The 72,089-nt window shown below is 42.0% G+C and overlaps 1 protein-coding gene across 1 annotated transcript; it reads left to right on the plus strand.

Moving 5' to 3' along the window:
- Nucleotides 1-22,894: 22,894 nt before the first annotated feature.
- On the plus strand, nt 22,895-55,258 carry LOC311043917 (clathrin heavy chain 1-like). Its single transcript, XM_084055341.1, has 24 exons — nt 22,895-23,022; nt 30,417-30,535; nt 31,285-31,486; nt 32,186-32,386; nt 32,966-33,118; nt 33,262-33,396; nt 33,627-33,769; nt 33,872-34,106; nt 34,784-34,906; nt 35,186-35,331; nt 35,440-35,623; nt 36,825-37,017; nt 37,109-37,266; nt 37,367-37,510; nt 39,233-39,278; nt 40,002-40,165; nt 40,557-40,590; nt 40,805-41,050; nt 41,665-41,742; nt 43,469-43,617; nt 44,173-44,304; nt 50,662-50,791; nt 52,396-52,570; nt 54,935-55,258. The coding sequence occupies exons 3-24, from the start codon at nt 31,373-31,375 to the stop codon at nt 55,158-55,160; spliced, it is 3,309 nt and encodes a 1,102-aa protein (XP_083911467.1). The 5' UTR covers nt 22,895-23,022; nt 30,417-30,535; nt 31,285-31,372; the 3' UTR covers nt 55,161-55,258.
- The last annotated feature ends 16,831 nt before the right edge of the window (nt 55,259-72,089 follow it).

The raw sequence follows: 72,089 nt of genomic DNA on the forward strand, positions 1-72,089 counted from the left end.
TAATGTGGCTATTGTCATAATCATGCAGTGTTGGCTGATATTACTTCAAATCAATATAAAATATTTCAAACTTTTACCTGATTCAAATTAATGACGATAATAATTATTGAATTAAATGTAAAGAAAATACTGAAAATAGCAATGTCACATGTGTGCTTGGCTATTTTTTAAACTTTTTTTTTAATTTCTATTTTTTTTTAAATGATAAAAGATTGGTTTTGGACATGCAGTACAAGGTTTCCACCCGACGGCAACAAAACGAGTTGTCAGATTTGTCTGGTTCCCTTGATGCAGGCTAATCATGTTGGATGGTCGACTAAATTGCCATGAATGGAAACTGCTTTTGGGCCAAGTGATAAATGGACAAGTAAATTGCGGAACTGTTTATGCAGTGCAAAGCAATTACTTCATATTCTAGCAGATAGCATTCAGTTTGACTCGATCAGTGGTGGAAGAAGTAGCCTACTGAGAAAGTAAAAGTATACCTCAAAACTACTGGGTGTCCTTCAAATGTTACACTCACTATATTCATCAAGTTTAGCCTAATCAAAAGTAGTAGTCGCTCCGTTTTATATATTTTTTGTTCTACTGAAAATACTGTATTTTCTGCTGCACACAAACCACTGAGTATTGGTTTTAATTTGGTTATGTATCGTATCATAAAGGTGACTAATCCAATAACAGTTAAAGATGGTGTAAATTGTATTATTTATTTTGCTATAGAGTTGTTTGTTCAATAACAGGGGTCTCCCTGTCTCTCCAGCTCTTTAGTAATCTGAAAATACATTTTCGGCTCAGGATACCAATTTTATCCAATCAGGGGGAGACAGTATACAGGATAAACAAAGTGAAATTGGTAGTGATGACACGAAGAAGTGAGCAGACAAAATTGGATCTGGAACATTATAAAAGCTGATAAATGGGTACTCTCTCCTTATTGACTTGAAACTGGCAACCTACCTGAAAATGTATTTTATGTTTATTAAAGACATTTTTACATATTAAATCACGCTACCTTTAATCAAGTTTATCCTAATCAAAGTAGCAGTCACTCTGTATGAATATTCTGTTATATAGAAAATACGCCATTATTTTCTGATGTATACAAACCGCTGACTCATGCATGGTTTTGAATGCGGGGCCAGCAGTGTCATAAAAGGTGACCATTTCAATACAAGTTAAAGCAAATCTGCAAAGTGGAACTTCATGAAGCTTTGTAAAGAATGAAATATGGGGCTGGCGGGGTTGGTGTGCTGCCTGCCTGCCACACACAGTCCAGGAATTATAAGGTTCTTTAAATGGGATGTCAGAGTTAAAAGGACTGCTCGTATGAATGCAGTCCTCGCCGTGCTTATAGCTTTTTACACGGCCATTGTTCCCTCACACCACAGCTCATCTCTTCAACTGAATAACCAATTTCAGTCCAATTAACCCTCTGCTTGTGGCTATAATTATCCAAGGACAAAATATTTAAAGTTTTTTTTTTTGGGAGGCAAAGCACGGTAATATTCGAACAGTTAAAGCATTTCTTTTCCGCATGCACCTCTATTCAGGCCTTTTCGCCTGAAGTCTTTTTTTGGGGGGAGGGAGGGGGCGGGTGGGGGCTGGGTAAGGTTAGTTTTTCATCTGCTCACATGGTATAGCGTCGCTGTTGGATGGAAATCTTGTATGTCCAACATACCGTTACTTTTTCAGGGAATGGAAGAAAAGAACCCATGTTTCAATGGATCCAGTGAAATTATTCTTTAGGGGGCCAGCAGTCTCCCTAAAGAATAACAAACTTGTTGATTACTTTTCATTGGTTCAATATTTATAAAGCCCACAGACACTTAACACTTTCACTTTTCAAAAAGAGCAGGAGGAAAGTAGCGAAGACAGCAGATCTGCAAACTCACAACGCGTCGCATTGCGACACATTGTGAACTTGTCCAATCTGTATGGTAGAGTATGTTAATACAATATAACTTAATACAATTGGGGTGTTGTTTGTATTTTGTCTTCCTGCTCTTCTATTGAGACATTTAGATCATGTGTCTCGGTCTGACACGACCTTTGACACGATCCTGTTTCTGGTTTGACACTCATTTAGACCTGAAGGTCAAAATTGTAATTTCTCCCCTGAGCGAGCAGTCAGGCTCTATTAGCTCAGTGGTAAAAATGTCAGCAGTTGCACCGAAATCCGGGGTAGAACAGTTAGATTTAAGTATACAATGTTGAGGGACTTTTAGTTTACTTAGTATTTAAAAATATTTTATTATTCTACTCCACTACTTTTTACTCCACTTCAATTTTTTGACAGTTTTAGTTACTAGTTTCTTTGCCGATTTAGATTATTATTACAAAACATACATTATCCGCTTGCTTCAGGCCTATGTTGTACTTTGGCTTTTCAAAAATAGGCTTGTATAACTGTAGGCCCGTCGGTAAATCTCTCCCCGTACCTCCGGTGTGGGAGAGACAAGTAAATCTGTCTGTGGTTTTGTGTTCTCCTGCATTAGTAATGAGGGTTTTTAGTGGCTGTGCCTCCGGGCCTGGTAGGATGGAAGAACATTCAGGTCGGGACGGGGATACCATACCGAGTTATCAGACAGTTAATGGGGTTAACGAGAGGGGGCAACACATTTCATATGGGCCGTTGTCTTGTACCCACTTAGAATGGGGAGGCCTTTTGTTAGCCGTGCCGCAGGGCATGGAGAAAATGTGCCTTAGCTTTGTCTGGCGAAAAAGACCATTTGAAAGTCTTCCTGATGCATACTGAGCTAGGGGGCTGCAACTGTTTTTGCGATTATTCTATTGATTGCTTTTATGATTAATTGAATAATCGAGAATCACCTTTTTTTTTACATCAAGGAATCATAAGTAAGTGTTACTTAGTATTATTAGCTCAAGTGTTATATACTTTGTTGCAAAGCGGTGTCATGCTGAATTTATGAAAATAGCAGATCTACTACTAAGCTTAGATCGGCTATTTTCACTGTGAAATGTTTTTTCTTACTTTTCGCCTATAATGATGTAAAAATAGGGATCAATTATAAATCAATTATTTTTGAATTACATACTTATATTAGGCTACTATATAGATAGCTCTGCTGTTGGGCAGAAACCTGCTAACTCCAAAAAGTTAACTTTTCAGGAAAAGAAAAAAACAAAACAAAAAGAGGAGTTAGGAGATTTTGTTCATCATTGATTAGAACAGCTGAATGGACCTCCAAGTCTGGAGTCAACAAAACCAGCTAACTCCACCCCCCTTTGATGGAGTTAGCTATAGCAGAAAGTTAGCTGGTTTTGTCCGAAGCGCTTTTTAATACATTTCATTGGTTCAATATCTGTTTTACCAACACACAGACGCAAAGGGTGTTCAATAGCACTTGCAAGGGACCAGAGTTTGTCGGCAAGAGAGACACCAGGACACGAGTGTAGTTTCTTTAAAACTTATTTTTTCCATAAATATAAGACAAGACATTCATTCTGGCCCAAAACAAATGAAGACAATACAGAACTGAACCAAGACTGAACTAACCTAAATGAGACATGAGGGGAACATATAGTGGGTGATCAAACCACTCTTGACATAAATGGGAAGACAAAAAATAACATTTAAACAGACTACAAATAACTACAAACATAATCCACTACAGCTCTAACTCATATTAAATAAAGAAATGACATACAACTGAAATGACAAAGTACATTTCACACGTGTAGTAATACATTCCAACTTATAATAAATCCCTGCCCCTCCCCTTATGCACAGGGGACATGGTGCAGTCCAATTACTAATCAGCTCCTTATAAGCACCTGTGAAGCAGCTGGGCCTTTCCATGGCCAGCCATCTAAACTTCAACCCTCCTCAGAACTCAACAAAACCAAATAAACTTAAATACCAATTAAATTACTCCTGATAAAACAACTTGACCCAAACAAAAGAACGTAATGGATGTACCCTCCAGTCAGTAACTTTATCATCAAACTTGAAAGAAAACAGTATGTCCTTTAACCGGTTGTGTGTAGTTCTTTATGCATGTAGTATGCAGTTTGCTGAAAACAAATATAAACTAAATTAATAAACCAAAAAAAGACAAGTGTCCACCATGTTTTACCAACTTTGTGTGTCAGCTGGTGTGGCCATCACAGCACTGATTTACGGAAAAAAATGCAAAAGCGCCAAAATGGAGTTAGCTGGTTTCTGCCTGACAGCAACGATATACAACATAAGTCAAATGTAGTTACGGTGTAAAAATTAAATCCTAGGTGCTGTGATGATGCCCAGAAGAGGAAAAGACATTATTATGACAAGGTGACAACACAGGAGTGACAGGGACAACAAGGTGACTACACCAGGGTGTTCTTTATTAATTCAAGCTGAAGAGAAAAGGATATAATAAACTTTATTTGAACCTGAACTTGTGTCAGGAAAAAAAAAAGAGCCACCTGGTGCCACCATCTGTGTGTACTTCAAGGTGACAACACGTCTATAGGGGATCACAGTGACCTGGCACACCGCACAGTCATGGTTGGTAATGCGGATGTGTTGCAGTGAGTGTCACATGTATGGGGCTGGGACCAGAGGTGGAAAAAGTACTCCCACTTTTTTACTTAAGTAAAAGTATCAATACTGCAATGTAGAAATACTCCGTTACGAGTAAAAGTCCGGAATTTGAAATTTACTTGAGTAAAAGTACAAAAGTATTGGCATCAAAATGCACTTAAAGTACCAAAAGTATATAGAAAGTACTCATTATGCAGAATGTCCCATTTCAAATTTTCAAAATGTATACAAATCTTTTGAAAATAGCAGATCTACAAGCTCGATGCAACGCGATGTGAGCTTGTAGATCGGCTATTTTCAAATAGTAGATATGCTTAAGTGGTTAATGTATGTTTAGTGATAGAAATCTAAATCTAAAAAGTAACTAGTAACTAAAGTTCTCAAATAATTGTAGTGGGGTAAAAGTACAATAATTGCCTCTGAGATGTAGTGGAGTAGAAGTAAACGTATTGAAAATTGGAAATACTCCAGTAAAAAATACCTCAAAAGTGACTTTGCACCACTGCCATTCACACACACTTTCACCCGTTCACACACACAACAGAGGACAGACAGAGCAGAGCAAACCATGCAAGGCACCAACCTGGTCAGAGGGAGCAAGTTATAGAGGTTCATTCAGTGTCTTGCTCAAGGACACTTTCGACAGTAACACGGGGGGGATCGAAAACCGTGGAACCTTCCCGATTCCCGAAACGCCACTCTACCTCCCGAGCCACTGCCAGAAATAATTGCGAACAGGCGATTATGTAATCCTTGTGTGACAGGCCTATATAGTTGCAGGAGAGAGCCCGGTAGCTGTGGCGGCCAACAATAGCCTACATCACATTTTTCCCGAGTTGGTCCTGACATCTCCTCCAGTATACCTGCCGGCTGCTGTTACTCAGGGAGCTGCTGAGAAAGAGAGACAGACAGACAGACAGAGAGAGAGAGAGAGAGAGATGGCAATCATACGTTTTCTGTCCTAAAATGTTAATGTCCTCACAAGAATATACAAAACGTGTGTGTGTGTGTGTGTGTGTGTGTGTGTGTGTGTGTGTGTGTGTGTGTGTGTGTGTGTGTGTGTGTGTGCGTGCGTGCGTGCGTGCGTGCGTGCGTGCGCGTGCGTGCGTGTGTGTGTGTGTGTGCGCGCGCGCGCACACGCACTCACACTCACTATTGTGCATGTCCTTATCCTTATGTCTGTGTGTGGTATTTCTTTGCTTGTTTTTTTGCCAAAGTAAGTAGGCTACTGTAAAATAGGCCTGGGAACCGACGGTTTCAGAGCCATGTGGCCCCACAGGGCATGAGCCCGTATCTCCTGCTTCTGTAACGCAAGGCCGTGCTTGATGTATACAAGTGTAGCCACAGCCCCTGGACATGATGCCAGTGTCCTCGCAGGGGTTGTTTTTTTGTTGTTGCTGCCAAAGCTGTTGCCTTGATTAAATAATTACCACAAATATCTGCTAAATGTTCCATTCTTAATGGTCTGCCCGAGTACATTAAATTACCCCCCCCCCCCCACTCTACAGACAGTAATTAAAACAAAACACAGTCATTAAACATCAATTCCATAGCAGAACATCTAATGCGTGTACATACCATCACACAAACTAATTAAGTTAATGGGCTATCTCTTTCCATGGAAGGGCTCCAGAGGTGAAAGCCATTAAGATATACTAATTCCATAGTCACCATATCTATGTGTTTATGCGGCAAAATAGTCAATAATCTTTTTTTTTTGTACGCATTAGTGGAAATATGGAAATTGTTTCAGGGCGCTGGGTCCCCGTTGGCTGTTCAATAATAGTCTCTGCTTCATCCCATGTGTATGATCTAATTATAGACTCATTTGCACTTCATAGAGAGGAGAGTGGCTTAGTTTGGTGTGTCACGCCATGGTGGAGGAAGTTCTGAGATGTTTTCTTTGAGTAAAAGTAGCAATACGAGAATGTATAAATACTCTGCTACAAGTAAAAGTCAGTAAAAGTACAAAAAATGTTGGCATCAAGATATACTTAATGTACCAAAGTACTCGTTCAAACCTTTCTAAACATCAAAAATGGCAGATCTACAAGCTCCACATTGAACCAAATGGACCCATAAAGGCCCGTACACACCGGGAGCGTTTACTTTGTGCGATGTATTCACATTAATTTAAATAGCTTTTTGCGTTGTGAGTACAGTAGGCTATGCACACAGAACGTGACTATAACGAGGCAATTAAGCAACATTTCGAGAGCCTATTTTTCAGCGCAAATAAAAACATCAACCTGTATGAATGAGGCATCACCATAATAAAGGTCTGATGTGACATAATCGTGATGCATTTTTATATCGCTTATTCGCTTCGCTTCGTGTGTTAACGGCCTTAAGGGTCCATGTTTTAAGTTCCTATCCACCACTGTGGGGACTGATGTTTGAATCGTCTACAGTGCATCCAGCTTGGCTGGGCGTCCCAACGAACACAATTGGCATGCACAGCAGCCATATTGGAAAGAAATTGGGCCTCTTCCCAATTATACTAATTAAGTCTCTGTTCCAGTCAGGTTGCTGATATCATGTATGACAGAAAAGTGAAAGAAGTAAGGAATTTCTTTCCAATATGGCTGCTGTGCATAGAGACTATTGACCATGTTCATGGGTTGGAAGCCGGAGTGTGTTCTCTGTCACTGCCTGTTCAGCATGGAGCGGAACTGAGAAGGATAGTGTTCCTCCACATGCGTTATATGTCCTCCTGGATGAGTCACTCTCCTTTATGTAATTAAGCTTTGACACAAAACCAGGCTCCAAAACGTTCGACAACGCGCTACGGTGCTAGTGCCAAAAGTACAGGACACACAGGAAGTGAGGGAATATAGCCTACTGGCCTAGAGGAATTTCCAGTATAGGCTGGACATTAACATGCAGCCCTGTACTTTCTTCTTACCGTTTTGACACTTTCAGCAGCTTTTCTAGGCTTGATCTCTTTCATGAAAAAAATGGAAACGAGGTTGGTTTCTATTGAGCAGGTATTCTGCTGGCTACAGTCACCTTTGATGAAGTTAACAATGCAATTTAAAATGAAAATCTCAATCCTTCACGAGTCAATCATCGGAGCTCATTCAACACGAGTGACCGCGCAAAGTGTGCACGTCCCAGAAGAAGAAGAAGTACAGTCAGAAGATCTTCATTAAACCTGAAGTTTCACACAGGGCTATATTTAATGACAGGCTGCTTAAAAGGGAGCTGTTTTCTTATTTAACAAAGAGATACCTGGAAGAGGGAGGCAGAGAGAGGGAGGGAGAGAGAGAGAGAGAGAGAGAGAGAGAGAGAGAGAGAGAGAGAGAGAGAGAGAACTTCCGATTTAAACCCCCAAAAAATGCATATTGTATGAAGAATGAAGGCAGAGTGTCTCAGAAGTATTAGCATAACCCTTTATGTGAGAGCTCACGCCGAAAGTGGCCATGATTATTTTAAAACGAGGACTTCCTCGCCCCTGGAAAAACTCGCCCGCTCCTTAACGCTGTTACATTATTGAACCGAGGGGACCGTGTTCTCGGGGGGGGGGCTAAAATAGGCCGAAGTGCATGCATGGTGGCGGTTATATACGCTTTCAAGCTTCAAACCTCCACCCCGGAGTCCCTTCTATACTGTGGGAAATCTACAGTACGCCCCATTATTTTGTGTTTCAAACTGAAAGTGAAAGGATTTTGAAGTGAGGTGAGGGGGAACGTCTTTTTTTTCTGTCTTTTCACCCACACACATTTCTTTTCCCTCTCTCTCTCTCTCTCTCTCTCTCTCTCTCTCTCTCTCTCTCTCTCTCTCTCTCTCTCTCTCTCTCTCTCTCTCTCTCCGAGTGTCTTGGCATGGAGACGGTTTCTTTTCCTCCTCTAAGGGGCTGATGATGTAACATTTATGAGTGTCTGCACACGGGGGCTGCTCGGTGTGACAGGTGAAGGGTATGGGTATTCTGACTGTGCTTGTGCGCGTGTGCGTGCCTGCGTGCGTGCGTGTGTATGGTTCAATGTCACTCCAACCTGCATGTGCGGGCATTTCTGGGGACACTCAGTTTTGGTGTGTGTGTGTGTGTGTGTGTGTGTGTGTGTGTGTGTGTGTGTGTGTGTGTGTGTGTGTGTGTGTGTGTGTGCGTGCGTGTGCGTGTGTGTGTGCGTGTGTGCGTGCACTTTTTTACTGTTTCGAGTAAAAAGCAAAGCATCTGTAATCAAAGTCTCTCTCTCTCTCTCTCTCTCTCTCTCTCTCTCTCTCTCTCTCTCTCTCTCTCTCTCTCTCTCTCTGGTGTAAACCTCATATGTCCAAAACTGATACTTTTCAGGATTCAAATTCAAATGTATCAAAAGTAGCCGATCGACCAGCTCAAAGCGTGTCGCTTTGCGTCGCATTTCCAGCTCGTGGATTTGCTAGTTTTGATACTTTTGTGTGACGCTGTAGTGCGATCACGTTACGTAGGGTGTTAATTTACGAAAAAAACACAAAAAGTTAAGAATATGGAGATAAGAGGTTTCTGCCTGACAGCAACGATATATAGCATATATATATATATATAGTATATATATATAAGCCGTGGTCCTCTGGAGGTTGGGGACTAATTGAGTAGAGTTCCCGGCTGAGGGCGGAGGAAGCGGGGAGCTCTGACGAAGTGGGAGGCGCGCGCTCACTTCATCTTCCTGCTCTGACAGTTCCACACACACTTCTCCACCAGTCAGCATCTTTCTGCATGGGGGAGAGAGAGAGAGAGAGAGAGAGAGAGAGAGAGAGAGAGAGAGAGAGAGAGAGAGAGCAGCAAGAGTGTATTTGTGGTAAAACTCAGAAGGCCAGGAAGCAGCGTTGCCATGTCTGCTTATCATGAGCGACTTTTTTCTTGAAAGTTGCTTGTAAATATTGGTAGTTGCGGGTTGCGTTTTGTCTGGCTTTTTTCTAGTGTAGTTGCTTATTTGGTCTTGTTTCCTAATGTTGTTTAAACCAGTGGTTCTCGAGCCTTTTCATGTCAAGGACCCCCCCCCCCCCCACTCCAAATGAATGTGTATTTGTCCGCAGTCCCTTTTTTTCTCCAAGATTTTTCGTAGATTGCAGATCTACGAGCTCACAACAAGTTGCATCGCGACACGATGTGAGCTTGTAGATTGTCTATTTTGAAATAGCCTATTTACACATAGGCTTAGTGCTCATGTAGTTGCTTCTTTTGGTCTTGTTTTCCTAGATCGGGTTGCTTATTTCTCTCACAGAACTTTGGCAACACTGCCAGGAAGGAGAGGAGAGGAGAGGAGAGAAGAGAAGAGAAGAGAAGAGAAGAGAAGAGAAGAGAAGAGAAGAAAAGAGAAGAGAAGAGAAGAGAAGAGAAGAGAAGAGAAGAGAAGAGAAGAGAAGAGAAGAGAAGAGAAGAGAAGAGAAGAGGAGGGGAGGGGAGGGGAGGGGAGGGGAGAGGACGGGACGGGCTTGGCACAAAAACTTGGTTGGGAGTTCAGGGGCGTCCTTGAAACTTGTGTTGACTGAGCACTGTGTCAGGAGGCTGTCAGAGATGGGGGGATGCGTGCTAATATTGTCGTAGCGCAGAACGCTGATGTGATGGGACATGGGAACGTCTAAATCCTAAACTGGTGCAATAACGCACATGGCTTTGGTTCGATTCAACGCATCTACTGTACGCTGCACTTTGAGAGGTTTTTGCACGGAAGCGCTGATTAATTAGAGCTTATACCCACATTAATTCACTCAGTGAATCGTTGTAACCTTTTTTAAATTCAAGGAACCCCAGTTTGATATCGTCATCTCCATATTTTAACTTTTTGTGTTTTTCAGGTCCAGCTCTCACCCCCCAATATCATTTTTCATTTCTGGGACCCCAATATAGGCCTACTGTAAAATCCCCAGTGTTTGTTCTAAGTCTGAGAGGTGTACAAATCCGTCTCTCTCCAGGATTGCAAAAAACTAAGCTTAATGGCAACGACAGGGAAAAGAGACCAAGGCACTCTTGTGGAAACATGTAAAAGCCTTTATTGAAGTGGCTAATGCATAGAGGCAAGAATATAAAAAAATATAAAATAAAGAGTGCACCTATACGTGTTGCGGCACACAGCTTTCATCAGGGTGACTAAGCGTGAATGCAGAACAAACATGGCTTTTTTATAGGAAATGGGATCACAGGCTCATTAACATGTACACAAATGAGCTGGTGACTAGATAAGGAGGCAGCTGAAACCTCCCAGCAGGATAAAATGTAAAATAAAATAAAATAAAAGCCCTTTAATCCATTCAAACCGGGGAAAGCATCTGTGGCATTTTTTCTATTTTTCTGTTAAAAAAATAGCAGATATACAAGCTCACAGCGTGTCACTTTGTGCCGCGCTGCGAGCTTGTACATCTGCTATTTTTGAACATTTAAAAAAAAATCTCGAAAAAAGTGCAAACTACAGATTTAGAAGGCCTTTGTAGAATCGGCCTCGGGTCTTAATGGGTTAAAACCCACATTTTGCTTTTTTTTCTTCTTTCTAGCAAAGCTGTTTGTGGTGGTGATAATGAAGTGTGTGCAGGGGTGGGAGGTGGGAGCACAATAGGAGAACAGAGACCTTTGAGGAGAGACTGTGTGCTTGCAGTGGTTTTCTCCTCAGAGCTCCTCGCTGCTCTCTCCTCCCACGGACAGAGAGAATATGGTTCAACCTGCGTGTGCCATGGCAGCTGACTGCTCTCTCTCTCTCTCTCTCTCTCTCTCTCTCTCTCTCTCTCTCTCTCTCTCTCTCTCTCTCTCCAACCCGCATCATTTCACACAGTGACAGACTTTCACTGAGCCCACGCACACACACACACACACACACACACACACACACACACACACACACACACACACGCACAGTGCATTCGTGCATAGCTATAGTAGCGCTGAAACGCGTACACACATTCACAAGCACACATTTCTGAGGAACCACAGCAAGATTTGTTTACTCTTGTGTATCCGTAGGCTACACAATAAACAATAAAGAAACCTTGAACCTTGAGCGCACACACACGCACACGAGCACACGCGCACGCACGCACGCACACACACACACACACACACACACACACACACACACACACACACACACACACACACACACACACACACACACACACACACACACACACAGATCAATAAAAGCCAAGCCGACTTCATGCCAGTGGGATGTGTATGGTCCCTCTCCAGATGAACAGAGGCTCAGCCTGCTGCCAGACTCAGCACAACGTTGTTGTTTTTATGACGCTCTGTGAGAGAGAAGTAGATTCCCTCAAATGAAGAGAACCAAACAAGTACACAAAAGCTCTAAACGCTTCTGTTGTACACTCAGCACTTCTGGCCCCCCTTCTGGCCCCCTACCTACCTACCTACCTACCTACTTACTTACCTACCTTCATACCAACCACTCTACCAACCTACCAATCTACCAACCTACCTACCGACCGACCGACCGACCGACCGATCGGTCGGTCGGTCGGTCGGTCGGTCACTCGCGCCTGGAGGCGCTCGGGCGCGACTCCTCAGCCTCAAGGTCTGCTGAGTCGGCGCGCCTCGGTCATGGCCCAAAACTTATAGTTATAAATTATAGTGAAAACACATCTTTAAATGGAATTAAGAAATAGTTTTAATCCGATGGTATGCGGTTACCCTAACTCAGAGATTAGACGCCTCTGCCCTACACAGTCTGAGAGAAATCACAAAACCTTAATAACAGAAATAGTCTAGGTAAGCTTAATTAATTGCAAAACATGACACCCCTTATGCAAAACAGATGGCGAATGCATTCTTGTCTTTATAGGGCCTTTATGAATTGAACCTCACAGTCAGCAGTCAGTCAACAGTCAGTCAGTCAACCAGCCATCCATCCAGTCAACCAGCCATCCAGTCAGTCAACCAGCCATCCAGTCAACCAGACATCCAGTCAGTCAGCCATCCAGTCAGCCAGGCATCAGTTGGTGATGTTACGAGACATTCTTCCTCAGTATGAAGGCTTTGTGTTGAACCCCCGATTTTTTTTGTTTCATCCCTCATTCTTTTATTCACCGTCTAGACAGCTCAGCTGACATCTGTCACATCTGGCTGGGAGGAGGAGAAAGAGAGGTAAGAGAGGCTACAGCAGGATACAGCCTGATTTTAAACTCATCCCACGACGGCACAGCGCACCGAAAACAGTAGATGTACAAGCCCACAACGCGCCGCGGGATGTGACTGGCTGTGCACTTGTAGATCTGCTATTTTCGGTGCGCGGCGCTGTCTTGCGAGGAAGTATTGGTATTATTTCTGACTCCCTTCTAAAACGAGTCAGTTGTGCAACTGCACGCATGTCTTCTGCAATCGTCCCCCCCCCCCCCCCCCTGACTGTGTCTGTCTGAGAGTGTGAGAGTCAGCAGTCCTATAGTTGGGTTTTCTTCTTCTTGAAACATTGTTTTACCATATTTGCAAAGTTTTTGTTTGTTTCTTTCTGCCATGTGCAAAAAGTCTCTCAGGAACTACTGGAGCACAGATGGAGGTTACACTGTTATGGTGTGGTACTAGTGCTGCCTGGGCAGCTCAATGGCTCCCCCAGCTGGACAAAATAGAAGTCATCAAGGCGGGCACACACCCTAAACAAACAAACAAACAAAACACAAATGTATATGGTTTTAGTATAAGGAGTATAATAGAAACATGTTTTTCTTTTAAAAAGTATCCACGTGTGAACTATATGGCTCCGCATAGACTCAAATCATCATCAAATCAACAACCAAAACTGTATAAAGCCGGCCGAATCACATTGGAGCAGTATTATTCATTAACCTTAATAAAGAACACTTATGATATTGTTATCGACTATTAGACATAATATTATTTTGTTCTAAATATCCACAGGTTAAACAAACTAGACATAACAACATAATAGTGTCCATAACATAGTGTTCTGGACACTTTATTTTATATTGTGTAGATGTCCATAGACATTCTACCCGGAAATGCCGCCCTACAGGCTTTATAGAGCCATTTGGTATTGGGTAAGAGCATACAGTACGTATATATACATACATATATACATACATATACATACATATACATACATACATACATACATACATACATACATACATACATACATACAAATGCCAAGGGCCGAATGGAGAAATAATTATGTCTCAGTGCGAGTCTCTTGCTGTACTGTATATGCATACACATACAAAATAACATAATTTTTTAATATGGAGATACATGGCTTCTGCCAGACAGCCGATGGTATTGTTACATTTCTAAGCGTTGTTGTTACATTTCTAGCAGTGTATTGAGTCATTCCTGCATTGCGGGGTGAAGCTGTGGGTGCCATGTGGTTCACGGCTCTGAGCGGTACCATTCAGAAACCCAACTGAACTCCGGCCAACACAGAATGTGCCTGTTTTCTTCTTCCAAACATCTGTGGCTGCAGACTGCAAAGAACAGTCTGGAAGCCAAACAACCCATTCTGTGTTTGGGTTTACTTTTTTTGTTTGCCTCGCATCGGCCCTCTGGTATATTATGTCTTTGTTCCCTCAGTCACAGGAAACAGTAAACGACTGACCCACACATGGTGCACCGGTACGGGATCAAACAGTATGGTACTTATCAGACATCTTGTGTCTCCATATTTCATACTTTGTATGGCTTTGTTTTTTTTTTCCTTCCGTAAATGAATGCCCTACTTTTGCCGCACTAAAGTGTCTCGTTGCGTGTGTCACTTTGGACGCTAGTATCTGTAGGCCTGTGGTGTAAAGTACATTTACTCAAGTACTGTACTTAAGTACAATTGTGAGGTACTTTTACTTTACTGGAGTATTTCGAATTGTCTATACTTTTACTGCGTCTACTACACTACATCTCAGAGGCAAATTTGTACTTTTACTCCACTACAAATATTTGAAAACTTCAGTTACTAGTCACTTTGCAGATATAAATGATTACATTATGAAACATACATTAACCATTTTAGCCCTATTTTATACCTAGGCTATTTGAAAATAGCCGATCTACAAGCTAACAACGCGTCGCATCGCGACGCGTTGTGAGCTTGTAGATCTGCTATTTTCAAACATTTTAGTACTTTTACTTTTGGTACTTTAAGTACATTTTGATACCAATACTTTTGTCCTATTACTTAAGTAAATGTTTAATTCCGGACTTTTGCTTGCAACAGAGTACTTCTACATTGCAGTATTGATACTTTAACTTAAGTAAAACATTTGACTACTTTTTCCACCACTGCTGTAGGGCTATATACTGTAGTATGTGATTTTAGACAGATGCTATAGGTTTGATGTTTTACCTGCTATCCTATTTACTTTGTAGCACTTTTTTCCTTTTTGTTTTCTATGCACTCTACTTAAACGACTGCTCGCCCAGTCATTGATTGACTTGAGTTCACACCGTTTACTCCAGCCCTGCACTTTGTAACTGGCTCCGGTCGGACAACAGTGTGTCCACTAAATACCTGAGTTGTGACTTGTGAATTGGAAGAGACGGGATGGATGAGAGAAAGTGCTGAAGCGAATACTGCTTACTGCTTCGAATGGAGAAGATGCAGCAAACAAACAACCTGTGCAGAATATTGTGATGGGAACGACCGGACCGCTTCAATGTCAGTGCAAACGCAGTGGTGGAAAATGTTTTACTTAAGTAAAAGTATCAATACTGCAATGTAGAAGTACTCTGTTACATGTAACAGTCAGGAATTCAAAATGTACTTCAGTAAAAGTGCAAAAGTATTGGTATCAAAATGTACTTAAAGTATCAAAAGTAAAAGTACTAAAATGTTTGAAAATAGCAGATCTACAAGCTCACAACTTGTCGCGATGCGACGCGTTGTGAGCTTGTAGATCTGCTATTTTCAAATAGCCTATGTATAAAATAAGGCTAAAGTGGTTAATGTATATGTTTTAGAATGTAATCATTTATATCTGCAAAGTAACTAGTAACTTATAATATATATAAGTAATAATATATAATAATATATAATAATTGTAGTGGAGTAAAAGTACAATATTTGCCTCCGAGATGTTGTGGAGTAGAAGTAAAAGTATAGACAATTGGAAATACTCCAGTAAAGTAAAAGTACCTCAAATTATACTTAGTAACTAATACTTAGTTACTTTACACCACTGATAACACACACACAGCAGACTTATTCTTTGAAACACACATACGGGTATTTCGGGGATTGGCCGAATCCGCCATTACTTGACCAGGTTAAACAACACAGCTTTCACCATTGGAATTGCATTACGGAACATACACATTGTTACTTTTTACGGGTTTATTTCATCATAGCATATAACATAACATATGGTGAAGTATTGTAGTGCAGGTAATTGCAACAACCACCGATCTTGTGAAAAATGAAAACGGGACTGCCTAATACTCGGAACTTTGCGCGATTCTGCCAAAAATCATTATGCCCTAAAGAGGGACATGATTTGTTGTCATCTGCTATTTGGACATTTTAAGACAAAAATAAGTAAATAAAATAATGTGGGGGAAATGGGGGAAGTTAATCAGTTGTTTTGGGAGAGTTTGCAATAAAACAGGTGCAAGTACAGTATTTACAATATATATCAACAATGCAACGGCTGTTGGTAATCATCATCAGCGCAGCAAACAATGAATATTTCAAGATTTCAATGACTTAAAGGGTTAGTTCAGATTGTTTGAGTATTTTCTGTAGGAAATACTTACCATTAATGTAGTGGTTGCAAAGGTATTAATTGATTGCCCGAGTCCCGTGGTCAGAGTTATGGTCCGTTTCTGATAAATATGATTGTAGTTCCGGTAGATTAGCAGATTTGGTGGGGGCCGCTCATTAAAAATAAATAAATTAAAAAAACTAGCGTCATTTGTATTGTTGACCTATTTCTACCATATAGAGCAGGTTTCGTTCAATTTCGACCCCTCTGTCACATAGTACTATTTTTTGTGTCATATATTTTGTGCGTGAGTAGGCTGCCGCGGCGCAGTGATTCTGGACACAAACATTAGTACCATGTGACAGAGGGGTCGAAATTGAACAAAACCTGCTCTATATGGTAGAAATAGGTCAACAATACAAATTACGTTCGTTTTTTTAATGTATTTATTTTTAATGAGCGGCCCCCACCAAATCTACTAATCTACCGGAACTACTTCATATTTATCAGAAACGGACCATAACTCCACGGGGCTCGGGCAATCAATACCTTTGCAACCACTACATTAATGGTAAGTATTTCCTACAGAAAATACTCAAAAAATCTGAACTAACCCTTTAAGTAAATGTAAGTACTACCAGGACTCTTATCAGGTAAACACAAATGTTCTCCAACTCAACTGATGGCCATGCGTGAGGGCTATTATTCTAGACATCGGCAGGCGGTCTTTATGGACATTCTTTACGTCCACAAAGTGTAGATTTTTGCAGTAATGACTGAAGTAAAGTATGAGTTACACAATAAATAACATGAGAGCAATGCAAGTCGCTCTGGATGAGAGTGTCTGCTAAATGCCTAAATTGTAAAATGTGAATTGTAAGCAAATGCAGAAATATTCACATCTGGTGCCACTTTTACCTTCCGGATGCTTCTCTCACCCACATCCTGATTTCTCTCTTTTGACATCACTCACACTTTGGTTCAGGAAGTGAGGGCACTCTAGGCAGAATTCTTTTCAAACTGTGAACAGAACCATGGCCCTTCAGCATGTCAAGGCCTCACATACCCCGGAACTCTCCTGAGTCTGACATTTCACAAAAGAAAATAGTCAAAAAACATAATTTTGAGAAGGTTACACTGTTTCAAAAGGAGTTCAAATCGTATGTTTTTTTTTTCTTCAAGAGGACGCCCCACGGATTACATGATGAATTAAAAAAAAAAAACTGTAAGAGAATTTGCCTGTTTGGAATTAACCCATTAAGACAGTTTTCTTAAAAACTTATGTAAAACTTACGTAATCCTGGTCTCTATACTGCCTCCCCCTGGTCAGCCAGGGCGCCTGATGGAGGGGAAAGGAACTGGTTGGAATAACATTTTCCTTCCACGCGCTACGTCTAACCAGGGAATCTCCCCCCTGTCGAGTGATAAGAAGCGGCCTGCTTGCTCCTCATGCATTGAAGGAGGCATGAGCTTCAGCTTGGGCTCTCTCTAGGTTGGCAGAGGGAGAGTAGCGCCCAGGATTACATAGGCAATCGGCACTGGGTGAAAACATATGGGTTACAAAAAATCCGTGGGATAAAATAAATAAAATTAGAAAAAATGTTTGCTTTAAAAGATATATACTGTATATATTCGAGGATTTGCACAAATGTTCACGATTTTTCTAAAATAGCTGATCTACAAGCTTGCAGTGCAGCACAAAGTGACGTGCTGTGTATATGTGCTATTTTTGAATAGCCAAAGTATATAATTACACTGATGCTTTCCCGGTTTTAAGGGGTTAAAAGTCGTTCAAGCAACAGTGCCTGGATTTCGCCATTGCTTAATTTCCTGTCAGAAAACCTCGCCCATCTACTCCATTAAAGAAAGCGTTTTTTCATCACTATCATAATCATCTTCGTGTAATGTCATCAGATCACAGGGTGCCCCTGATTCTGAATAAAAATGTTTTCATCTAACCATGAAAAGCTCTCCCTATGGCTATCTCCTAACGTTTTGATTACTTGGGCATAATTTCCAACGGGAAATAAATTGAATAAAAGTATAGCCTCGATTTGACGCGGCCACGCTCTTTCAGACTTCGGAATGGAATTTCAATTACCTTCAAAGTCTAATGATTTTCACACACAATACAGCCCAGTATAACGTTTACTTTCTTTTTCATGTGATTCCAGCGAGTGCCTTTGTTCAAAAGTGAATGTCTACGCTTAGAGGTTAATTGCTTTTTTCAGAGTGTGCCAACGCGGCAATAAGAAACGGACATTAACGATACCTCATCTAATATCTCCTGTGTTGTCACATATCGTCGCTGTTGTGGGAGAAACCTCGTATCTCCATATTTAAACTTTTTACGTTTTTTCGTAAATTAATGCCCTACTTCGTCTTACTACAGTGTCACACGAAAGTAGCGAAATTAGCCGATCTACAAGCTCACAATGCGTCGCATCGCGACGCATTGTGAGCTCTTAGATAAGCTATTTTATTTTCAAGTGAAAGTGGTTAAGTCTGCCTGCGGGTTTTATAAATATTGAGCCAATGGAAAGTATTAACAAGACCTTGTGACTAAATAATAACAACACTGGATCCATTGGAAACACTGGTTCTTTTTTTCCATTTCCTGACAAGTTACGGTTCTGGACATACAAGGTTTCCCCCCCGACAGTGACGATATTACACCATGAACATCTTCAATATAGATCAAATGAAAACCTTCCGTATTGTCACATAGATATCAAACCATTAACCCATTAAAACCGGGAAAGAATTTCCCGGTTTTTGCATCAAAAATAGCAGACGTACAAGCTCGCAGCGCGTCACTTATCTTTAAAAAATCTTGAAAGTGTTTGAAGAAAGTTGAATCATTTGCATTTTTTAACACAAATCTTCTCTTCTGGGGGTCCCTGGCTCAAAGCAATTTCAGATGGGGGTCCGCGGCCAAATACATATCATTTTGGGGGTCCTTGACACACACAAGTAGCCTGGCATTGTCCAGACTGATAACGTGGATTCACTCTCACGTTCCTCCCCGGTATAATGACTTCGGCCCATATGGAGCGAGTAGGCCTATGAGAAATAATCAGAAAATGATCGGGCCAATCAGTGACTGCGTTTCAACTGCTGTCCGTACAACAGTGAAAAGCATCTAAATCATTTTCCGATTTCTCATACTCGCTCCCTATGGGCCGAAGTCCAGAGGAGCGTGAGAGTGAATCCACATTATCAGTCTGGCCAATGCCAGGCTGACAAAATAAGTACGACTGATTTAGAAGGCCTTTGTATAATCGGCCTCAGGTCTTAATGGGTTAAACAGCTTCACTGCAGGTTAAATGAAAACCTCCTGTATTGTCACATAGATATCAAACCATTAAACAGCTTCACTATGGGTAAAAATGAAAACCTCCTGTATTGTCAGCTATAGATGAACACCGGACACTCTGAGGTCTGTATAGAGACCAGGGGAGGGGCGCCTGAATGCCAACTTTTTGATCCTTTGTCGAGGAATTTCTTTTGTGGACATATTGAAGTTCACACACATTCCGAGCAGCGCCCGCTTTCTACAGTCACAGGGTCCGTGCCTGCAGTTCAGAGAATTCTATTTCCTCCTGGTATAAGAAAATGGTCAAGTTAAAGTCGGGGTGAATGATAGCAGTGTAAAGAAATAACCTAATAAGTGCACCATGTCAGTATGACCTCATCCATCCCTGTAGTTTAACCTCTGGAGCAGAGGTCATCGGGGAAGACATGTCCAAAACTTGTATAATATATCGTCGCTGTCGGGCAGAAACCTCTTATCATTCATATCTCCTTCTAAATTTATTTTTTTTCTCGCAATTAATGCCCTACTTCCTCATACTACAGTGTCACACAAAAGTAGCAAAAATCAAGATTGTAGATCTGCTATTGTTGCTATTGTTTTATTTGAACACTAACAGTTTTGGACATGAGGTTTCCATCTAACAATGCAGCATGGTCCAAGTCTATTCACTGTATACTGGCTGTATACATGCATCAATGCATCCTATGGTCCAAGTCCATTCACTGTATAATGGTTGTATACATGCATCAATGCAGCATAGTCCAAGTCTATTCACTGTATACTGGCTGTGTGACTTGCCAGTCTCCAGGTTTTCTTCAGAATAGGTAGGACACTGATTAATGAATGCATGAATACTATATCATTTTAAAATGTGTAGCGTATTGGTATAGGAACTATATATGGCACATTAGTTGTCCACTATGGTCTATGTATAGTGGTAATATTATTCACCACTCATTTTGTACGTCCGTGGCAAAAAATAAAGTGTGATGGAAATGTCAATCACAAGGCGGCCATGGTGATGACCCCTGATCTGGAGCTCACAGAGCTCCAGATCATCACGTGCATAAATGTCCAAAAAAAATACATTTTCCAGGGCACATCTGACAAAGATCGCTGAGCCTTGACCGGACTGTTGTTACATCCAGAACAGTTACAATGTAGCTGTTCTGTAGTAATGTAGATCACTAGCAAACATTCAATATCATCACAATATAAAACACTAACGAGCTGCACAAGGTGTAGGCTATTGTAACTAAGACCGGGAACGCATCTGTGTAACCACTTTAACCATTATTTTATACTTTGGCTATTCAAAAAATAGCAGATACAAGCTCAAGCACTCGGTGCCGCGCTATGACCTTGTAGATCTGCTATTTATTTATTTTTAATGGGTGGGCTCTCCGAGTGCGCATTGAGCGAGTGTACATGAAGTGTAGGCTCGACCACTCTTCACATCTCCTCACGGAAGACTTCTGCATCACGTGTACACGTTTTTTTCCTTCTCCCGTGACGTATACATGGTCTAAACTAAGAAGCATTGCTGTATCGGTTTGTTGAAGAGAGACACATTTTCATAATGCTGAATTATAGAGCTTCAGCTGATAAAGTAAAGAAAGGACCGCAACAAGCTGCTGGCTTTATTGCGTTAATACAATTATATACATTATAATATATTGTGCAATTAGTGCACACTTCATCTGTCTCAAAAGCTATTAAACAACGTTTTAACAATTTTGAAATGACGCTAGAGTGCATTCCGATCCTGTGAGGCCAACCCACCACTCTGTCCTCGCATTTAATCTTCTTCTCCTCGCAGGGGCGGGGCTTAGGCGCGAGTGGAGGACGTAATTAGAGTGAGCGAGGTGAAAGTTTGGGGTATCGGAATTCAGCTTATGTCTCTCCCCACCCCACCCACCCTCCCCCCCTTTCTCTCTCTCTCTCTCTCTCTCTCTCTCTCTCTCTCTCTCTCTCTCTCTCTCTCTCTCTCTCTCTCTCTCTCTCTCTCTCTCTCTCTCTCTCTCTCTCTCTCTCTCTCTCTCTCTCTCTCTCTCTCTCTCTCTCTCTCTGAGATGTAATGGTTGACAGGTCAAACAGGCTCGGCCTGTTTCTGTTTTCACTCTACACTAATGCTCGCTGCCTGAAAATATCAGATCTACAAGCTCACAACACAGTGTTAAGTTGTGAGCTTGTAGATTTGATTTTATCTCTGAAAGTTTTCCCAGAATACGGATGCTGGGGTTTAAGTGGTTATTATGTGATTCATAAAAAAAAAATCACACCCTGTGTGAAGGAAGCGGTGCCTTTGGGGCGGGGCTTAAGTCATTTCAGTTCGTCCCTATTGGTCGTCTGAGTCCACTTATCAAATTTGTACTTGGTAGCAGCAAACTGGAATAATGGCTGTTTAAAGCCCAGCCAATGGGCAGACAGAGGGGGCGGGGCTTAAGTAATTACAGTTCGTCCCTATTGGTGGTTTTAGTCCATGTACAAAATTTGTACTCCGTAGCATGCTGCGATCTTGAGTTATGGCTGTTTAAAGGCCAGCCAATGAGAGGGGGCGGGGCTTCAGCAATTCATGCTCGTCTCTATTGGTGGTCTAAGTCCACATACCAAATTTGGACTTGGTGGCATGCTGCAAACTGGAGTTATAGCTGTTTAAAATCCTGTGCTCATCCCGTGCTCATACAGGCGGACGGACATAACATACGCTGGGGGTCCCTGGAACCCTGGGGCGGGGCTTCAGCAATTCATGCTCGTCCCTATTGGTGGTCTAAGTCCACATACCAAATGTGGACTTGGTGGCATGCTGCAAACTGGAGTTATAGCTGTTTAAAATCCCGTGCTCATCCCGTGCTCGGACATAACATACGCTGGGGGTCCCTGGACCCCTCTTTGATAACCAGTGGTACGTGTGGGCAATGAGAGGAGAGATGGCATAGGCAGTCTCCACGTCCGTGTGTGTGTGTGTGTGTGTGTGTGTGTGTGTGTGTGTGTGTTTGTGTGTGTGTGTGTGTGTGTGTGTGTGTGTGTGTGTGTGTGTGTGTGTGTGTGTGTGTGTGTGTGTGTGCGCGTGTGTTTGTATGTGTTTCTTCTTTGCCGTGCTCATCCCGGGCTCATACGACGGACGGACGATGGACGGACACGGAGACAAAGTCAAATGTAGAGCGGTTGGCACCGCTAAAAACAACATAGGATTGGCTAATGTTATGAAACCGCCTATGAGTGTGTGTGTGTGTGTGTGTGTGTGTGTGTGTGTGTGTGTGTGTGTGTGTGTGTGTGTGTGTGTGTGTGTGTGTGTGTGTGTGTGTGTGTGTGTGTGTGTGTGTGTGTGTGTGCGTGCGTGCGTACATGCGTGCGAATGGTAGGCGTTGACAGTGTGCATACTCTGCGTGTTTGTGGGACAGGCAGACATTAGGTTCCACTGTTCCAGTCACCCAGGGGACTCAAACATTGATATTTCATGTTCATTTTAAAACAGGTGGAACAACCACCCACCTAGCTGACATCCAACCATGATCAAGAGCAAGTCACTGTAAGTTGATATTGTTATATGTCATAATACGATGCAAATCTTTTCATGTAAAGCAGGTTATATCCAGGTGACAGCTTAGCTGTAACCCTATATTTGATTTACAGTCATGTCCCCCTACTTCAGTCAATGTCTGATACTCGCTGGTCAAATATTGCTCAACTACTAAGTGAAAGTTGCTCAGACAAATTTGCACTTGAGTTAAACTACTAGAGTAAAAAAGAAAGGTGAAAAAAAACAATGTGTTAATGTCCACCACTGCTTATAAGCAAAGGTGAAATAAGTTGTCCACTCAGATAATTTACTTAAAGGTAGACTGTGTACCATTCATTGAGAATGGCCACGTCCCGAGGAATGCTGCAGGGTCCTATAGTGCCCGAGGATATTTTGGAATGCAACAACATGTTGCCGGAAATGGTATTTATTAACGCTAAAATACATGAATAAACACATTTCCGGTGCATGTCTGGTGCCCATGCCATAAGACACATGCAAATAATAAATTGTGTTTATTAGTGATTAGAGAAAGTGTCAAACACACATTCAAGTGGAATGGTTGTGAAAAAATATACCAGCCAAAGACTATCAAAAATATTTTTTGTTTAATTGAAAAGGTTACACAGTATGACTTTAACCGTACCATTATAACAATGTAAAAATGCATTAAAAAATGAAAAGTCCTGCATGAAAAAGTGTTAGCAGCTACATTTATTATTTGCATATCTCTTTTCCAAAATCACAGTTCAAAGTGATTATTGTTATGGGTAAGTGATTTTGTTTGGTTAAAATATGTGTTAAATAATGCGCTCGGCTGGCGCAGTGGTAAAGTCACCGCCCACCACCACAGAGGTTGTGGGTTCGAATCCACCATGGTGGATCCGGCTTTGTGGAGCATCCACGCAAACACAATTGACCCGTGTTCGGGGGAGGCAAGCCGGGCGGGGAGGGTGATATACTCCTACGGGTTGGGGCGGCACCTGTCAGCGGGGAGTGTTGGGTGGGAGGAGTAGGACAAAGGCTCTACATCCTCTTGGTGGGGGCTCCTCACTGGCAGGTGAGTCAGTGGGATACGACAGAAGTGACAACACAAATGTGTGTGGGGAGGAATACATTGGCATAACGACTAAATTGGGGAGAAAAAGGGGTAAAAATAAGTGGCTACTAAAAAAAAAAAAAAAAGTGTTAAATAACGCTATATTCTGATAGCACGCATTGAGTGTTAAACAGAAAATACATTTTCAGGTCAGGATACCAATTTGACCCAATCAGGATAGAGACAGTATACAGATTAAACAAGTGAAATTGGAAGTAATGGCACAAATAAATGAGTAGACAAAATTGGAAATGGAACACTATAATAATGAAGATGATAAATGGGTACTCTCTTCTGATTGGCTGAAATTGTGCAATCCACCTGCACATGTATTTTCTGTTTATTGGAGAGCTGGAGGGGTTCAGAGACTCCTGTTACTGAACTCTATAGCAATGATTATAGAGCTTTAACCTTATAAGAATAAACTTTTTGTTTTAACCAAAAAAGATCACTTACCCCACCATATTTTTTTATTTTTTTGTGATAGGGATTTGTTTGGACATAGACATCCTTTATAACAGTCAAATGTGATATGATAAGTAATTTCCCAAAACGCTCTAATCAATCTCCTCGCAATCTGTATGATGTCCAGTCGGCGACAGAGCCAAATATCAAACCTGCTAGATATCTAGAAACACTCAGGAAGGCATCGCCGAGCACTATTATCGCGGCCAGATCCTCTCGCAGAGCCTTTCTCACACAGCGAGCAACACCTCGGTGATCAAAGCCCGATCTGCATCAGATCGGGGGTTTTGTTGGCGAGCGCCAAAAAAGGTCCCAGACAGCATAATCGGAGCAAACCAGCTCAAAATCGAACCTACCACTGGTTAAGTGTGCAGCGCTTCACTTGATGTTGTCCATTTAGAATTTTGAATGTCAAACACAGACACTGGCATCTAAAAACTGTATTGACAGGAAGATAGCGCAGAGGAGAACATGGTGAAATCAACTGTTACAGTGCAGGTGGGGGAAAAAGGCCCTCATTTTTCGGGGAGCACACGGCCAAACTGAGAGGCAAACTGTAGCCATGGCCGTCGTGGCCGCTGTGAAATTCCTGCCTGTTGTTTAAGTGTCAGAGGTATAAACAACATTCCCGTAAACCAGCCATGTCAAACTGGTGTTTCGCGGGCCGGTTCTGGCCCGCGACGTCGTCAAATCTGGCCTGCGAGGTGATTTGAAAAAACTGCATTTAATACTATACCTCTAATGGGAAAAAAACGAGAGAAAAAAAAAAGGCAGAAAAAAACGCCAGCGCCCAGCAGCTCCTTACTGAGGCTGCCTGGGGGTTGAATACTGGACAAACTTGTTATGTGAGAACAATGAGAACAATTAACTTCCTGTTAAACCTGTTAAAACCCCTTGAACCCGTCCCTATTGTGGGGTGGACATTTGACAAAAATAAATATCTTCACCAAAAATAGCTGATCTACAAGCTCACAATGTGTTGCGTTGCAAACGTATTGTGAGCAAATACATTTGGTGTAGAGGGGAAAAAATAAGTCGACCCCTGGGGGATCGACTTAAGCCCATGTCATAAGACACTTGCAAATGATAAATTGTGTTCATTAGTGATTAGAGAAAGTGTCAAACATACATTCAAGTGGAATGGTTATTGTGAAAATGATACCAGCGAAAGACTATATCAAAAATGACTTTTGTTTAATTGAAAAGGTTACACAATATGACTTTAACCGTACCAATATAACAATGTAAAAATAAGTGATTTTGTTTGGTTAGAGAGGAAAAAAATCACACCTGTGTGAAGGTAGCGGCGCCTTTGATACATTTTGTCATAGATATGTGTTTCAATATTAATATCTAATATATAATATCAATATTAGTTTATACCCCAGTTAATAAGAATACAGAGGACGAACATAAGGATGGACATACACCTGGACACAGACACGGACATACGTACACACAGAGAAATACTAGAGAAACAATATTAAATCTCTGTACATTTATTTCAAGGCTTCCAGTGGCACAAAATAGTGCCATTGGAAGCGAATCACCAAATGCATTCTAAGGTAAGTGGCAAAAACTGATCTGTCATAGCTGATAGAGTGGGTACCTAAAAAATAAACTTAGTGTGTCCGTGTGTATACATCTGGTACCAGAAAGATATGTTACGAGGTTCTGACCAATCAGAACCTCGACGGGCCTGACCAATCAGAACGTTGACGGACCTGACCAATCAGAACCTCGACGGGCCTGACCAATCAGAACGTTGACGGACCTGACCAATCAGAACCTTGGCGGGCCTGACCAATCAGAACGTTGACGGACCTGACCAATCAGAACCTCGACGGGCCTGACCAATCAGAACGTTGACGGACCTGACCAATCAGAACCTTGGCGGGCCTGACCAATCAGAACGTTGACGGACCTGACCAATCAGAACCTTGGCGAGCCTGACCAATCAGAACGTTGACGCAAAAGCCAGGTATAGAGGGCTAATATCCGCTCTATACCTAAAGGTATAGAGCGGCTAGCGCCGCTAAAAATCACACCCTGTGTGAAGGTAGCGGCGCCTTTGATACATTTTGTCATCGATATGTGTTTATAATGTGTTTATAGCCACGTGTCACGTGAAGCTTGACCAATCACTTTGTTGACGTACGCACCTGACCAATCAGAACGTTGACGTACGCACACGGACAAAGTCAGGTATAGAGCGGCTAGCGCCGCTAAAAATCACACCGAGTGTGAAGTGGGCGGTGTGGTCACAGTGGTCATCACAGTGATGGAAGTGATTCACTTAAAAAAAACATAGAAGTGTTTTAAGTCCATACTGCTATTCATAGGGCTGCACATGTGTCATGTGTTTCGCTAGCCAATCACAGTCCTGAATTTGCAAAGTCAGCCAATCACATTACAGCTACTGTAGTGGTGATGACACTATAGCTGTAATGTGATTGGCTGACTTTTCAAAAGTATAGATTTGCATTGACTGTAGAAGGGTTAGCGTTGTAGACTATTGGCCAATCACGGTGCAGGATTGGCCAGTGTCCAAACCTCACTTATAGGGGGCGGTTACACCGCCCCAAAAATAAGTATGGACCCCTGGGGGACCCCAGGCAACTACGTATTTAGGGCATGGATGGCATGTTGAATGGTAGTTTTCCATAAAATGCATAAGAAGCAATCCGTCATTATGCACCATGACACAAGGAATTGACACTATTACTTCTGCTGATTGTAGGAAAATATAATCACAGAGATTCGTTAGGAGAATTAGGACAGAGGGAGACCTCTGAATGTTGTGTGCCCAGGCCGACTCCCAACATGGCCATTGCAGGTGCGCTCTACCAAACAGATTTGGCATAGTGGGTGGTTTTATTCAAATTCTGGCAACACAGGACATGTGTTGCCAGAATTTGCTTGAGAAATAAGCAACCAGGTCTATGAAAACAAGTCCAAAAGAAGTGACTATAATAGGCCACATGAACACTTCAAACTAGAGCTTTCGTGGGGCCTAAATATTTGAGCCTGGCTCGACCCATAATTGACAAATTGGGCCCAGCCCAGCCCGTCACCTGTCGTTTTTCTAAACAAGCTTAATTGCTGCATGCAGCCTTTTATTCTCATGAAATCTTGGTAATTTGTTAAGAACAGGAGTCATTCTACCCTATTCCAACAGTCTATAAAATGATGTGCGTGGATATTAAATTAAACGGGGCTGCCCCTACTAACCGTTTTCAAAATGATATTCGGTTATTCTATGAAATATATTTTTAATTGAGATATTTTGTTTTTATCTCTTTGAGGTGAGGAAGACATGAAGAAAGATTTTCAATCTCAATAGTTTGTCTGAAGGTCCATTCTATGTCATGTTATGGTTTAAACTTTAAGGGGGGCTCTGACTTACGCTGCTGCAGTGACAAGACAGCTGATTGATTTGACCTACTTTAGCCCTGTGCACAGCGCAATGGTGATGTAATTAATTATTTGGGAGCAGGTGTGTAAGATTCCAATATTATAAATATTTTAAATGGCTTTCATATACTCTTCCGGATCTGACTAATATGACAAGTTGCTTATTGTGAACACAATAGGCTACAAATTAATTCATATAAGAATGTATTTGGATTGGATAGCCCAAAGTGGCTTATAATAATCAGACCAGGCAACACTGCAGACAGGGATATAGGAGAGCGTATATCGAATTGGAGATAATGGGTAGCGCAGTCTTCTCTTAAAGATGCAGTGCCATGATTTCTTTTCCGCTTAAAAAATGATGATCAGGTATTATGATTACTAGAAGAGGGTCTAGCCCTTCGGGTGGCCGAGGGTCTAGTCGGGGACCGGCCTACACAGGAACGATGTAAATAGGGAATGAATGCTCCACCCTTTAAATCAAACCCCATTATACCTGTTGTCATAGGACCCGTTTTGGCCATCTGTTTGCCTGTGTCCATTTATGCCCATCTGTGTGTGCATTTATGCCCATATATGGAGCTATCTGTGTCTGTGATATATGGACATCTCTGTATGTGTCTGGGTGTGTCCCTTTTATGCCCGTATATGGAGATCTCTGTGTCTGTCTGTGTCCATTTATGCCCATTATCCTAAAGGAGTTCGCTATAAACAATGTTGTCAGTAATGCCCTTGGCATTATCCACAATGAAAACTTTTACAGCACTGGCTCTCTTTCCTCTAGAGAAGGCTGTGTAGAGTTGGCCATGAGCGAACACAGGTTACGCTTTGTTGCTCTTTTCTTTTTTGTAGCGGGAGAGTTCAGCTTGAGTTTTTTTGGAGAACTTGTTTTTTGTTGGTCTTGTGCTGTTGATTTAGCTTTTCTTATGTTTGTCTCCCCCGTCTGCACCTCATCCAACTCAGATCTTGACTGATCCTTGTTTTCTTCAGTAAAAGCAGCACAGTTAATTAATTCTTCATCACCGATCTCATCAAAAAAACTGTCTCCTCCTCTGTCTGCTCCTCCTGTCTTCCCACCAGATGTTGACTGTTCCATCTGCTCCCCAGGAACACTGTCTCCTCCTCCGTCTGCTCCTCCTGTCTGGCCAGCAGATGTTGACTGTCCCATCTGATCCCCAGCAACAGCCATTTTGCTTTCCATTTCGCTTCCCAATCGAGTTTTGTAATTCTTTGGTTCATTTTTCCTTTTTCCTGCTCCAGTTTTTGTATATAAAGAAGGACTTGAGTCGATGTCTTGAAGGCCTGCTCCTGCAATTCCTTCCGGCTTTCCATGAACTTGCACTGATAATTTAGAAGTACCAAGTTGTTACGAATTATTTCTCCTTCACCGGGGTTTAGCTTTGGTAGCTTTTCTGGAGTACTCATTTTTTTGAGAGCTGCTTATAGACTATATGCAGAGGTCTGTCAAGAGTGCTGGACTTAGCTTAGAAGCCGGCTTATATACTTTCATCTGTCACCTCGGAGTGAGAGGAAGAAAGACTATAGTTTATGCCACACTCAGAGATTTTTTGTTGACTCATCTAGTGTATGTGATGCCTTTTATGAAGTGATGTCACAATGAGTCAGCGCTTGCTCCGGAACAGCCCGATGTCAGTCATCTCCGCATACGGAGATTCCAAACCTTTCGTGCCGGATCCGAAAAACTGTGTATCGGGTCGGGTCGAGGCCTAGCTAAGATCGTAGGCAAAGGTCTGAGCTATCTGTGTGCGAAATTTGGAGTCTGTAGCACCAACCATGTGCTTTCAGGGCTCATCCATGCGATTCGGGCCAATTTGGATTCGGCGTCCATTGGCTTCAATTAGTAGTCAGGACTCCGCATATGGAGATTCCGAACCTTTCGCATTGGCTTCAATTAGTAGTCAGGTCATTATGTATGCGTGGTTGTCAGGTGGGTGGTATTCTATCTGAGTTAGCCACACCCCACAATGTTAAGTGAGTTGTGGTAGGCCGTCCCCTGTTATTGTGATGTCATCAAAACAGGTTATTTCCAATGGGCATTTTGACTCAGAGGCTTTCAGCTTTCAGGAAGAAACCAAAAGTACACAGGGAAGGTAAATTTGCACATTATAACACCTGGAGGTCTGTTGGAGTAATGTTAACTTTATAGACACGTGAAAACCAGAAAAGGCTCAAAACTATGGCACTGCATCTTTAAAGGTAATGGCATCTGGCACGGTGATTGGTTTTATCATTGTAATGCCCAAACCACACCTATGCATAATGTAACGGATAGCGCAGGTGTTTAGCAGGTAAGGGAGGTGTCCCCAGGTGTCAACCTAGAATAGGACCCAAGAGTTAAAGCAGGCAGGACGTAGAACAGGTTCTCAAACTCACAGGTTGTGTTGTCTCTGTCGCCGCCCTGTAGGAACACCTGAACAACAAGGGTTTTGGTGAGGATCTGCCCAGTGTAGAAAATTATCTAGGGGAACACATCTTCCACAGCGAGGTGGATTGGCAACGCACATCACTCACACCGACGACAAGGTACCGTACCACGTTACCATGACAACACAATGCTCTTTTATTCACGAATAGAGTACCAAAGTCCTGATCACTCACGCTACCCTGGGTCACGGAAGTATTTTTTATTTTGGAAAATCCCATAGAGAAATCGCATCATATAAGAACTGTATTACAAACACAAACCCAGTGATTCTGTCAGGTATGTGACTCTGTGTCGTTTATGATATTAAGTTACATTAATAGATTAGTACTTTTTCACCATCAGTGAATATATACAGGTGCATTAAAAAAAAAAAAAAATATATATATATATATATATATATATATATATATATATATATATATATATATATATATATATATATATATATATATATATATATATATATATATATATATATATATTGTGGAAATGTGTGCGTGTGATATAAAAATCATTTTCAAACATACATTTTTCCTCCATGACTTGCAGTAACACATGTTATTATTTTATATATTTCTTAAAGATATTTTGAGGGAAATTTCTGCTTTTATTGATATTACAGTGTAGAGAGACAGGAAATGGGGAGGAAGAGATAGTTGGTGAGTGACATGCAGCAAAGGTCTGCTTGGGCTCCCACCACCAATGTATTCTGTCTAGCTTCTCACCTGTCCCTTCTTGTTGACTCCAATTATTATTCCAGAGGTGCAGGTTCATGGGGGGGGCGGTTACAAAGATAGTCTCTGCACTTAGTTACTTGAGTGTGTATAATGTATATCACTTTCTAAAGTTTGTAGGTGTTGTCAGTGTGTGTGGAAGAGGAGAATATTGTCAACTGTGCCACCAATGTCCTGCAAAACCCAGAACTGGGCTTGAGGATGGCTGTGAGATCAAACCTGGCTGGGGCTGAGGAGTTGTTTGCCAGGTTCAACACCCTGTTTGCCGAAGGATCTTACTCAGAGGCTGCCAAGGTTGCTGCCTCGGCACCCAAGGTATGGTGTCCACATCCCTCCATTCCTATGAATACTCTGTAATGCTACGAGCCGTTCTAAACATGAAACATTTAACTAACACCCCCTGAACCCTATTTAGTTTGTTGGCCGGGGTCCCCGAGGGGTCGATACCTGATCCCCTCCTCTTTCCCTTTACACCAAATCTCTTCGCCAAAAACTACATGCTCACAATCTGCCATTTTCAGTGAATGTCATTTTCTTGAAGCTGTTGTATACTCAGAAGTATAACACTACGAAGCACTGTAGACTAAAAAATGTGTTGTTGTGTCTTCTCCCGGTGAGGTGTGTGCAGGCCACCAGGTAGACCAGTCGACCTCATTGAGCTCTATTCGAATACACCTCTATGATTGACTCGAGATGATAATCAATCACGCAAATTTTAAGCACTATGAAATGTGTTTATATTCCTGGCAGTAAAGTGTTACTGTGAGACTGTGTTTTGTAGTTAGTTGGTTATTTTATAGTGTTTTCTCAATTAAGTCGCACCAGCAAGTATTGTAGCTCTATTGTTTGTTACCGGGAGCTATTCAACAGGTAGCTCTTCCTGGATATCGAGAGGGCGTGGACCGACAGAAAGTCGTAGGTGGAGGATCTCATTGTGTACACTAGGAACAGTGTTTGGGATGCTATCCCCTACATTAAATAATTCCCTTCTCTCGGCTTCAATCGTCCCTCCAGGGTATCCTGCGTACGGCGGAGACAATTCGTAAGTTCAATAGTGTTCCCGCCCAGCCTGGCCAGACCTCTCCTCTGCTGCAGTACTTTGGCATCCTATTGGATCAGGGCCAGCTAAACAAGGTTGAGTCTCTGGAGCTGTGCAAGCCCGTCCTACAGCAGGGACGCAAGCAGCTGGTGGAGAAGTGGCTGAAGGAGGACAAGGTAGGACCGGAGTGGTGGGTAAAACAACAGTGGGGCGGGCAATGATGGCCTTGCGGTTAAGGCGCATAACCACATACAGCGGCCCACTAGTTCGTTTCCAGAGCCCGACGAGTTGAAGGCCTTTGCCACTCCCCGTCTCTCTCTCTCCCTATTTCCTGTCGCACTCGACTGTTCAAATGAAGGCGGAAAATCTCCCCAAAAATATCTTAAACAAAACAACAACACTGGAGCACAGCATGATTCTCAGGAAGGGCTGAACATATAGAATTGTCAGCATGTTAGTGATTGTTATGGAAAAGATTCTATGATATTATTGCTTTTTTCCCCATGACTTGCTGTAACACATGTTGTTATTGTTTTATATATTTCTTAAAGATATTTTTAGGGGAAGTTCTGCATTTATTGATATTAGTGTGTAGAAAGACAGGAAATGGGGAGGAAGAGATAGTCGGGAGTGACATGCAGCAAAGGTCTGCTTGGGCTGGGGAATCGAACCTGGGACTCACTGTCAGTCATCAAAGGCTATAATCTCTCTGTACTCTGTTTAACTGAGTACATGTTATTGTGTCTCTGTGGTAGCTGGAGTGTTCAGAGGAGCTTGGGGACTTGGTCAAAGCTTTTGACACAACCATGGCCCTTAGTGTTTATCTCAGAGCCAACGTCCCCAACAAGGTCATCCAGTGCTTTGTGGAGACTGGCCAGTTCCAGAAGATTGTCCTCTATGCCAAAAAGGTAATAAAAACTGCTCTCAGCACTTCCCGTTTTGGAGTTTTCCCATTTGCCTAGTTATTAGCATTGATGGAAGACTATTGGTTCAGCTTTACTCAGTGCATGTTGTCCATTTAACAGCATGATGTTTACATGGTTTGCTGCAGGTGGGCTACACTCCAGACTGGACGTTTTTGTTGAGGAACGTGATGCGGGTCAGTCCAGAGCAAGGTCTACAATTTGCCCAAATGCTGGTCCAAGGATCTTACTCTGAGGCTAAGGTTGCTGCCTCGGCACCCAAGGTATGGTGTCCCACACATAGACATATAAAGGTGACGCCTCCTCCGGCTCTGAGGCGTCTGTATCTCGGGCGCCATTTTGGAGAAGTCAAGCTTCCTGACTCTTCCTGGCAAGAGTCATGACAGTACTTTTCAAGGGTTTTAGCTTGGTACAAGCTGGTATAATATATGATGGCTGTGTCATTCTTTTTTTTTTCTCATTTAATTTGGGGATTTCAACTGTCTGTTTCCAGGTGAACCCCAGTCGTCTGCCGGTGGTTATAGGTGGTCTGTTGGACGTGGACTGTGCCGAGGACGTCATTAAGAACCTGATCATGGTTGTCAGAGGACAGTTCTCCACTGATGAGCTTGTGGCAGAGGTGGAGAAGAGGAACAGGTATTGAACGACGACGAGCCAATCAATGTGGTTCGCTTTTTCCTGGTCCCGGGAACCTAAAAACGATATAAAAATAATTTAATTCTAAAAATGTTCTCTTAGGTTAAAACTCTTGCTGCCTTGGCTGGAGTCCCGCATCCATGAAGGCTGCGAGGAGCCCGCCACCCACAATGCCCTGGCAAAGATCTACATCAACAGCAACAACACACCCGAGCGCTTCCTGAAGGAGAACCTGTTCTACGACAGTGCTGTCGTGGGACGCTACTGCGAGAAGAGAGACCCCCACCTGGCCTGCATTGCCTATGAGAGGGGCCAGTGTGACCTGGACCTGATCAAGGTGCGTGGCTGAAGTCCTGTGTTTCTCAAACCTTTTTGTGTCAAGGACTCCCAAATTGATATGTATTTGGCCGCGGACCCCCATCTGAAAAAAATATTCTGCCAGGGATCCCCAGAATAGAAGATTTGTGTTTAAAATGCTAAATTATTCAAAATGTTCCAAACATTATTTTTTTTTGCAGATATACAAGCTTGCAGCGCGCTGAGCTTGTATATCTGCTATTTTTTTTAGACAACGTATAATATATGGTTAAAGTGGTGAAATGATGGGGTAGCCTGGCAATGGCCAGACTGATAACGTGGATTCAGTCTCACGTTCCTCCCCGGTATCAGTCTGGACTTCGGCCCATAGGGAGCGAGTATGAGAAATCAGAAAAAGATTTTTATGCTTTTCACTGTTGTACGGACAGCAGTTGAAATGCAGTCACTGATTGGCCCTATCATTTTCTGATTTCTCATACTCGCTCCCTATGGGCTGAAGTCCAGACTGATACCGTGGAGGAACGTGAGAGTGAATCCACGTTATCAGTCTGGCCATTGCCAGGCCACCAGGCTACCCCTGAGAACTACTGGTTTAGATTATCTGACATTATAAAAAGATCTTAATTTTCATGCACTGTATACATAATTCCCATTCCTGGGAACCATCAAGTAGTGGTGTGTTTATTTCTGCTCTAGGTGTGCAATGAGAACTCGCTGTTCAAGAGCGAAGCTCGGTACCTGGTGCGACGGAAAGATCCAGACCTATGGGCAAACGTTCTGGAAGAGAACAACCCCTTCAGAAGACAGCTCATTGATCAGGTCTGTTTTTCTCTGTTCATTTAAGTGCCGTCACTTTAAAGAAACATTACAGGACTGTAGTTACAGGTACACAGGTCTGCTATGGCACACACATGTGCATAACCATCCAGCACTGCTGCAGTGGGCTAGGCATTCTGTTCAGAAATGTGGAGAGAAGTCAAATGGGAGATGGGGTGGGTGAATATACAGTATTGAAATTCCCCAGGAGATGCAGACAGGATACCAAATAGGTTCTTCCCCCTGGGGGCTCTTGACTATCTTTCCTCTGTTCTATCTCAGGTGGTGCAGACAGCCCTGAATGAGACCCAGGACCCAGAGGAGCTGTCTGTGACAATCAAGGCCTTCATGACCACAGACCGGCCCAATGAGCTCATTGAGCTGCTGGAGAAGATTGTACTGGACAACTCTGTCTTCAGCGACCACAGGTGCAGTAGAAGTAGTACTGCAATAGACCACTGGAGTGATGGAATTATGTATTCCTGTTTGTGGTACAGTTTTCATTGTTTATTTAATTTAATTTTTTATCCATTTAGAAACCTCCAAAACCTGCTGATTTTGACAGCCATCAAAGCAGACCGCACTCGTGTGATGGAATACATAAACAGACTAGACAACTACGATGCCCCAGACATCGCGAACATCGCCATCAGCAATGAGCTCTTTGATGAAGCCTTTGCCATTTTCAAGAAGTTCGACGTCAACATGTCGGCCATGCAGGTAGTAGAAGTGGAAGCTTCTTTCACCATTTAACTGAACGTGACACGTTTCTAGCCTTTTACTATCTCGTGAACATAGCATTTCTCAAAGACTGCAATTTCTCACTGGTTAAAAGAACTTATGACACCAGTGTTACCGGTAACACTTGACATTACATAATGTCTTCCTCTCCTGGCGGAGAGAGGCAATTGCAACAATGAAATACAATAAATACTAGTCCATAACCTGGAATATGAGCTCCCACAACACAATCGCATTCGCAACTACAGATCCCATAGCCCCACTAAGGAGAAAAATGCATGAGAAGTGCCACATAATTGTATAAATGTCCACGAACACAGATTATCACTATCATGCAGAGTGCTACTGTGGGTTCTTACAGACAGACACTTGATGAGACCGTTTTGTAATTAAGCACTCCTGTGCTTTATTGTCTACACACACCCTTGTTGGGTCTGCTGCTCCCATGCGTTTACTGTAAATCAAAGTCTGTGCAATTGAGCCATTTCACTCTCTCTTTGGCATTGTGTGTATAGCTACTCCCATGAGTGTGAGTCACAAAATTTCAGCTTAAAAGTGGGAAAAGTAAAAAAACAAACGGCTTCCTCACTAGCTGCATATGGCAATGGTCAGGGCCCATATGGAGTTTCAGATCGATTGGACAACCCACTGAGGGGAGAAATGGATGAGGACAGACAGAAGGACAGAGTTTTGTTCATTCTATCTACTAAGAAAAGGTGGTGGCACATCTAGTATCCAAGTAATCCAGTGTTGTTTCCAGCAATCCAGCAGTGTAAATATCATTAGCAACAGCTAGGCTTTTAAGTTTGGCATTGAGACAAAATCCTCTGCCATAGTCTTGTGTAACCCTAACCACTCAAAGCCCTATTAAAAAAATAGCATAAATAGCAGATCTACAAGCTCGCAATGCATTGTGATGTGACGTGTTGTGATCTTGTAGATCTGCTATTTTCACTTAAAAAGAAAAAGAAGAAAGGAGCAGACATTTTCAATCATCCTACTATGTATTGATAACATTCATTATAACATGCCTAGCATTTGATTTGAAAAAAATGATGGTGGGGTGGTGGGGCAAGTAATGTAAACGTGTATGTCCGAACACCGGTAACTGCGGCAACCCTCGTGCTTATGAGAGATTATATTCTGGAATCCCTACCCACCACCCCACTTCCTACTGTAGGTACTTATAAAGCACATAAGCAACTTGGACCGAGCCTATGAGTTTGCCGAGCGCTGCAATGAGCCCGCTGTGTGGAGCCAGCTGGCTTGGGCTCAGCTGCAACGAGCCCTCGTCAAGGAGGCCATCGACTCGTACATCAAGGCCGACGACCCCTCTGCATACATGGAGGTGGTCGATGCTGCCAGCAAGAACAGTAAGGCTGTGCACTGCAGTGTTTTTGTACTGTATTTGTATATTTCAGTTTAATTTTCAGTTTTTTCACCTTGCTCTTCTTATTCCTGCAGACAACTGGGAAGATTTGGTGAAGTTCCTACAGATGGCTCGGAAGAAAGCCAAGGAGTCGTACGTGGAGACTGAGCTGATCTTTGCCATGGCGAAAACAAACCGCTTGATTGAGCTGGAGGAGTTTATCAGCGGGCCCAACAATGCTCACATACAGCAGGTAGAGCTTTGAAAATGGGCACATTTCACTTCAGCTGAATGCTGAACACTCAACTAACAAGCACATATCTCTTAATTAATCTCTCGCTCTCTTTCTCCAGGTGGGCGATAGGTGTTTTGAGGAGGGAATGTATGATGCAGCCAAGCTCCTGTATAACAACGTGTCCAACTTTGCCCGCCTGGGAGAGTGCCAAGCAGCGATTGACAGTGCTAGGAAAGCTAACAGCACGCGGACATGGAAGGAGGTATCTGTCACACACAAGACCAAAAATGACCTGCTAATGTTGTATTATTTTATTTTTATCTGTCTGTCTGTGTGTGTAAATAATCTGAGTGGTGGCAACAACAACTTATTTTGGAAATAAAAACACAGTTTTAGGCTCAGCTTTTTCGCCAGGTACAGCACATGTGGCTTTAAAGTGAGGGGACAACCAATTAAAATACCCAGATAACACAGATATTTATTTGTTAAGAGTTAACAACCTCTATTTCACTTCCCTCAAGAGTGACCACGAAGGGATATTTTGTGGCCTATTCTTAGAGTTGGTCTTGTTTACATTAAGAACTAGATTCAGCAGAAATAGGATATTTTGAACAACAATAAAAGCCTTTTGCAAGTAGTTATTTACATCACCTTTGCTATTTTCATCATGGAGTATGTTTGTATTTTCTTAAAGGTAGGCCTATTTATATTTCGCCATTAATAGGCGAGTTGTGGTCAGGTGTGAGCTACAGGTTGGCTCTTGCTAGCAGCTGTGCCCAACAGGAGAGCTCACAGGTAGGAGAAGTGCAGACACTCAACAGCCAAATTCCAATACCCCAACTTCCACACTCCACAATGGGCTTTCATGTGCTTTTTACTGAGGATTGGCTTCAGTCTGGCCACTCTACCATGAAGGCCTGATTGGTGGAGTGCTGCAGAGATGGTTGTCCTTCTGTAAGGTTCTCTCATCTCTACAGAGGAACACTGGAGCTCAGCCAGAGTGACCATTGGGTTCTTGGTCACCTTCCTGACCAAGAACCCAAGACCCATCTCCCCCAATTGCTCAGTCTGGCCAGGTGATCAGCTCTAGGAAGAGTCCAGGTGGTTCCAAACTTGCACTTGCTTTTACAAATGATGGAGACCACTGCGTTTGTTGGGACCTTCAATGCTGCGGAATGTTTTTATGGTAAGCTTCCCCAGATCTGTGCCTTGATACAATCCTGTCTCAGACGTCCACAGACAATTCCTTTGACCTCATGGCTTGGTTTGTGCTCCGACATGCACTGTTAACTGTGTGACCTGATAGAGACATGTGTGTGCCTTTCTAAATTATGTCAAATCAATTTAATTTACTATAGGCAGACTCCAATCAAGTTATAGAAACATCTCAAGGATGATCAGTGGAAACAGGATGCACCTCAGCTCGACTTTGAGTGTCATAGCAAAGGGGTCAATACTTATGCACATACGTTTTTTACACATACATTTTTTTATACATTTGCAAACAAATCTAAAACATATTTTTTATTTTGTCATTATGGGGTATAGTGTGGAGAATGTTGAGTAAAAAAATTAAGGGGGGTCAATACTTTCGCAAGGCAATGTATATATATATATACGTACGTATATATATATATATATATATATATATATATATATATATATATATATATATATATATATATATATATATACGTACGTATATATATATATATATATATATATATATATATATATATATATATATATATATATATATATATATATATACATATATATATATATACGTACGTACGTACGTACGTACGTATATATGTATGTGTATATATACTGTAACTAACAAACCCGCTTTAAAACCTCATTACAACTACTAAAAAAGTTTTAAAAAAGTATTGAAAAATTGGAAATCTCCAAAACCACCCTCTCACTCAATCTGGCTTAACATTGTGCTGTATGATTAAAATCAAATAATTGTGTTCAACAGGATGCTGATGGCAACTTGAGTTCAGAAAACATGAATGCAAAAAAAGGTGAGCTTTTATTGTCCTTGTTACAATTCAATGCTTGAGGTAACCAGTGAGTATGTTGTTGGCTGCTGCTAGTTTGTTTGCCAATGTGAACATCCTCAGTATTTTATTCCAAAAGTATAAATGTACCAGTTGTTAAATCGGTGGTGTAGGACTCTCCAAAATCAGGATTGGAATCAGACTCAGAAATCTGCCATGGGTCAGGCACTATTACAGTTACAAGAAAAGTGATGATGTTTGTATGTTTGTTCAGTGGTGGAAAGTAACTACAGTAAGTACAGTAAGTATTTACTCAAGTACTGTACTTAGCTCCTTTTCTTTTGTATATACTTCAAACTTCTACTTCATTACATCTCGGGGGCAAATGTTGTACTGTTTACTCCACTACAATTATTTGACAGCTTTAGTTACTAGTTACTTTGCAGATTTAGATTGTTTAAACAAAAACTTGCATTAACCAATTAAGCCCCATTTTATACTATTCAAAAATTGTCGATCTACAAGCTTTTTAAAACACAATTTTAACATAGCACAGAGATAGATTTTTTTACTTTTAATTTGCTAAATTATATTTTGATACCAATATTGTTTTACTTGAGTATAATTTTGAACACAGGACTTTTACTTGTAACATTGTAACAAGTATTTTTATATTGTGGTATTGCTACTTGTAACTATTTAAACCATCTGAGTACTTCTTCCACCACTGTGATTGTGTGAGCTCAGACAAGCAGGAGCAGCAGTGTCAGCAGATGATGGCTGGTCTGACTCTGGACAAGGTGGTCAGTGATGTGAACAAACAGGAGAAGGTCATCGATGCTCGCGTACTCCCTCCACTGGAGCAGACCCGACCGCTACAGGACAGCGCTGATCGCCTGCAACACATGAAGGTATTTATCCAGCTCACAGCATACTCTCTTAACCACATTAAAGATGGTGTCCTTTAAAGTCCTGTTTCAAGGGGACATTCAGGTCATTCCAATAATGCCTTTTATATTTTCCAAATGCAAGCTTATATTATTTTATTTGTCTGAAAATATCATTCAAGTTGTCACCAGGGATGTTTACCATACTGCCAAACAACTAGAGTTGTGTGGAGGGTGGGCACGTGTTCTAGGCACAGAGTTTGTTGTTTAGCAGAATTTCTGGCCGAAGAGTTCTTTGGGGTGGGTTTCAGGTTCAATACTACTACAGTAGGCAATACTGTACCATACAAGACATAACATTGTGCAGTATCACTAAAGCATGACATGATTCAAATCAAATAATTGTTTTCAACAGGATGCTGATGGCAACTCAATGAATGCAAAAAAAGGTGAGCTTTTATTGTCCTTGTTACAATTCAATGCTTGAGGTAACCAGTGAGTATGTTGTTGGCTAGTGCTACAGTTTGTTTGCCAATGTGTACATCCTCAGTATTTTATTCCAAAAGTATAAATGTACCAGTTGTTGCACTGCTAGTAGGGAGCTTCATTTTTCATAGACCTAATGACATAATTTTATGTAATGCATTTTTCTCTTGCAAACAGCAAGTTTTGTGATCCAGAACAGGGCACAGTTGATCCAAGATATTGCTCCAGTCATGGCTATAGTAGACAGTCTAGGAATGGTCATGGTCCATCCTGAGATCTATGCTGAGATTCAAGCAGAGAAGATTCGACAGAACAAAATGAGGATACTGTACACATCGGTCCTACAACCCGGGGGAACAAACACCAGAGCAGCATTTTACAATGCTCTTAAACAACACCAACCCCTCCTGTTGGAGAACTTAGGTAAGACTACTATAATTAATAATCTCTGTCAGCGCTACTGCCTTAAACATGTATTAGTAGGAATCAACACAGAAGCAATCGAAGCAAGCAAGGAAGTGGAATGAAAAGGGGAGGTGGGAGTGAGAACGGGTTGGCATACGCAGCATCCACAACGGAAGATTCTAGGTCCAGGAGACTGACTGATCTTCTCTCTACTTACTGCCTTATGTTGCCTTATTAGTGACTCTCTACTGCAATATGCAACGTTGTTGCTGACTCCTACTGCTGCCATATCACTGACTCCATACTGCCATACATACATACATACATACATACATACATACATACATACATACATACATACATACATACATACATACATACATACATACATACAGTACATACATACATACATACATACATACATACATACATACATACATACATACATACATACATACATACATACATACATACATACATACATACAGTACATACATACATACATACATACATACATACATACATACATACATACATACATATATACATACATACATACATACATACATACATACATACATTCTCCGTAGATGTTACAGAGCTTACTTCATTATCGTGCACTCCTCATGCAGGCCCTGTATGTCCATCAGAAGACACAACAAATACCAGGTGGTCAGCCTCACCTGCTGATCTGCAGATTGAAGTCAATGGTGAGTTATGAAACAGACATTTCACTAAAGACTTTCTTCCCCTAAGTGTGGCTCTGAAAGAGAAGATTCGACAGAACAAAATGAGGATACTGTATACATCGGTCCTACAACCCGGGGGAAGAAACACCAGAGCAGCATTTTACAATGCTGGCATTTTTGTATTGTCTGTGATTGGCTAATACCAATACATCCCATAAGCTGGAGGGACAGGAGCGTTGTAATTGGCTAAGTTAGTATAGACTCCAGCCAGACGGACAGCTTTTGGTCCATAGGCTTGCGGGATGTGCATCCCATAGCCTGGAGGGACAATTGCTCTGCAATTATTAATTCACACAAATTACACGACAAGTTGTGTCGTGTATTTTAGGCAGTAAACTGCGTGTTAGCAGGCTGGTTGGTTCTAAAGTAGAGGAGAAGAAGACATCAGCTTTCCAGGTTCCATGTTCATTCATTTATTCCATAATAAGCAAACAGCATCATAGCAACAGCAGAAGAAGCCAGGGAGCCGAAGCTCCCCGACAGCCTCACGTCCTGGGACAACAGCACTAGTCTAACAAGACACATTTCAGTCAACTTTTATGCACTGTATGTTCACATGACAAACAAACGGGTGGGGTGTGGGGTCACCCTGTAGGTGACGAGGTCACCCCTTTGATCAGTCAAAGATCAAGCATTGTCTCTTTGAACATTGCCAAATGGTACTGTCTCTCTATCTGCTTCCTCTGCTCAAGGTGTGAGCAGGATGGGACCATTCTCCGATCAAACAGTCTTCAGATTGACAATAGGGATGTAAATGTACTTCATAGCCCTGCGCAGCCACATGCTCTGTAGACATTTGGTGATTAACATAGTGCAGGCTACCTGATTTTATGCAGGCGCTATACTGGGTCATAACACTTTAGTATCATTTATATATGTTTTTTACTTGCATACTGTTGTATAAAATATAGCAAATAATACGACAGTTGTCTTTGACCATTTTGCTAAATATTAGGTTATTCAGGTCCTGCTGTCAGAGTGCACAAGAAATATAAAACGTATCGCTATGTATCCATTCTGAAGAGCTTTTTAAAATATGAATCATCTCCTGCCTCCTGTGTGATTCGTGCTAATTAAAGTAACAAAAGTGTATATCCAAAAATAATTCTCTCCTCAAGAGCAGGTTATCAATGTACTGTAAAAATAAGAAGGTATAAAATATACTGATAAATCATACCCAGTGTATAAAGGAGTAGTTCACCCAAAACATTACTTATTCTCTATAAATTACACACACCATGAAGCCTTGAATTCAAGGAGAGTTTTTGTCGCATTCCTACACCAATATTTTGATAACCGTGGCTACTCAGTAGGAGACTCTGAGTAGACTCCGCCGGTCATCGCCGGTCATCAAATTATTGGTTTTGGAATGCAATAAAAACAAAAAAATCTTCATGAATTCTGTACATAATGCAGGACAAATGTCACATACTGTATAAGCAAACATACAGTGACAAAACAAACACCCCAATGAGTGGGGACTATTCCATACAAAACCCAAGACTCCTGGCTATTCCCAAAGGAAAAGAAGCTTCTAAATGAAAGTATGGTGCAGATAGAGTGTGCCAATGTTTTTGAGAGAATAAAACAAAGAAGAATAAAGCACATTCAGAACAACATAACTAGACTCTGTAGAAATCAAGTCCTCCATTGCTGGTGGAGTTGTCAGAATCTGGTGTTTCCACAGCTCCACAGGTGCCGGTGAACTGGCGACGGGGAAAGCTCCTGGGACGAGGGGCGTTCGGGGAGGTCTTCCTCTGCTATGACATGGACACGGGCCGAGAAATTGCTGCCAAACAGTTGCTCTTTGATCCTAACTGTCAAGACACCACCACGGTGAGAGAGACCGTCCAGAGAACAACCTACAGTACATCTGTTTAACCCATTAAGACCGTGAACGCATCTGTGTTATTTTTTATTTTAACCACTTTAATACTTTGGCTATTAAAAAATTGCAGATCTATAAGCTCATAGTGCGGCACCGAGTGCCGCGCTATGAGCTTGTAGATCTGCTATTTGTTTTGAAAAATCATGAAATGTTGTGCAAAACTTTAAATATACATTTTTTTAAAGCGAACATTTGTAACTCAAATCTTTGCTTCTGGGGATTCTACAAATGTCTTCTAAATCCTAACAGTTTTTTTTAAAGAACAAGGACCCCCAAAATGATATGTATTTGGCCGCGGACCTCCATCTCAAAATATGTTGTTCCAGGGACCCCCCCAAAAGGAAAGATTTTAGTTAAAAATGTTCTTATTTTTGTAGTATTGTATGTGGTTGTCTGGAATTTAATAGGAGAATTACAAAAGAAAAGTACATAATTTTAACCCTCTTTCTCTCTCTCTCTCTCTCTCTCTCTCTCTCTCTCTCTCTCTCTCTCTCTCTCTGTAGAAGGTGAATGCTCTGGAGTGTGAGATAAAGATCTGGAAGGACCTTCGCCATGAGCGAATCGTCCAATACTACGGAAGTCTGCAGGACCTGGAACAAAATATACTCATCATCTTTATTGAGCTCATGCCTGGGGTGCGTAATGGGCAGGCACAGTGTTTATCAAATGCATGTTCAAGCATCTTGTGATGCTGTGCATTACAACTCCATGGACACTGCAATGGACCCTTCGCTAAGCCCCACCCACTCCACTCTGTGACTGGTGGTGTGAAGTTAGTCACACCCAGGCCTGGCAGCGCCTGGCAAACTCTGCTTCTCACCCATTGTTAAATGATGGCTTTTCCCCTTAAAAATAATCGATCATTTCAGGAGCAAGAGCTTCAAAATCTCTTGTAAATCTAGTCAACAAGGCCTGCAGTAGGCTATGCACTGGACAAATGTGCATGACATTATTTCAATAAACAAAAAACATGGGAAATGTTAGAGGGAGTAATAGCCATGGATACACGACGATCGACTGTCACGACCGTCATGGATGAACTTCAACCTGGTGTTTGCACTTTCTCCATTTATGGCCCGTACATCTACATAAACGTTCATATTTCAAATATAAAGTGCTTATCCCATGGCCACAGATGTTACATGTATGTACGCTTTCCCAGAAGTACCCGTATCATCCGTATTGTTCAATAAAAAGCATATTTTAATCTGATCGGTGGCCATTTTCTCCATATGCTTTCAACGAGTGACCCTATCGGTTGGAAGGTGTATTGCACTCGAATAAATTATGAGAAAATGGCCACTGATTCGATTAAAATGATTTTTATTGAACCATACAGAATATACGGGTACTTTTGAGAGTCCCGTGCATAATTGTAACATCCGTGGCCATGGGGTAAGCACTTTATATTTAAAATCTGAACGTTTATATAGATGTACGGACCGTAAATGGAGAAAGTGCAAACACCAGGTTGAAGTTGATCCTTGACTGTAACAGGAGTTTTCATACTGCAGTAGCAGTTAATAAATAGGCAAACAAATGCATTAATATACTTTAACGTGCGGAATCCGAAACAGGCAGCGCTGTGATTCTGAATTTTGTTACGATTACGGTGATTAGTAGCCTATTATTGACACCACCTGGTCGAGTGAGTCGTGTAACTTTCCCGACGTTAAGCTGTGTATGTGTTCAACAACACAGCCATGAAACCTTGCAGTTTTTTTTTTTTTTTTTGTATATTAATTTTTATTGGGTTTTTTATAAGACAAGACAAAACAAGACAAACAAACACCAGACTATAATGTGTAAGCATGAGTAATTAACCTATCTTAATGAGGTAATATATATAGGCAGAGTACAACAGACCACAGTATGCAGTTGGACACATCAACACTCGAGCTTAGAAAAAAAACAAAAACAGAGCAATCACACTGAGTCGAGGTGGGACACGACAGGACCCCATATATATTCGAATGTTGCCAGACTGTCCTGTTTGTTGCAACGAAGCCTCTCCAGGTGTATCAACGATATGAATTCATTAAGCCATCTGGTGAAGCAAGGAGCGGTGGCGTTTTTCCACTCTGTCAGGATAATTCTTTTTGCAACCAGTGTGCCCAGCATAAGAGTCTGCTGGACAGAGTACGGCAGGTCAAGAGAGACTTCAGAGCAACCGAACAGGGCAGTTAGTGCGTCAGGTGCGATGTAAAAACCATATACTCTACTGTACCATGAAAAAATGTTTTGCCAAAATAAAACAATCCTTGGGCAAGACCAAAAAGTGTGACCCAACGTGCCCTTGGAGATGTTGCATCTATCACAAGTATCGGGAACAGTTGGATACATTTTATTCATCTTGACCTTAGAATAATGTAATCTGTGCATGACCTTGAACTGGACAAGCTGCAACCTGGCATTGACTGTGCTCAAATGAATCCTTTTCAACCCCTCGCTCCAGATCTCATTAGTCAGTTCAACACCAATATCAGCCTCCCATGAGGTCTTGATATGAGTTGTTGATGGAATAGCTAACTTGGAGAACAGTGAGACAAATTTGGATATTAAGTGTTTAGAGTTTGGATGGTGTTTCATTAAAGCATAAAAACAGTGTTCCTGAGGTATATTTTCAAAATTATTGAAATGATTTTGAACAAAATGTCTAACTTGTAAATAACGAAAAAAATGGGCATGTGGAAGAGAAAATGCTTCTTTCAGCTCTGTAAATGATGCAAAATGGTTATTAATATATAGGTCAGAAAAATATATCAGGCCCTTTTCCTTCCAACATGAAAAAGCTGTATCTGACTGAGATGGAATAAAATTATGATTAGAACAAATGGGAGAGTGTACTGACAGATCGGGAACTGAGAGCACTCGTTTTACCTGCTTCAGAATTTTGAGTGAATTTGTCAGAACAAAATTGTCTCCAACTAGGTGTGCGGGATACTCCTTAGAGGAGAACAAGAGAGCTGAAAGTGAGCTATTCTTCACTGCGTGAGATTCGAACTGGAGCCATTTGGGAGCATCAGAGGGAGTTTGGGGAAGCTGATCTTGCCAGTAAATTAAAACCCTGAGATTGGTTGCCCAATAATAATGTTGGAATACAGGGAGGGAGAAACCCCCCAGTAACTTAGATTTTTGTAAATGACTCTTTGAGATACGGTTGGTTTTGTACCCCCAAATAAAAGACATTATTATAGAATCAATCTTTTTAAAGAATGACAATGAGAGCTTGATTGGAATGTTCTGAAATAAATACATAAATCTGGGAAGGGAAACCATCTTAATTGCGTTCATACGCCCTATCATAGATAGCGGCAGCGATCTCCAATACTCGATGTCTGACTTGAGTTTATCCAATTGAGGGGAGAAATTATATTTAAACAGGGACTTTGGATTCAAAGGAATAGATAAGCCCAGGTATGTAAACTGTTCTGTTGCAATTTTAAAAGGTAGAGCATCAAGATAAGTCCGATCCAGATTGTCTGTAAGAGGGATAAATGCGCTCTTTTGCCAGTTAATAGAATATCCAGACAGCTTACCAAAACATTTAATTAATGAAAGAAGCGGAGGGAGGGATGAGGATGGATCCATCATAAAGATTAATAAATCATCGGCGTAAAGCGACAATTTACATTCCACGTTGCCTACCTTGATTCCTTTGATGTCAAGCTGCTTTCTAATACTTATAGCGAGCGGTTCAAGCATTAAATTAAACAATAACGAGCTCGTACAACAGCCCTGCCTCGTACCGCGTTGGAGCTTGAAAGATGTTGATTTATTGCCGTTAGTCAGAACGGAGGAGGTAGGGGAGGCATAAAGCATCTTGACCAATTTCAAAAATGAATCACCAAAACCATAGTGCCTTAATGTGGCATGCATATATCTCCAATCGATCTGATCAAAGGCACGCTCCGCGTCAAGAGATATAACTACGGGTTTGTCATTTGGTTCATATTTAGCGTACATTATATTAAATAGTCTACGAGTATTAAAAAAGGAGAATCTGCCAGACATAAACCCATTTTGATCAGGGTGTATAAGAGATGGCATGTGTCTCGCAAGCCTATTTGATAGGATCTTTGCGACCACTTTCTGATCAAAATTTAAAAGGCTAAGTGGTCTATAGGCTGATGGATCCATTTCATCCTTCCCTTTTTTAGGTAACAAACAAATATTGGCTTCATAAAATGACTGTGGGAAAATATTGCTATCGATAGAGTGTTTAACCATTCTGAGTAGCAAGGGGGCAACAAGATCACTATAAGCTTTAAAAAACTCAGCGCAGAATCCATCGGGACCAGCCGCCTTACCACTTGCGAGAGTTTTAATCGCCTCGTTAACTTCATTAATGGTAAAATCAGAGTCAAGGTCAGCCTTGGCTATTTCATTTATTTTAGGTAGATCAACAGAGACCAAGAATGATTCAATCTCGTCGTCAGTTGCATTATAATTAGCTCTGTATAACTTTTCGAAATGATCTCTAAAATAATCATTTATGTCTTGAGGATTGGTTAATAGTTCTCCGGAGGAGGATTTGAGTTTAAGGATGGATCTACTTGCCTGTTCACCCCGTAGCTGTCTGGCCAACAGTTTACCTGGCTTGTCGCTCAGTTCAAACTGTTTTTGTCTCAGTTTAAGTATCTGTTTGTTAACCTGGTCACTCAGAATGGTATTATATTCATATTTCAATCTCATAACAGAATACAGATCATTCATTAACAAGGATGATGTGTATAACCTCTCAGCATCAGAAAGATGCAACTCGATTTCAGCTAGGCGTCTGCGCCTTTCTTTTTTTTTAGAGGCTTCATATGCAATGATTTTACCTCGCACCACGACCTTGAGTGATTCCCACAAAATAGAGTCAGAAACATCACCGTTATCGTTAAATAATAAAAAATCATTAATGGCTGCTTTCATGTATACATTGAAATTACTATCCTGCAGTAGCAGAGAATTAAAGCGCCAAGAAAAAAAGGCTTTGGGAAGGGACCATTTAAAAGACATGGTGAGAGGACTATGATCGGAAATTAAGATTCCCTGATATTTTGTATTTATAACATTTGATATTAACTTGGAATCAATTAGAAAGAAATCGATACGTGCATGTGATTTATGAGCATGTGAGAAAAACGAATATTCTTTATCGGTAGGGTGCTGTATTCTCCATATATCAACTAGATTAAACCTTGCAGTTTAAGTGCAGATTTCAGCTTGGGAAAAGCAGCCTCCAACGGGTTTGGGTACGTGGTTCATAGTCACCATTACGTTATCGTGGTATTCCTATTCTTGCTATTATGTTGCAAATGATTGTGTGTGTGCGGGCAAAATAACATTGACAGCTATGGCAGGTGACGAAAGCTTGCCAGACCTATGCCAGGCTAACAACGGTTGCTAAGCTGGCATTGGACAATCGCTTTTGGGGTGGGGTTTAGCGAAGGGTCCGTTGCATTTCAGGTTTGGCTGAGTAACATCAACTAGCTGGCTTCTATATTTGTGATTTAAGGAGAGCTGTATAGTTTGTATCACCCCAGAAATAATTGTTATCAACCTCACTGTTAATTCTGAATACGATTATACTGTGATACATTGGGTTTTGCTAAGAGTCACTATAGGTTAAGATACCTTTAAGAGAGGTCTCCTTGACTGGGGATGCTGAATGGGTGATGTTGACATTATGTGAAGAGATCAGGAAGTGTACTACTGCTATTTTTGGAGCTAAATCTTTTTCTTTTCTTTTCTGGGGTTGAAAAAAGAACGATTCTCTGTGCCTTAGTTCCGATATTATATATGCAGTTTATTAATAGTCCCAACCCTATAAACATCAACTTCCGGGGTTGACGTTTCGGAATCCCGCGAAGCATTAGCTGGGGTTCCAACCGACCTGCCTCCATGCTGTGAATCGCCCTGTGTGTGTGTGTGTGTGTGTGTGTGTGTGTGTGTGTGTGTGTGTGTGTGTGTGTGTGTGTTGTAACTGACAGGCAGACCAACTCAGAGGAACACATAACTAAAAGTCTACCTAATATTTTGAGTGCGCACACCCCCGGTTATGGACTATAATAATAATAATAATAATAATAATAACAATAATAATGCTGATATCTATTGGCTTGCCACTATTAGACACGATGTCACAGAGTAAACAAGCTAATGAAATGAGCTAACCTGGCCTTAAGGTGGACTGACTTAAGGTAGACCAGTAATTCTACACAGAGCTATAATGTGACACCAACTCATAATCCCTGTCTCATCAAAGTCTCAACGAGATGCAGTCACGTTACTCACACCAATATCAAATTAATAATCACTGTTTGTGATTGTTACTTCAACATTTAACACACAATTTGACATTGTGGGTGGTTGGTAATGAATATGGTATTATATTGGAAGGGGTCCTTGGGGCCAAAAAAGGTTTGGGACTATTACTAGTGGTATCGGCCCAAGGAACCATCACGCCAGAAGGAAATGTTTGGATCGGGGCGGTGCATCTGATCTGGCGCAGCGCTCAGGTCCTGGACCTGGTGAGACGAAGGAGGAGCCCGGCCAGGAGACAACCCACAGTGCCTAGTCCCTCCACGTGCCAGAGCCTCCCCGAGTCCCAGCAGAGTACTTCCGGAGAAGCGGACTGAGTGGCCCTGTCTTTCCCTATAGGACTGACCGTGGGTGCTACTGGGACGTAAGTCGGGGCTTGATCAACCCTGGCTGGGTCACCTGGGCGAGGGTGTATGTTGTATGTTGCGAGACCCGAAACACCCTATGACCCCAGGCTACAACACTGATGATGCGTCCCAGTTGCATCCATGTGATGTATTTCTTTATTATATGTACAGCGCAGCACATAACCCAAAGTCTGTAAGTGCTTTGACTGCACACATCCCCGGGTATGGACTAGTGTAACATAACACAAGGATGTTCACCGTGTTTGCCTCTCTCTGACTCTCCCTCTGTCTCCTTCTTTCTTGCTCTCTTGATCTATCCATCTTTCTCTCCAGGGTTCTATACTGGACCAAATAAAAACCTATGGGGCTCTGGCAGAGAAGGTGACGAGGAGATATACCAGACAAATCCTTCAGGGAGTCTTCTATCTGCATAGCAAGGAGATCGCCCACAGAGACATCAAAGGTAACTCCAACATCTATTTCAAACCACAATCGTGGTTTGAAATAGATTAAATTAAATTAGTTCACGTACACTTCTGAAACATGGCCAGTGTGCAGTACACCCACGCATAGTCAAAAGTCAAGCTAAATTGATTATAAACCCTCTGTAGCTACTATAAAACACTATAGGCAGTGGCGGACATTTTGTGGTTCCACAGATAAAAAACCCATTCATTTTTCCCAAAGAGATTTCTGAAAATATCCTACTATAATTCTAGTAACCTCTGTTTGTCTGTCTGGTGTCACTACCCGGTTCTCCTCAGTGGCTGGACCAATTGCTCTGATTTTGCACACAGCCATTGACCATTACCATCTGAACTTAACTGTGAAGCCCGTTTTTCGATTTCACCAAATCTCAGCTGTTTATTAACGTTTTGGTGTAAAAGAATGTCGCCATGGTTACGGGGCTGCCCAGCTGTGGGATGGCCCCGCGAGCTATGGGACGAACTGCCTCCCGGGTTGCCAGATCATGTGCGTATATCCCCCCACGGATGTGTCGACCGGGTATGGTCTAGTCCTACTATAATTCTAGTAACCTCTGTCTGTCTGTCTGTCTGTAGTGGTGTCACTACCCGGTTCTCCTCACTGGCTGGAGCAATTGCTCTGATTTCACACACAGCCATTGACCATTACCATCTGAACTTAACTGTGAAGCCCGTTTTTCAATTTCATCAAATCTCAGCTTCTTATTAGCATTTATGTGTCAAACAATGTCGCCTCCCGGGTTGCCAGACCCGGGAGATATGTGCGCATATCCCCCCACGGATGCGTCGACCGGACCGGGTATAATTATGATATACCGGCGGCCGGTGTTTTTGGCATTGTTTTGGGTTTCAAGCAGTGTTTGTGTGGCCAGAAGTGGAGGAGGATCATATATACGTCACGGGAGAAGGAAAAAAACGTGTGCATGTGATGCGGAAGTTTTCCGCGAGGAGATGTGAAGAGTGGTCGAGCCTACACTTCACACTCGCTCCATGCACACTCGGAGAGCCCGCTCGGCTCCTCCACTCGACTCCACTCGGTTCCTCCAAAAAGCGAATGACCAATTGGGACCAAACTATTTTCGGGTCAAGCTGGAGTGACCGAGTGGGGGAGAGTGGTCGAGATATTGGGTATTGGAATTCAGCTCTAGTTGCTGCCATTTAGCCTCCATACAAAAAGGGAAGAAAATTAAAACCCTGTAACTATCGCCCTGTCTCCATTCTGTGTTCAGTATCAAAGGTAATAGAAATGATCATATACAAACAAATGGGACATTTTTACATAATTTATTTTACATGATAATTACAATTTTTACACAATGTGTGCAACTGATGCTAATAAGGAAATGTTGCATGACATAGTAATTGGAAGAGTTTAATCCATGGACATCCAAACAGAATTAGACAGATCACCTTTCTCGGTTACTTTTTTAACGTGGCATTATACCCTGTTATTATATCTTGTTTTTTTATATTATTATTCCAGGCTGCTACATGTCACACCAGCATGTCACTGCACAGTTTTCTATCTGTGAGTGACAAATGAAACAAATAACTGTCCCTTTCTTGTATTCCTGTCCTCCAGGTGCTAACATTCTGAAAGATGCTTACGGGAATGTGAAGCTGGGAGACTTTGGAGCCAGCAAACTAATGGAGTCCATCTCCAAGTCTGTAACAGGATTTGAAACTCAAACTGGCACCCCCTACTGGATGAGCCCGGAAGTCATCAATGGCAAGTATGGACGGAAAGCTGACATATGGTAAGGATGTGGAAACGTTCATGTGAACATAGCATCATTTTTATTTACATTTACTTATTTATTTTCTTCAAAGCAAAGTTTTTGTCGAAAACTCACGCAAATCATTAATATCTACCATTTCTTTCTGGAGTCATGTGATCAAGATTATTGTCTCCGCCAGGAGACTATTGTTTTCGTTCTCGTCCTTCCATGTGTCCACCAAGCTAACATTGGTCAAGCTTCACGTGACACGTGACAATATGTTGAAAGGGTGTGCTTTGATTGGCTAGCGAGACGCATGATGAAATAGAGACCTATAAATAGGAGTGTCACTTTCAAAGACTATGTCTTTGGAAGTGAGGTAAGACACACCTATCCATCAGCCAAGCTAACATTGGTCAAGTGACACGTGACAATATGTAATATTGACAGGATTAATGTAGCCTGGTATCCAGCCTGCTTCGCTACGTTCGGCGGACTTTTTTTTCTCTCTTCGCTTCTCAGTCTGGAATGCCTCCTATCTCCAAGGGAGGCGGGACATGACAAACGTTTCGAATCGTGCCGTGGCTTCTGATTGGTCTGTGGTGCGGGGCGGGACAAAAAAAACAGTGTGATCGTTGTGATTCGTCATTCGTTTGAACAACATCCAATCAGCAACAACGTTGCCTAACGTAACATATGTAGTTCCAGTGTAGTTCTGCAAAACGAGTCAATGGGGTGCATTCCAGACTGATAAGCGGAGAGAGAGAAAAAAGTCAGCCGAACGTAGCGAATCAGGCTGGATCCCAGGCTAGGATTAATGGAGAGTATCTTTTCCTCTAGAGACGCATGATGAAATAGAGACCTATAAATAGGTGTGTCACCTCCAAAGACTATTTATGTCTTTGGAAGAAAACTATGGTTAAAGATAGGGTAAGTGATTTCCTTTGGTTAAAATAGCACGGGTCCGCTGGCGGAGACCTGTGCTCCGAGGAGCACATTTTGTAGTTATTATTTGATTCATATTCCATTGTAATTGGGTTACGATTGATGTCTAAAGTTTGCGTGAGGGACCCGCTTTGCAAAACATGATACAAATCATGAACGCAGCGTCTGATCTGCCCCAAATTTGACCCAATGAGTGGCATCGAATCAGCACAGAGCTAAAATCGATTTCACTTCCAACCATGGGGGCAGCACATATGTCAGTCTTTCTTGCAGATAATTTAATAATCAGCTTTTTCAACAAATTATGCACAGATGGTCTTGTGATTGTGACAATGACCATTAAACAGGGTTTTAATACACTTGCCTGTGATTAGATTAACACAATTGTGGGCGGGGCCTATTTCGTACAAATAACTCCATATGTCATGAATGCAACCTCCAATCATACCCAAATTGGAATCACATGTTGAGGGGCCTCTATAGAGCTTTCAATTACGCCCACAAGGGGCACCACAAATGTTAAAATTTGCACCTTTACAAACTCTTATTTCCCCCCCACATCTTCCTTGTGTCATGATGGTTGCAAGTTGCAACCCATGACTGACACAGTCCTGGGTAGAAAACCCGGCCTGGCGGAGATCTGCCCGATTAAGACCTAAGGCCGATTCTACAAATGTCTTCTAAATCCTATCCTAACAGTTTTTCTGAAAAACGTATGTTGCTACAGTATATCAGTGGTGCTCAAACTTTTTCATGTCAAGGACCCCCACAATGATATGTATTTGGCTGCGGACGGACCCCCATCTCAAAATATTTTGTTTCAGGGACCCAAGAAGCAAAGATTTGAGTTAAAAATGTCCGCTTTAAAACAAATGTATTCAAAGATTTGCTCAAATTGTCACAATTCTACAAGCTCATAGTGCGGCACGAAATTAAGCACTATGAGCTTGTTTATCTGCTATTTTTGATAAGCCAAAGAAATCTAAAATGACACACAGATGCTTTCCCGTGTTTTAATTGAATTTGGTTTAAAAATATATATACATACTGTATATATATAAAAAAGTTGCTGTCCGGCAGAAACCGGCTAACTCCATTTTTCTGCTTTTGCATTTTTTTTTCCATAAATCAGGGCTATTGAACACCCTTTACATCTGTGTGTTGATTAAAATAATAGTGAACCAATGAAAAGTATTAAAAAGCGCTTCTGACAAAACTAGCTAACTCCATTGGATCCTCAAACGTTCTGCTAAACCAGCTAACTCCACCAAAGGGGGATGGAGTTAGCTGGTTTTGCTTTGAGGTCCATTTAGCTGTTCTTATCAATGATGAACAAAACCTCCTAACTCCACTTTTTGTTTTGTTTTTGTCATTTCCTGAAAAATGAACATTTTGGAGTTGGTTTCTGCCGGAAAGCAGATATATACATATAATATTAATACTTGTCATTTCCCTCAGGAGTGTTGGCTGCACCGTTGTGGAAATGCTGACCAAGAAACCTCCATGGGCTGAGCTGAACTCCATACAAGCCATGTTTAAGATTATCTCAGAGACCACAAAGCCCACGCTTCCTGAGGAGGCGTCTGAGGACTGCAGAAACTTCATACGGCGAGTGTTTGTGAAGGAAAATTGGAGGCCAACTGCAGAAGATCTACTCAACCACCCCTTTGTTCAGGGTGTCTGAACAATCGGCACAGTGGTTCTCAAACCTTTTTCATGTCAAGGACCCCCAAAATGTATTTGGCCGCGGACCCCCATCTCAAAAATATGTTTTGCCAGGGACCTCCAGAAGCAAAGATTTGTGTTAAAAATGTTCACTTAAAAAAAAAAAAAAAACTATTTCTATTTTTGAATAGCCAAAGAATAAAATATGGTTACGGTGGTTAAATGATTGTGACGCTGGTTAAATGATTGTGACGCTATATTAACTGCAGAAGATCTTCTCAACCACCCTTTTGTTCAGGGTTGTTAGATCCCACCATCCTGTCAAATTTCAGGCCTATCTCCCAACTCCCATTCCTCTCAAAGGTCTTAGAGAAAGTGGTTTATGTCCAGCTCCAGCTGTTTTTAACCACAAATAATATCCACGAGAAATGTCAGTCCGGATTCAAGCCTGGCCACAGTACCGAAAACCGCTCTTTTAAAAGTATTTAATGATCTAATTGTATCTGTTGATAAGGGCAACTCTGCTGTCCTAGTACTGCTTGACCTGACTGCCGCCTTCGACACAATTGACCACATAATTATTTTACATAGGTTAGAATATCACGTAGGTATCACAGGCACAGCCCTCAAGTGGTTCCAACCATATTTAGCCAACAGGTCAACAGCTTCTCCATTCGCCTAGGGGACTACACATCCACCAAGGCCCCCCTTACTTGCGGGGTCCCCCAAGGGTCGATCCTGGGCCCTATCCTTTTTCTGCTATATTTGCTACCGCTAGGGCCCATCATCCAAAAACATAACATATCATTTCATTGCTTTGCAAATGATATCCAGCTATACATGCCATTACAATCAACATCCATCAACTCACACCAACTCCTGTTAGACTGCTTATCTGACATCAAAGATTGGATGAGTATACATTTCCTAGAATTGAACAAAAACAAAACGGAAGTAATCCTCTTTGGCCCCCACTCCTCCGTCCCTCCCCCCGACTAGGCTCCCGAAGATCCAACATTCACCCCTACGTGAAGAATCTCGGCATCACTTTTGACTCCAATTTTAAATTTGACAAGCAGGTCAGCTCGGTGGTTAGCTCCAGCTTCTACCAGCTGCGCCTATTGGCCAAAGTCAAGCCCTACCTCTCTCCTAGCGACCTCGAGAGAGTAATTCATGCCTTCATTTCCTCCAGGCTGGATTATTGTAATTCACTCTACATTGGCATAGACCAAGCTCTGCTCAGACGCCTCCAGCTCATCCAAAACGCCGCCGCCCGTCTCCTCACGGGTACTAGGCGGCGTGAGCACATCACCCCTGTTCTGGCCTCTCTCCACTGGCTTCCAGTCCGCTACAGAATTAATTTTAAGGTTTTATTGTTTACTTTTAAATCACGTAACGGACTAGCCCCGCCTTTTATCACGGACCTCATTGATAATTACACCCCATCCAGACCCCTAAAGTCGGCCGACCAGCTCCTACTGACTGAGCTCTTGACAAATAAACGCTCCAGAGGTGACCGAGCCTTTGCCGCACCCGCCCGAGGTTCTGGAACAGCCTTCCATTCCACATAAGAGCCGTTCAGTCCATAATCACATTTAAATCACTATTGAAGACCTATTTCTTCTCACTGGCCTTTGAGCAATAAAGCAGACGCTCCACGACCATTGATCCTACCTCACTGTGTTTCTGCTATGCAATTTTAATTAGTTTTTCTACCATAAATGTCTTGTATTTTTCGTATTTTTGTATTGTATTTTTCACCGGATGTATTGTACTATTGTGTTGTACAGCACTTTGGTTGACTTCGGTCATTGTAATGTGCTCTATAAATAAAATTTGAGTTGAGTTGAGTGTGTCCCCTCTAGTAACGGGAGGTCAATGCAAATTTCTATCGAAAGGAGGTGTTCACTGACGCCTTTTTTCCTTTTTCTCCTTTGTACATAATAGTGTTTTGTATTTGTTGATGACATGTATTATTGTGTAATTTTGTTATGTTATGTTGATGAATTGAATACATAAGACCACAATGTCTCCAGGACTTTTTTTGTGTAATCCTTTTAGCCTTAATGTCTGACTGTACCACGTGCTGTTTACATTTCTGACCAATAAAGTATTCAATCAGAGCACAGTGGTTCTCAAACTTTTTCATGTCAAGGACCCCCAAAATGATATGTAAAATGATATAATAAGGGGACTGTGGACCCCTTTTGTGCCAGCGAACTCCAGAAGAAAAGATGTGTTGAAAATGTAAAAAAAACAACATTTTTTTAAGTGAACATTTTAAGTGAAAACTAAATTGTTCACTTTATGCAAAAAGATTTTTCAAAAATAGCAGATCTACAAACTCATAGCGCGGCACAAAGTGACACGCTATGAGCTTGTTTATCTGCTATTTTTGAATAGTAAAAACTAAGTTTAGTCAACAAACAACAGGAAATAGCAACATACTCACACTCCCAAAACGTATTATAGGGACTTCAAGGGACAAATCTGACTAACCGGCAAACCTGGCGGGGGTCCCCTTCACGTCATTTGACGTTGTCCCGGTCACTTCTGCATTCTTGGAATGCAGAAGTGCAGTTCTCAAAGCCAAGACGCAAAAGTGTGACGGCTACATTTAAAATGACAGAGTCTAAAGCGGACTTAAACCACGAGAGGCACCACCATTCATTACAATAAGTTCCATATTGCAGTTTTAAGTGAATTCAACTGTATAGTGAATATAGGTCGCAGCACAGTACACGCACACATTTATTTAAACGCATCACTATTCTGGTTGTGTCATAATAGGCAAACATTCAGCCAAAATAGCCGATCTTGTAATAGATTGGGTATTTATTGGTGAAGAAATGATGGTGTGTGGAGGAGAAAAGCCGGGGGACAAGGAAAGACCCCTATAGGGCCGCGACCCCCCAAAATAATCATATTTGAACTGGGAACCCCCACCCTGACAAGCACTTAGAATTGGAGGAGCTGATGCAATAAATGTACTTGGTTCCAAATTTACTTGGTTACAACGCGTTGTGAGCTTGTAGACCGTCTATTTTCACAATTGTTGCTTCTTTCTTGGTTATATTTGACAATTTGGCCAATGTTTTATATTATACTTTGTTTATTACTCTTGACGCAGTAATGGTCTTATTTGTTTTATATATAAAACATCTTAAAATCCACTCATAACTGTATTATGTTGGTTTGTTTACTGTTGAGTGAGAAAACAATGTTGCATATTAAACAAATCATCTGGGGACCCCCGCAAAATCATTTGGGGACCCACAGTTTGAGAACCACTGCCCTAGGGGACTCCGGTTAACAAAGTATATTGTTTAAGACTTAAACCACTTTGGAGTGGTTAAAAAAATACTAGCAGAGCTAATCCTTTAACCGTCTATAGTGCAATTAATTCAGTTCATTTGTAGATTCATGTACTGTCGAACGTGCAAAACTCAAGATTGTTATGTGTTATATAGGAGCCCATAAGATTACAATGTGTGGGTTTAGATTCATAACAACAAGAATAACAATAACAAATGAAGAGGAATCAATAAACCCCAAGACAACATTAGTGTTGATTCCCAAACCTTTATTAAATCAATATTCCATCAGTATGTTTTCTATGCATGTATGCATGCATCAATGCAGCATGGTCCAAGTATATTCACTGTATGGGCCTACTGGCTGTATGCATGCATCAATGCAGCATGGTCCAAGTATATTCACTGTATACTGGCTGTATGCATGTGTAGCAGGGCGGTATGAATTAATATAATTATATATAGCCAACTACGCCACCTAGGGAGTTGCACCCCAGGAAATATTTATAATGTAAACCAACCACCTGAACATATATTGCTCCTCACACAAGTTCGTTTGCACAATAAAGTATAAAGGCAGAAACGGTGTTTATACAAAGTACAAAAAGCTTTCTTGTATTTTAACCTCAATAATAAAATAGCATGACATTCAATAACTAAAAACAATGTAACAATGCACTTAATAATAAAACCTATTTGCCTATAGGGCCCGTAAGGGGGAGTAAGGGGGAGGGTGAGCAGGCGGAGGATGGGCCGTGGGTAGAGTGGGAGCCAACGCCCATCCTACTACACATGTATCAATGCTGGGTCCAAGTCTATACACTGTATACTGTACTGGCTGTAAACATCGATGCATCATGTTCCAAGTCTATTCACTGTATGCTGGCTGTATGACTTGACAGTGTCCAGGTTTTCTTCAGAATAGGTATGACACTGCACACTGATTAATTAATGCATAAATACTATCCTTTTAAAATGTGTAGCGTATTTGCATAGGAACTAAATATGGCACATTAGTTGTCCACTATAGGGCTAGGTCTATGTATTGTGGTAATATTATTCACCAGTCATTTTGTACGTCTGTGGCATAAAATAAAGTGCGATGGAAATGTCGATCACAAGGCGGCCATGGTGGTGACCCCTGATCTGGAGCTATACTCACAGAGCCGCTGTGTTATATTATATTCCATGTATCACGTGGATAAATGTTTTTTTTTAAATGGCCTGTCTGAGAAAGACCGCTGAGCCGTGACTGGAGTGTTGTTACATTCAGAACAGTTACATAACCAGAGGGGAGAATACAGACCTTGAATACAGTTTATTGCATTGGTTCTCAATGGGAGGGTTCCAGGGGGTCTCCAGCAAAAGTATCTAACATAGCATCACAATCCTTTTAACCACGTTATCCATTCATACGTTGGCTATTCAAAAATAGAAGATCTACAAGCTCACAGCGCGACACTTTGCGCCGTGCTGCGATATATGTTTTGAGTTTTTTTTAACACTAATCTTCTCTTCTGGGGGTCCCTGGAACAAAAAATGTTCCGATGGGGGCCAAATACATAATTAATTTAGGGGCCCTTGACATGAAAAAGTTTGAGACCCACGTGTTTATTGCATCTAAGGAGAGCAAGCTTGCAGTGCAGCACAAAGTGACGCGCTGTGAGCTGAGAATCCCCTGGAACCCCCCCAAGGACCCCTAGGGGTCCCTGGAACCCCACTTTGAGAGCCACTGAGTCAGATGGACGAACGGACAGACAGACAGACAGACAGACAGACAGACAAGCAGACAGACAAACAGACAGGAAGGTAGGCAGTCAGACAGACAGACAGACAGACAGACACATATAACAAATCCTGTGAACTATATGTTTCACGGTATACGGCACAGTTCGCTTATTGTCTTTGTCTCCGCCAGGAGACTATGTTTTCGTTCTCGTCCTTCCGTGTGTCCGTCCACCAAGCTAACATTGGTCAAGCTTCACGTGACACGTGACAATATGTTGAAAGGGTGTGCTTTGATTGGCTAGCGAGACGCATGATGAAATAGAGACCTATAAATAGGTGTGTCACTTCAAAAGGTCATTTATACCTTTTGAAGTGAGGTAAGACAGGATTAATCAGGAACAGTACTGGCGGAGACCTGTGCTCCGAGGAGCACATTTTCTAGTTGGTTCCCGTAGTAAAAAAAAAGAGCCATCCATCCATTGGCATCCATTGGTTCACTGAGATATGAGAGATATGTCTTACTGACTGGTGTTTGTAGCGCCATGCTCCATACCGTGTGTGTGTGTGTGTGTGTGTGTGTGTGTGTGTGTGTGTGTGTGTGTGTGTGTGTGTGTGTGTGTGTGTATTTTGAGCAATGTCCCTTTGGGCAAAGATCGATGACTCACTCCGTCAGACGTGAATGTTTTGGCTCAAGCCATGCAGCAAAGCATGCAATATTCATCTGAACAGAAATCATTTTTAGAGTAAAAAAATATCAGAAAAGACATCTGTCGGCTCCAAAAATCCCTAATCAGTCATGGTCTAACCCTCACATGTCACCCAACTGTGGGGCTACAGGCTCGATATTATATTCTCTGGAGTTACAGTCATTCAGTGTTTCTCAATGTAGTCCGGGGACCCTTCGGGTTCCAGGGGGTCCCCAGCAAAATGTGTAACCACTTTAATCGTATTTCATTCTTTAGCTATTCGAAAATAGCCAATCTGCAAGCTCGAGCCGTGTAACGATGCGTCACATTTCTGACAAACTTGGAATGATTTTGGGGGGGTAAGGCGAGCTTTTATAGTGAACGGAAGCGACTTGAATGGAGATGGCTTGATTTTAGGAGTGTAGCCCTGCTCCTGAACCTACAATAGGAGCTCCTGATACAAAATATTTTCAGATGGGGGTCCGAGGGGGTCCTCGACAAATGTTTGAGACTTAATTCAAGTAATTGAACTTAGTGTAACTCTTAGCACCAGACATACAGGGCAGCGTCAAAGAAAATTCATGATTTTCCGCAAGTTGGATTCTAACCCCACGTCCTCATAAGACAAAAAATAATAATAATAATAATAAGACACTTTCATTGACTTTTCAGTGACCTTTTCTTACCGTTCCCGAGACGGAAGAAAAGCAGCCCCAGCGTCGGCTAGCAATTCAGGCAGGCCTCTCCAACGTGCATCGTTTTCCTTTCATCCACTCGGCTTTATCTCCACGAGCAGTGCACTCTCCTTTATGTATTCTCCCCGTTATACTTTGATTCCCCCGCCGCTTTCATTTCCCCCTGCAGCCTCATTCTCTCTCTCTTTTGCCATCTTTCCTTCCGTGCGTTTCGTGTCCCCTCGCAGGTGGCGGGTCAGATTTGATTCAGCGTTTCCCGAGGACCCCGTCACTTCCTTCTTTTCTTGCTCCTGCTCACAGATGGGGCTGTAGAAACGAGACCCCTGGGACGAGGGGGGGGCGCGCGTTCGCACGCCGACCGCTTGGCTGCCCACTCAGCCCAACAGTGTATATTTACAAAACCCCACAGACTGTTTCTCTATTCTCACTTCTGTCTCTCTCCCTCTCCCTCTCCCTATCCCTCTCATACATCTCAGAGGCGCAAATATTATTGTTTTACTCCAACAATTATATTTGTCAGCATTAGATACTTTGCAGATGATTACATTGCAAGACACTCATTAAAGCCCTATTTTCTACGTGGGCTATTGGGCAATGCATAACGTTGCAACGCATTGTGAGTTTGTAGATTTTTTATGGTCTGTCTGTCTGTCTGTCTGTCTGTCTGTCTGTCTGTGTCTCTGTATGTCTCTCTCTCTCTCTCTCTCTCTCTCTCTCTCTCTCTCTCTCTCTCTCTCTCTCTCTCTCTCTCTCTCTCTCTCTCTCTCTCTCGTCGATTTGAGCTTCCATTTGAGTGGTCAGTATCGTCCATGGTGAGCGGGACTTGGCTGAGGTGATGTGTGGGAAACCAGTGTTTGTCAAACTTTTTCATTTCAAGGAACCCCAGTTTGATAGACGTTATTAGGCCACTGTCACAGAGCAGCATCTTGTAGACTAATTTCCCCCATATGTTTATGCAGTTCGGCATTACACAACATTCATACATACATTCATATTATACAAACATATGCTATGCTTGTAACTTCTAGAATCCCATATGTCACATAGAAGGTGCACGTTCTGTAACGGGGGAGCGGCCTGTTGAAGCGTAGCTGTATAGTTGGGTGATTGCTGCCTGATGATGTAATTGAGGGGGTGCCTGTTAATCCTGTTAGCTGATTGATTAGAACATTGGGAACATCTTTGGTGGGGATTGCTATTATATTGTGGTTGGTTGATTAGAAATGGGAGGGTGGAGTCTGTAGAGTATATAATGGAAACAGCTCAGATAGCGGGAAGGCTGCCTTGAGGGAGAGGTTGACACTTTGCCCCTCCATAAATGTTTGTCATTTTGTTAGATTTTTTTGTTGTATTTCCACTTTTTGTTGTCCTGGATCGAATTCAGATCTTCATATGTTTTTTTACTGAATTTGTGCCAATCAACACACCCACTTTGTGACAGCCACGGAAGCCCATTTGATATGATTTTATTTTTAATCTCTTGAGACCCCAGTAAAATCAGTACATTGACACTTTTTTGTGCCAAGGACCCCCAAATAAATATATATTTGGCTGTGGACCCCTGTCTGAAAATGTTTTGTGCCAGAAAAGAAGATTTGAGTTTGAAAATGAAAAATGACACTTTAACACTTTCAAGTTAATTTTTTTTAAATATTCAAAAATAGCAAATGTACAAGAGCTTTCTGAAAAATGAAAAAAATCTCAAAGAAAAAAGGACACAGATTGCTTTCCTGGTTTTTATGAGTTAAAGGCAGACATCCCACCCAGGAGAAAATCTTTTCCGGGAGGTGCACGCACATGCACGCACTCTGCGCGCAAACAGTCCGTGCACGTGCGTGAAATGTTCGTACTTTTTTCCCGGTTTTATTTTGTTTTTTTCTTTAATTATGCATTTGTTTATGTTATGTCATTCTTATTTTTGCCTGATTTTACGGATTTATTATCATAGACTATAATCATAATATGCAACGGGAGCAAGTCTAACCCAGTGTTTACAATGAAGGTTTCACAAAGGAGGAACTTAAATTTGACCTACAATTTATCCATCTCCAAAGGGCACCTTTTTCTGTTTGGATAAATCACAGACTCTTAATAATAATAATAATAATAATAATAATAATAATAAGGATAATAATAATAAATTGTATGTATATTGCACTTTACATTTGATACAAACCTCAACGTGCTACAGTACAGAATAAAAAACATTTGCATAAAACAATCTAAGTATCTCTATTTGACCAATATAAATCTACAGTACAAGCACATACATACAGTATATCTTAATCTATCAATCCCAAGTAACACTCCATCTCTTATTTGATCAATACTCACTGAATCAGTTATCTTAAAAACTAGCAAATCTACAAGCACTTAAACAGATCTTTATCTATACACATAGTCACTTTAAACTCTTTCGGCCTGCAGTATTAGTTATTTGGGCATCATTAGTGTAGCTATTAAAGCCATGAGCAGATCTACAAGGCAAGCTCACACCCCTTGTAAGCTTGTAGATCTTCGAATTCCACTGTTTGAATTCATTCGCCACGCATTTTTAGCTTTGATCTCTCTCATCAAAATTGATGTACTGTATATAATAAATTGGTAACAGCAGCAGCAGCTGCACTGTGCTTTTTTTTTGCAAACTGTTAATAAAGTATTCAATCAAAGCTACAAAGAGGACATAAGTGGCCTACATATACGGCTGAAGTGGTTAATGTATGTTTTGTAATAATAATCACAATTTAGAAACTAACTAATAATTAAAGTTGTCAATAATTGTAGTGGAGTAAAAGTACAATATTTGAGAAAATTGTAAAGTAAGTAAGTAAAGTAAAAAATCACACCCAGTGTGAAGTGGGCGGTGTGGTCACAGTGGTCATCACAGTGATGGAAGTTCACTTAAAGAAAAGTAATATTTCTGAAGTGTATGGTGCTATTTATTAACAATAAATAAACAATGGTTGGTCCACAATGGGTGATTCACTTAAAAAAAAACGTTTGTCCGTTTGTCCGTTTCAGCACAGGCTTTAAACAGCTATAACTCCAGTTCGCAGCATGCCAGCAAGTCCAAATTTGGTATGTGGACTTAGACCACTAATAGGGACGAGCATTGATTGCTGAAGCCCCGCCCCGCCCTATTATAGCGCCACCAGGAGGCCACTCATCAAAGGCACCGCTTCCTTCACACAGGGTGCGATTTTTTTTAAATGCATGGTCCTATTTATAGGGCTATGCACATGCGTCATGTGTTTCACTAGCCAATCATAGAGTCAGCCAATAGATTTGCATTGAATGTGTAGGGGTTAGGGGGGTACAATGGTGGCCAATCACGGTGCAGGGTTAGGGGGGTACAATGGTGGCCAGTGATTTGCATTGAATGTGTAGGGTTAGGGGGGTACAATGGTGGCCAATCACAGTGCAGCGAATGTCGATGTCCAAACCTCACATACAGTATAGGGGCGGTTGCACCGCCCAAAAATACTTCAAGATTTTACTTAAGTACAGTACTCAATTAAATGGACTTAGTTACTATCCACCACTGAAATAGAGTGAGCTGACTTCCGATACTCTGTTACAAGTAAAAGGCCTGTATTCAAAATTGCACTACAAAAAAATTGCCGATCCACAAGGTTGCGACGCGTCTTGAGCTTGTATCTGTTATTTTTGCATAGCCGAAGTATATAGTGCTCATGCGGTGTATGTTTTGTATTAATAGTTTAATGAGCAGAGTATTAATAACTAAATAGTTCAAATAATTGTATTGGAGAAAAGAAGTACAATATTTTCCTCTGAGATGTAATGGATTGGAAGCATAACGTAATACAAATGTTAGATACTCAAGTAAAGCACCTCAAAATTGTACTTAAGTACAGCCCTTGAGTAAATGTCAGTGGCACTGACGAAAAGACAGGAGGCAGAGCTGGAAGTTGCAGATTTGAGGATGCTACGATTCTCATTAGGAGTGACAAGGAGGGACAAGATCAGACATGACTATATTAGAGAATCAGCCCAGAGTAGAAGGTTTGGGGATAAAGCAAGAGAGGCGAAGTTGAGATGGTTTGGACATGTGAAAATGGAGGAAACAATAAAATAATGGAGGGAACAATAAAATAATGCTGAAGATGGAGCTGCCAGGCAAGAGGAGAAGAGGGAGGCCAAATAAGAGGTTTATGGATGCGGCGAGAGAGAGCACATACAGGTGCCTGGAGTGACCAAGGGAGAAAACAGAAGCAGATGGAAACAGATGATCCACTGTGGCGACCCATCCATCCATCCATCCATCTTCAACCGCTTATCCGGAGCACCAGACTTCCGTTTCCAGGGCAACATTAGCAACTTCCTCCTGGGAGATCCCGAGGTGTTCCAAGGCCAGCGTGCAGATATAATCCCCCCATCTGGTCGTTGGTCTGCCAGGGGGTGTCCTCCCAGTGGGACGTGCCCAGAGCAAGGGGCAAGGCTGAGATATTTACTATGAGGCCAACCCGGATGTTTAGTAAATGTCCAGCGAGAGGCGCTGTTTCACCCGTGCCGACCTGTGAGTTCAGAAAGAATTTATTTTAACGCAAGCCGATGGGTTTTTACCAACTTTCAGACTCGATTTTCTTACTGTAATAAAAATTGTCATAAATTCTATATGCTTCCAGTCGCTAGTTTAAAGTCTCCTTTCAATCATCAGGATATGCGTTTTGCTAAATTATGGTTCTATTTATTATAAAATTGACGATAAAGTAGGCTATTCTCTAGGATGGGCGGGATGATTTGATTGACACGCTACACAACCAATAGCATTCATTCCCCGCCCCCCGCTCTTGATTGACAAGTTACCCAACCAATAATGGTCTGAACTCATTCTGACGCGTAGTGAAAGATGGCGGAGCCACAGTCTGCAGCAAAGGATTCATTTTCGGTCTGTAGAAAGCAGCGGAGGGGGTTTGTCCATCTCATTTATACAGTCTATGGCCCAGAGGACCTCCCCAGGGAGACGCTCTGGAGGCATCATTACTAGATACCCGAACCACCTAAGCTGGCTCCTTTCCAAGTGAAGGAGCAGCGTGGACAGCAGCTGTGGCGACCCCCGAGTGGACATTAGCCGAAAGAAGAAGAAGACTTAAAGTTGTAGTGTAATGTACTTTCCACCATTGCCGGTTCCTGGTGCCTCCTGTCAGAGCGGTGTGCAGAGCGTCCTGATCGACACTGTTCTGGGCTTTAAGTACTACCTCACGCCCTGAGCAATTATGGACCCCCACTTCAGCATCGCCTCTCAAAGACACGCAGGGCTGCTGCTGCTGCTGCACATGTATTGTAGGGAACAGTGCCATTTCTGCCAGTGAATTATTCATCTCTTACATTACTGGGGGAATGATTTAGGTCCTTACTATGTGTAGCAAAAATTCACTTTCACCTGTGGTAGTTTTTTTTTTAACAGCCAACCCTGCCACGTGTGTGATTTAAGTGGGGCTATTTCTCATGCTGTTGGGACCGTTGAGACAGCTGCACACACAAATTCCAACACATAATGATGCAGCATTTCTCACCCAACCACGGGTATGGTGATGAGATGGTGGCTGTTTATCGCCCACTCACCCACAGAATAGCTTTATTTGGTGAGGATTCTCACAGCAGCGCTGCATGGCCCCCGATGACTGTTTGTTTATTTCTTCGCCGTCTTTCGTCGTATTCAGTGATGTTATACGTTCTACTAATGCTATAGCAATAAGCTGAAATCTACTGTATTAGGGCTACCGTTTATTGTATTGATTACTTTTTTCAATTAATCGAATAATCAAGAAGCGTGTTTTTTTTACTCACAGCATGCATGCACGTACGCACACATGCACACGCACACGCGCGCGCACACACACACACACACACACACACACACACACACACACACACACACACACACGTCCTTGTGGAACCACCGTAACCTTATTTTATGCTTTGGTTTACAATGCATGAGATGCGGTCTTGAGCGTGCAGAGCAATTCTTCTCTTGTGGGGGTCCCTGGCACAAAATCTTTTCAGATGGGGGTCCGTTGCCAAATGCAAATCAATTTGGGGGTTCCTTGACATGAACATGTTTCGGTGGCACTGACCTATATTACATAAAGAAGCCAGTCAGATTTTTTTGGTACAGTACACAGTAAAATCCTAAGCAGATATTGAACTCTTGCATTTTGACACTCTCAAGGTGGTTACACACCGGCGAATATGCGAATATACGCAAAATTCGGACTCGTTCCGAATAATTAAAAGACGCTTTTTTCGCTACGCGAAACGGATGTGGAAGCTTGCATTGACTTTATAAGGTTTATAAGGTGTGTAAGATCCTTTAGAGTTAAATGAACGCTGAGGATTTTTTACTGTGTACCTGGGTTGGCTTTCTTTGCCTTAGTTGACTTGACTGTGAATGTGTGTAATATCTTAAGACTTTCTCATCCTACAGTAAATCACTCACTTGCTGTGGCTGAGGTCTCCCGCGCTTGATAAACGGCAGCAGTCTGCTCGCAGTGAGCTGATCCATTTCTCCACACACACACACACACACACACACACACACACACACACACACACACACACACACACACACACACACACACACACACACACACACACACACACACCACCGCCTCACCTGCACGCACATCGCAAATAGCAGATTGTGAGCTATTTTCCCTGCTCGACACTGTACTGTATGTGTTTCACTGTATAAACTAGATAAGGGGCGATCAGCTGGGTGCATATCTCCACCAGGCTGGGTTGCCCATGTCATTCAAGTGGTCAGACGGGTGGGCCGCGTGCATTTCTTTCATTTTATCAGCATCACAATGAAAACTAATTTTTAAATAAAAAATACTATGATATATATTTTTTTTAATAGGCTATTATCAAAAAATATATATATTTTTGACCAATTATCTGGTGGCCCACTTGCAATATCCACCAGTGAGCCCCCGACCCAGAGGTTGGGAATCGCAGATCTACATAATAAATCAGGCTTAATGGGCTGCAGTTGGCTGGTCAGGATGCCCTGCATGCATGAGATAGAGGGGGTGATGGGAGACACGTGTCTTCACTGCATAGTCTGTTGAAACCCCCCCCCCCCCCCCCCCACACACACACACACACACACACACACACACACACACACACTGCACATGCACATGCACATGTTCGTATTACTATACTTGTGAGGACATCAACATTTTAGGACGTCAATTTTTGTAGATCTGCTATTTTTTCAGTGCACAACACTGGCGTGCAACTAAGTGTAAATCAGGCATGTAACTCTATCTCTAATTCCGAAACCTAACCCCAAAATGTCTAATTGTAGTCCTAACCCCAACCTGAATCTTTTTTTCTAATTGTAAAGCTATCTCTAGAAACCTTTTTCTTTAACCATAAAACAATCATTTCTCTTGTGAGGACCAGGACAATGGTCCTCACAACAATGTCTATTTCTGAAATACAACTACTGGCGCTCACAAGTATAGTAATACAAACACACTCACACACACGTACGCACTCACGCACGCGCAGTCCATTCAGCGACGCATTCCACAAGCAGACACACATTAATAACCGCCACAGACACTCAGAAATAACTTATGGGGCGTTTGGAGAAAGAGAAAACACACACACACACACACACACACACACACACACACACACACACACACACACACACACACACACACACACACACACACACACACACACACACACACACACACACACGAACGGTGAGCTGTACAACATAATCAATTTCAGGGGTGCACAAATACACGCCACTTTATTATACAAATAATACATGAACATTAGGATCCCGCTAATGCAGCCAATTTGTCTTTCTGAGAGTCGCTAATGGCATGAAACAGTCAGGAAGCAACTCAACGCAGAGAGAGAGAGAGAGAGGGAGAGGGAGAGAGAGAGACGAAGATATGTCGACGCTTTCCATTAAAAATTGAAATGCAATCAGTGTTGTAATCTTTGGGTGCGACTGTGGCTGGAGAGTCAATGGTGCTGAAACAAACAGGCGGTTCAATCTGATATCAATCAATCACTGGTGCTCCAACTGGATCAAAGTGCTGATACAGAGAGATGTGTGTGTGTGTGTGTGTGTGTGTGTGTGTGTGTGTGTGTGTGTGCGCGAGAGAACACAGAGCACAGACAGATGCATGATATTGTTTTTTTGTTTGTTTTTTCTTTATTCATTGATATCATTTTTTCACCTTGGCGTGAAAAAAATGGTGTGTGAGCTAAGAACGACACATGAACCAAAAACTCAAAAGAACAGGACCAGAGCTATAATAGGCGGTTGAATTCCCCCCCGTGGGATCAATGAAGGTCTATTCCATTCCAAAAGTAAACTAACGCACAGTTGTGGGAAATGTTCCGTTTTTTGGGTCTCCTGTTGAGAAACTGTTCAAAAAAATAACAGCTTCTCAACAGGAGGTTATTTGAGGATTGTCCATTAACGTCGTGCTGTGCATTCTAAAATGCCTTACTTGCAAGTAACGGAGAAAAAAAAGAAAAGTCTTGCCTATGGGACACCATTATCTCTCAAAAATGTGTTCAAATGTCATCACTCTCTAACCGGAGAATAATCCTTCAGTCTATTAATGCCTCTATTACGCCACAGTCTAAATCCACCTCTAAATAAGCCCGGGCTGCAAATCAGGGCTGTTTCACAATAGTGGTGAAAAAGTCAACACACTAATCGCCTTAAGTGTATTAAGTATATAATCAGGTTGTCACAGCTCCATATAATAGTACTTGATTCATTTAAAAAGCAATATGTCACTCCCGCCGGCACCCGGCCAGCCAGAATTTGGATTATTATGTTTGGTAAGACTAGACTCCCTCCGTAGAGTGGTGGCTGCAGTCTATCTAGCTATCTTAAAGGAGAATTCCAGACATTTTAAGTGTTATCTTGTGTGATGTGTGTCGCTTATCACTCACCACAATAGAAAAGCCCATTGAGTTATTCCAGAGAATCCCCTCTTGGCCGTTCTGGCGACCCCCTCCTTGGCATAATGGGAGAGTGTGGATGTCTGAAAATCGCCTATTTTAACAAATGCAAAGTCTGTTTTTTTTCTCCTAGTACTCATTGTGGAGTCTCATGATACCCTAACAGGCGCTGAAAGTCCCCGACGAGCTAATGCTAATGCAGAACGAGCTAACGCTGGTTGCTTGTTTCTCTCCCAGAACCTGGCAACTCGAGTTGCCAGGGAGAGAAACAAGCAACCAGCGTTAGCTCGGAATTCTCCTTTAACTACTTAAACCAGGGGTATTCAACAGCAGGTCCGGGACCCCTAAGGGGTCCTCAGAGTTACTACTACAAATCTTTGTGTGATAGGAACGTTTTTTTTTGGTTTTGTTTTTACATTAACCACAATCCTAGCATCCCTGTTCTGGTGGGAATGCATTAGCCAAGAATAGCATGATCTACAAGCTTGATCTACGAGCTTGTAGATCGGCTATTTTCGGCAAATATGTTTGGTGTGTGGGGAAAAAAGAGCAGACGAAGGTCAAGTTGTCTAAGTATTGAGGGTTTAAGTGGTTAATGTTTGAAAATACACCTGAGTCCATACACATAAATCCAACACAACGCTACACAAAGACAAACAAGTCTACGAAGCTATCGATGAAATCTATGACAAGTTTAATCTGCAACTCAATTTTATACAATATGCAGGGGCGGACTGGCCATTTGGCATACCAGGCATATGCACGGTGGGCCGCTGGGCCAGTGGGCATTTTTTAGAAAAATGTTTTTGCTCCCGTTTTATTACGGTCATTTCCGGGTTGCGCGGCCCAATTATTAGTTACTGTAATGTTTGGACTGGGATGCTTTTCAGTAAAAGTGGTGGTATCAAGGAAGTGCGTTTGTATGTGCCTCGACGGAGTTAGGCGGTAGAGTATCTGCTATCTGCGCACCGGTTGTGGTGGGCCGGTCTGGGCCAAAATAGCCTCGGAAACCCATGCTTTTGGGCAAACCATGCAGGAACGATGGTCTTAGGACCTTGTTAACTCCTAACCAATCAGAGTGCAGAGGGGCGTTGCTCTAAATTTGGTGACGTCAGCGTGCTCCGTGCACAGACCAGGGGGGGAGGGGGCAGGGGAGGGGAGGCGGGGACATAGATTGGTGAAGCAATAGGAAGCGCCGCACGAATCCGAGCGGCTGGGTTTGGATCCGCCCTTCGAGACCATTGATTGGGCTCGTTCTTTCATTCTAGGGCCAAAATGCCAGGGCTGAATTTTGGTCCCAGTCCGGCCCTGACAATATGTAGTGGGGTCCCTGCTTCATCTCTCTCTCTCTCAGCTAAGGGGTCCTTGGGCTGAAAACGTTGAAGACCCCTGACTTAAACCCTCTATACTTGGCAAACCTGACCTGAGTTGGGTCTGTTCCCTCTACACCAAATATCTTCAAGGGAAAATAGCCTGATGATCTACACAAGCTAGAGATATTTTTTGTGCAAAATTTCTCCCCCAAGAATAGGAATCAAGTGGTTAAGCTTTG

This window comes from Gymnoscopelus microlampas (assembly GCF_963454915.1).
Source record: "Gymnoscopelus microlampas genome assembly, chromosome: 4".
NCBI lineage: Eukaryota > Metazoa > Chordata > Actinopteri > Myctophiformes > Myctophidae > Gymnoscopelus > Gymnoscopelus microlampas.

Bases quoted from the DNA above. Each gene is read 5' to 3' on its own strand.
- LOC311043917 (XM_084055341.1), top strand. From the start codon at position 31,373: ATGGCTGTGAGATCAAACCTGGCTGGGGCTGAGGAGTTGTTTGCCAGG. The intron at 34,907-35,185 runs GTCTGTTTTTCT...GTTCTATCTCAG, and splicing joins GAAGACAGCTCATTGATCAG to GTGGTGCAGACAGCCCTGAA. The intron at 41,743-43,468 runs GTGAGTTATGAA...GTGTTTCCACAG, and splicing joins TCTGCAGATTGAAGTCAATG to CTCCACAGGTGCCGGTGAAC.